This window comes from Glycine max, chromosome 1 (assembly GCF_000004515.6).
Source record: "Glycine max cultivar Williams 82 chromosome 1, Glycine_max_v4.0, whole genome shotgun sequence".
In the NCBI taxonomy this organism is placed as follows: domain Eukaryota; kingdom Viridiplantae; phylum Streptophyta; class Magnoliopsida; order Fabales; family Fabaceae; genus Glycine; species Glycine max.
The window spans coordinates 50,353,424-50,425,313 of NC_016088.4; the positions used below are offsets into that span (position 1 = coordinate 50,353,424).

The following is a 71,890-nucleotide window of genomic DNA, read 5'->3' on the forward strand; positions in this document are numbered from 1 at the left end:
GTATGAGAAAAAATTGTGTTATTAAACTTATAAATTTTAATAATAAATAATAATAAAAAAGTGTGTTATTAAACTTATAAATACTTATAAGAAAATAAAATTTTAAAAAAATATTCTAAAAGAGGACATCATTTACATATTAGTTAATCATTAACTAATAGAAAATTAATTTTAACTTACAAAAAAATTTATTTATTTACATATTAGTTATTCAACCAATCAATTATTTTCCATTCAAGGCTTAGAAGGCATCAAACAGGGGATAGCCCGCCACAATCCCTCACAAGGGAAGGAACCATCATCTAACCAATTGATGCAAAAATTCAAAAAAACAAAAAAAAAAAAATACATTTGTAATGGTGTACAATTTTTTATTGGAAAATGCAATTAGAAAATAAGAAACACTCTCGTAGATAGTAATTCATGATGGGAAATCCTTGTGTGTATTGATTATCAAAGACACAAATATATACAAGATTATAGCTACCTAATTTATGCTGATTTGGATAATTTATAGCTAATTAAATAATTAGAATATATCTTCTACAAATCTCCTATTACTTCTATATAGTTTCCTGATTTCCTTAAATATCCTAATACACTGAAGTGAAAATGAAAAAACAGTGCCTGCAAAATTATAATACACTCAATGAATCAAAAGAGTTCAGTTCAACAAAAATAACTTAAAATAATTCATTTTTTCTACTAAAATGCCAAGAATGTTTACAGTTTCTCCATGGCTTAGGCCAGTAACATGGCAATGGACTAACAGGCTAATTCAATATAGTTACTCTTCACAAATAAATATCTGAACTTTCCCATACCCAAAATGAGAACCTTATAGTATTTAATATTTCCAATAACCCTCCTTAAAGTGTCATAAAGGAATTCCCAATGCCAAAGTTGGAAAAATGAATCAGTAGCACACTAGCACATACTCACCATTACAAATGTGTTTCATTTTGGTGTACAAATTTTGTACTATAACACTACTTAGAGTCCAACCATTGCAAATTGAATTCACCCTAGCACCAACACCATGTACAAGTTAACACAACAACAACTCAAAATAAAAATAAAAACCCTAAAAATAAAAACCCTAAAAAAGCTGAGAACCTGCAAGAGAAAACAACATTGAACACATCTACCCAATTCACAAGAGAATGGGTCAAAATATTAAGGTTCACGACAATAGGGGTGGAAATGAGTCGAGCAGCTTGTCGAGGGCCTTCGGCTCGGTCTATGTAAGGCTCGGCTCAGCTTGGCTTGGCTTGTTTACTATAAAGGTCAAGCTCAAGCTTTTTAAAAAGTCTTTTTAGATAAAAAGGCCAAACTCAAACCATAAAAAAAGCTTGTTACGCTTGACAAGCCGGCTTGTTTAACTAATAATAATAATAATAATAATAATAATAACTTTATTTTATCAAATCTTATCTTATCCAGATTTTATTCTATCTAGATTTTATTTTATTCAGATTTTATTTTATCTAGATTTTATTTTGTCCAGATTTTATTTCATCCCATCTTATCTTATCTTATCCAGATTTTATTTTATTTCGTTTATGGGCTTGGACTTAAAATAGATTTGTAAGCTTTGGGGCTGAGGACCTATATAACAGCACCAAGGTTTTAGTTTAGGGAGTTTTTTTCGGAGGAGAGAATAATTTTAGGATTTTAGAATTCCAGTTTTTATTACTGTTTATACACACTGTTCACGTAAAATAAAATTCATTTTCTGCAAATCATCTCTAATCCATACATTTTTTAATATTATGCTCTTTTTATTTTCTTTTGATATACTTTGTGTTTTAACGACTTGAATTCAATATGATTTTGTTTATCAATTATTTTTGGATTTGTACATTACTTATACGAAATTTTATAAGTTTCTTTTTTTAGTTAGTATTTCACTAGGTTTTAAAATAATTAATTAATCAAAGACGAATTTAAGCAGGCTTTTAAATAGGCTCGTGGGCCAAGTCAAACTTTTATATAAGCCGAGCCGAACCTTAAAAAAAAACCTATGACAAGTAATGAGCCAAGCTCAAGCCTTACGTATTCAACTCAGGTCGAGCTCAAGCCTAGTAAAGCTTGACTTGGCTTAGCTCATTTCCACCCCTACACGACAACCTCACGCAATGTTTTCTCCCTCACGCCGTCCACCACATGGCGATGGCGCCACGGCATCTCTACCAACTCTAAACAACACCACCCAAAGCACAGGACAAAGCATTTATGTTGCCACCCAGAGCACAATGCAAAGCAACATCACACAACAAGTTTGTTCATTTAAGTTGTCAAAGGTAAGAGAAAGACATATCTCGTCGCTGAGACCGACACCAATAGCTAGTGCGAGTAGGAGACTGAGAACAAGTGGGAGTGAGTAATATATCGAGTGCGAGCGAGAGTGAGTTTGCTGAGGGGAGGAGTTGCAACACTGTGGAGGAAGTGAGAGCATCAATGTGAGAGTGAGGAGAGTGACAATGGGCGCGAGAAAAACAATTATATACATACGAAAAATAACATTATTTTTTTATAAAAACCGATGTTAACATTATCATGTTAACATTAGTTTTCCAAAAATCGATGTTAACGAAATGAAATTAACATCGATTTTTGAAAAAATCGATCTTAACGAAGTTATGTTAATATCAATTTTTGAAAAATCGATATTAATGAACTCATTTTATTTACAATTATACCACCATTTTTTTATTAACATTAATTTTTGTCAAAATCGATGTTAACTAAGCGATGATAAATACTATTTTTGTAGTAGTGTTTATAGCAAAAATCCGTCTGCAACAATAAAATAAACATAAAACAACTTTTTATCTTACTTTTTGCTGGTAATGCTAACGTTAAAGAGGAATGTTAGTTTTACTTCAAATCTTTATAGTATTTTTTACAATAAAAAGAGAAACGCTGAAGTAAAAAGAAAAGAGTGGCAAGTGTAAGAAATAATTACTTTGATTTGGAATATGAACACAAAAATAAAAATTAAAACCAAAATCCAAAAACAGTGATTCAGATTTTTAAAGAAATGAAAATCAAACAATTTTTTATACATGAATCAAAACCAAAATTAATTTGCTCATGTAAAAAAAAATAGATATTTCAATTTGAAAGATAAACCAAAAAATAAAAATTTAAAAAACAAATTAAAATTCGCTTCATTTATAGTGATTAAAAAAATAAACAAAAAAGCTTTAAAATATTTTTATAAAAAATATCAATCTGGATTGACATGACTTGGAGGATATACTCTAAATTTATCCTCAAAATGTGATAAACTTAATTTTGAAAATCTATATCCATAAAAATTCATTTGAAAGTAAATCAACACCTGGAATCGAAGTGTGTGGTGAAAACGAAGCTTACAGTAGAATGATGAATCTATGATATTTCTATTTGGAATCCATAATAAATGCGCTAAGGGTCCACCTTTCTTTCAGCCACCGAAATAAACGGGCCTCAATCAGTTTTCCAAACCACATTTTGGTCGATATTAATTTTGATTTAGGCAGAGACCACACTTATTTTCCTTATTTTTCTTTCACAAGTTGAGTGGTTCTCAAAATGGAACAGAAATCGGATCGATTCTCTTTGGATAAATACCATGGAACTATATATACAAAAAAAATAAAAAAATATCAAGAAATTGTTTCATTTCTGCGTCTCGTGGAAAACAAAGCAGCTCCAATACGTGGATATTTTGTTTGGAGATTTCAGCCTAAAATAACTTGTAAAGCCTTTTTCAGATCGAAAAAAGGTTGTTTATAAGAGTGGAAAGGCTTTGGTTTTGCCGCGTAAGGGAAACTTCCCTTTCCTGCCTTACCCACCTTGTTGATCTTTTCTTTGCTTTATGCAATAAGATAGCTTGAATTAAGAATTGAAGTTGGGTTTTTTTTAGGTACGAGATCACATGTATGATAATATTGTGTACCATAATTTTGAGTAATAAAAATTTTCATTAAATATTTAATGTAATTATATATTCAACATATTAATTACTATTTAAGATCAAATTAGTCATGTCAATTAACCCTCATAGTTAATTGAAGTTTGATTTATTGTTAAAGTATAGCATTCTTTCTATTATTTAATTACATTAATATTACTTACTATGTTATTTAAGCTAGATAAGAATTTTAAAATAATTTGACATTTTGTAAAAAGAAAAGCTAGTAATTAAAAGCGACGTAGAACAACAAAACAGCGCCAAACACGCCTCATGCAAACCCAATCAAACTACCAGAATGACAAAACGGGACCAAATGATTAGTTGGTAGAAGCAAGCCTAAGAAGGAACATATAAAGAAATGAAAACTGATAAAATGTTATCCAATTAATAATACATGAATCACTCTTTATTTTAAAACTCCACTAACATCTTTTTTTTAATCTTTTATTTCCTCATATTATAAATCTTATTATGATAATATTTTCTTTCTTTCTTTTTTTTCTCTAGTTGTAAGATAGCATATGGAGTGCTTATCAAACATTTTTACTTACTTGCTAAGAAGTAAGTAAAACAGCAAAAGAAAGCATATGTAATTTGGCTGTTTAGTAGTTTAGTGCTTAGTCTTTAGTTGGGTGTTGCTAGGTTCTAACATTATTGCTAGTGCACCCAACACTCAACAGTAAAAGTCAAAAATGTCCTTGCGTAAAAGGTTTACGGATCAAGTTGATCAGTAAGGATTTTACAGATTAAGTTGATTCGTAAGGATTTTACAGATCAAGTTGATCCATATGTTTAAAATATCAACATATGAATCAACTTGATTTGTAAAAGACTTACGGATCAAGTTGATCCATAATTCTTTTACAAATCAAGTTGATCCGTATGCTTAAAATATCAACATATGGATCAAGTTGATCTGTATGTTTAAAATATCAACATATGAATCAATTTGATTTGTATGCTTAAAATATCAACATATGGATCAACTTGATCCGTAAGCCTTTTACAAACTACTCTAAAATGCACACCCAATACAAATGAGGGGCATTTTTGGCATTTTGAAAAAATGCTGGGTACACCTAGTAACACCCTCTTTAGTTCAGTTACTTAAACGGTGTATGTTAGCGGGTTATAAAAAAGAAATAGTGAGCGTTAGTTGTTAAAATTTCCCTATGTCTCTACACAATTTTTACATATTTTTAAAAAAGGTTCTGCTAACGCGTGTCTTTAGTGTATTAATTAATAAACTAAAATAAAAAAATATTTATTATATAAATCATAGAAGAGTGTAAAAAAAATAATACGAATAATGCAATTTTTTGTCTTTGCATAAAAATACTTCTAATTTTAAGTTTCTTAACTAATATCCTTAGGACATTTGTTAGATTTTTTTAAAATAAAAACAATTCAGTAGCACTCACTTAAGGATAACGGTTCCATGTAAACAGGACAAGCACATAATATATAAAAATAACCCCACAGATTGGGCAAGGAGATAAAAGTTGTTTGTCTCTGGTTTCAGTAGCACTCACTTTCACGCCATTTGATTTGGGTGCCTATTTCTTCAAAGATAAATAGACTATCGGTGGAGTATAAGCTACTTAATCCATTACCAGTTTATTTCATGTGGTCCCAATTGTTTCCTGCTTATGATATACGTTGAAATTTTATAATGTACTTAAATATTAGTTTTAATTTGTAAGAAACTTGTCAAACCGTATTGAACTTTTTATGGAAGATATTTGGAGTTTAATGGCTGAATGGTTTTGTCTGTAGCACCAGTTAGCCCCACCGGTCACCAACTGAAGAACGCTAATGCGACTTATTATGCAATAATGCCATGAAATGAACCATTCATTACAATCTCGAACTTTAACTTGGCCATCCCGTGCAAACATCTTTTAAATGCCCTCCTCAAATCAAGTGATTTTACAGCTACTTATTCCTTCTGATTTTTTTTATAGTAAATATTAATTGTTAATTATTAATTTTTATTAATAAAAAGATTTAAACTCACGATTTTTTTCTTCTTCTCTTTTTCATTTTCCATTCACCATTAAGTTAATATTATATCTCCACACCTTATGAATTTCACTCTTCTCAGCTATCGGCAATAATTTTTTCTCCCTTTAGATCACACTTTGCTTTCCTCAAATTTTTCTTTCTTAATTTTAGTCGAACTATAAAGTGTGATTCAATCAAGCTATTAACGGTGGTGGGCTTTACCTATCTTATAATCATACTTTATGGGAGACAGAAAAACAAAATACTCTCGATAAACTCTGTTTCAAAAACCATACACTCTGCAGTCTACATCACTTAAAATAACTTAGATTTGTATTGACAAAATAGAATTATTATTTGAACTATTGAAAATGAAATAAAATAAGAATGACAACTTTATTTTATTCTATCACGGTTAATATGATAAAATAATTTTTTTTTTAAAAAAAACAACTATAAGATCGTCAATAATTTAGGTCCTATTTAGGTGGATTTAAATTTTTTATTTTCAAATTTAAATTTGAAAATATTTCTTCTTTGGATAAAAAAAAAAGTTGAGGTGATTTTAAATGAATTTCAAAATCATTTTAATTCACTTTTGAAAACAAGAAAAGAAGGTTTTCTAATTCTAATTTAATACTTTTTTACATCATTTTTCATCTCTTATCTAGCTTTCTTTGCCTTTTATCCAATATTCACCATAGTTGACAAATGACCTATACCCATCCTATGAAATGTTGGACTTGGGCTTAAATTCCATTTTGGAAGTCCAAATTGAAATTGAGTTTTTTTTTTTGGGCTCAAGCTACTTATATCGAGTTTGTGTGACTGACCCTTTCTAAACCCTACTCAATAAAATATAGGATTAAAGTTTCAGCATGATTTAAAATTGGCCCTTTTTATCCTCACTCAATTGAACAAAACTTACAAAAAATTCTATAGGTACTATTTGTGTTATTCTCCCATTGGAGTTCACCTCAATAATATGCATTATCTTTTAATATACAACCTCTATGGACACTATATTTGTACGTTAGAAACAAAAAGAATGACCAAAATGTCAGGACATTTGAACTCTCAAGCAATTTTTTTATAGGGGGGAATCCATTCAACTTTTTTTACATGTCAATGTACAATATACTTCTTATATAGTTAATTCATGTTTGAGTAGCTAATACTTCCACAAGCCATTCTTAATTTTTTAAGCAAAGATTCCCGGGGCTGCATTCCGGCTGCCTGCATCTGATACAGAAACTTAACAGCTTCAATGTACAAACCATTCTGTATGTAACCCATAAGCATAGCATTCCAACAATCAACCTTTCTCTCCTCTTGGCTCATCTCAAACACCCGTTTTGCATCTTCCAATAACCCACATCTTCCGTACATGGCAATCAAACTACACTGCACATAGTGATCCGAGACCAGCCCAAGTTTGATAGCATCAACATGGACTTGTTCACCACATCGTTCCTGATTCAGCATCCTCCCACATGCCTTGAGAACACTAGAAAACGTGAAGCAGTCCTTCTTCACCCCTCGCATTCCCATCTCCTTGAAGTCGTCAAAAACCTCAGAGAAATGCCTTTCCCTGCAACCACTAACAATTTTAGCCGTCCAAGTCAACGTGTTATGTCGTGACACCCCATCGAAGACAACACTCGCATCTTCAAGGCATGTGAATCTCCCGTAAAAGTTGATCAAGGAGCTGCTGAGAAGCACATGATCACAGGTACCCAACTTCAACAACCATCCATGAACTTGCATTCCTAAAGGTACATTCACAGTGCAGGCACAGGCCCTGAGAAGGCAAGCCCATATCCACGGAGGAAATTCCATCATACCCAATTGGGTTAACATGTTAACAAAAACATTTGTAGCCTCCTCGTAATCGGTATTATCATAGTAAGCAACAAACAAGGTTGCCCAAGTGTTGAAGTCCCTCACACGCATTTTGTCAAACATGTGGCGCGCATTTTCCAACAAACCACACGACACGAACATGACGAGAATCCTATTGAGGAAGGGCAATGGGGGTTTGATGCCGCTCTTGGAGATGTGGGTGGCCAACTCAATGGCGGTTTCTGGGTCGCCGGAAACAGTGCACTCTTTTATGAGAGAGGTGTAGATGTCAATGGGTACGGGAAAGGGTAGAGCTTCCATCAAGTGCAATATGTCAGAGGTTGTGGCCCCTTTTCTCTTCTTCTTTTTCTTCTTCTTAGTGAAAGTAGTTGTTTGAGTAAGGGGTTGTGGGGAAGTGTGGTTAGGGAAGTTGTGAATGGGGTGGCGCAAGGGTAGTCGAAACTCGAGTTGATGGTTGGGAGAAGGCAAAGTACGTAGCTTGCTGTTCTTTAAATCAACGTTTTCGTCGAAGAATAGGTGGTGGGTTGGTACTGTTGTCACCGGTGCAGTGATGAGTACCATTTTTCACGTCCACGACAACCTGCGATTCACACTATATATGTTTTCTTCTATCATAATCCTCTTGAGCCCTAAATTCTAAACATTGAAACACCACCCTATGTGTTTTCTTCTATGGTTATCGTAGTAAACCTTAAACCCTAACCGCCAAAACACCCCGTCTAGTTTCTGCTCTTCGAGTGTTTAGTTTCTCTGCCTCTGTTATCCTTTCCTTTGCATCAAAATAAATAACACCAGAACACTCCAAAGTGAATTCTATTTTGAATTGTTTGTCGTTTTACAACTACAAAAATTTATGTATTCTTAAACTTTTTCTTATTTCAACATTTCATGAGTTTTTAATTAGAGTTATATATATATATAAACATAATTTTACATTATCAATCAATCATAAATTATTTTAAAAATTAACAAATTTAACTTATATGATGAGTTTTAATAAGATGTTTCCATTGTATAATTTTTTTTCTCTATTCATTGGACAATCTTTAAAAACCAAACGTTAATTGTATTGAAATCAATTATTGTATTTTACAAAAGAAAAATATTTCTATAAATAATACTAAGAAATGAAGGTGGAAGTAAATAAAAGATTTTAAATGAATAAAATAATTAAAGATTAATATCAAATTTTAATTTTATGGAAAATAAAATCCAATTTTAAGAATTTTTCAGAAACAAAATATATTCTTATAAAGAAAACATTGTGTCATATATGTTATAAATTGTTCACATGTATGATGCAACCCCGTTAAATACATCAAATAATTAATGCATCTAATTTAATCCTAAGACCAATTCACTTGACGAAAAATAGAGGGATGGAGAATGGGTGAAATGTCTTGCAGAAACTAAAAAGCTAGATTAATACTAAAATTTGCTCAATAAGACCAATACATACAGCACCCACAGCAGAAAGAGGAAGAAAGAAAATGGTAACGGGGAAAATTGGCATCACATGGTACAAATGAATTGAAGAACAAGTAGCTGCACGTTTTGGGAACAATGCTTTCTCACATTCCTGGAAGTGTTTGATCAAGTACCCCTGTACATTTGGTATTCAGCATTCGCTTGAATTCATCAAATATGGTCGGCTGAGAGAAGAAATGAAAATTCATCAAGATTCATAATAAGCAGAATCTGAATCTATCTCCTCAGACAATTTATCATTTATCATTGTACTTGGAGTAGATCGATATCGAATAGACTGTAAGAAGTTGAAATAAGCGTACTTAATGTCAAACTGCATATGGTACCCTGCATAAAATATAACTTCCATCGAAATTCTGATTAAAACAATAATTTACTGCAATAGTTAACCCTCCATCATCCGCACCCTGTCTAACATGATGGAACCACATACTTGGCCTGCATGAATTTCATCCTGTCAACATATGCCACAGAAAGGATACTCAACAATAAGATGGTTGAGAATTTGAACTCTGGGTTAATTTCCCCTCGCAATACTCTTCTTTCAAGTTAAAAATCGGATACTATTTGATGCAACCAAAAAAGCAAAAGCCAAAAGTTCTCGAACAAGGTTGCCAAAATATTCCCATTAAGTTGAAAGTACCCGCTACATCAGGTCACTCGTGCCATGTGGATGCTCACTCATTCCTTCTTTTTCTTTCTTTTTTTAGGGGTTGGGGGAGGAGGGCAGAAACACTTGACTTAACGCAGAATATACCTCCAATTCATGCATTCACTCGTGTTGCATGGCAAAAATTGCTAGATAGCAAGCCTCAGTAAGTAAATGTTGTATGGTTGAGTAGAAATAATGTTATCAGGACATGGAAATACTTTTGCAGCATCAAATGCAGAATTTTAATGTTTGTACTCCTGTGGCCACGAACCATTAGCCCATCAGCTATAATTCACTCATTTCAGTAAGTTGAAGCAATTGATCGGCAACTGATTTTATTTAAAAAAAATGATATGCAATCATGGAATGAAGGAACTGTGTCAGAGTCAATAGCTCATCAGTTTGGTTCTCCTGATCCTCTCTCAACAACTAGAAGTTTATAACACTAAAAAAAATCAGAAAATCTATTATTGAATCATTCACTAAAGGTGATTAGTAAGCATGACAAAGATCTTTAAGTGAGTAAGATTATTCAAGTAAACTAGTAAAATGGATCACAATCACTGCATCCATTAAGTTCAGTAGGCATTAGAGACAACGGATTAACCAAAAAGCATAATGCATGAACAACGAGGACCATAACACAGTTATGTAATTTCAATTAACATCATATGCCCAGTGACCCAATCACAAGTTCAAATTTACTATCTCAGATGATAAAGAATATCCGGCAGAAGAAAGAAAGCGCACCATTAAAACACATTCATATGATGCAAATGCAAAGCAAGGGAATCTTACAAATACAGAACCTCGCCAGCCTTCACAGTACATTCAAACGGCCGAGGGCCATTGAAGTACAGGGGAAACTTGGCCATCTCATCATCCATGGTCCTCAGAGAAGGATAAGGATCCACACTGCACCAAGGCACATACCTTGTTGGCTTCTCAAGTTCCAAATCAAACTCTCCCGTATCCTACAAACCACAACACCCAAATGAAATCAACTCCAAAAGGCAACACTTTTTAGTAGCAAAACCCACGCCCCATCAACAAGAAAGAAGAAAAAAAAGGATGAACATACAATTTGGTTAAACAACAAATATTAATTGTGTTCAATAACTCCTTGAAAGTTTCAGTTTTTACACAAAGGAGAAAACTTAGAAGCAGTTTCATAGATACTGAACTCCAATCAAAATTGAAGTTTTGCCTCAGTAATCCACATGATAAATGTTTCCATTAAATGTCTACGTGGATTGCTGAGGCAAATTATAATTTTAGTTGGACAGCACCACCAAAAATACTTATGAAACTGCATCTAATTTTCTCTTTATACAAACCAAATTATTAACACGTTGGTAACTTTAATAGAATTAACTGGAGTGATGAAGTTGGAGATTATGCATATGGCTTGTTTGGAGTGATGAAGTCTCTCAGGAACTGAACTGGGGTTGGTGGAGACTCTACTCTACTCTTCCGCTGTTTCCCAAACTCAAATCCCTCACTTCCCTCCACAGTTCCTCTATCTGATTCTCCTCCTTCATCTTACTTAACAAACAAGTCTCACTTTTTTCAGGAATAGATTTCTGGAGCTTCTTATATGTAATGTGGAATTTGTGATCACGTGAAAATGAAATGATTAAGAGGGTGCTGACATGTGATTCTCAGAATTAATTTTGGATATATTTTTATATATTTGATTTTATGATAAAAAAAATTAAAATTAATTTTAAATTAAAATAACTTTTACTTCTATATTGAATCTAAAATTTTATATTGAATTTTATTCTTAACTTGATTTATTATAAAACATTCAAATATAAATCATATTATTTTAAAATCAATTTTAACTAAAATCAATTTCATTTAAAATCAATTTTATCAATGCTCATCTAAGCACACACTAAAGAGGTCTAATTTAAGTGATTGACCTTGTTCGGCTAGTGTTATAAACTCCTACATATGATCTTCAATTCACACAATTAAAAAATAAAACAATAAAAGCAGGGCCATGAGAAAGGAGACGATAGCGGTGATGGCTTTTAGTTTTTACAATTATTGTGTGTTGTATTATTACCTTTTAACAAATTGTTAAATCAAATTTTGTTTTTATTTTTGCAAAATATACAGGCAATGGCATGAAAGCATTTGGATCATTTGTGGGGGCAAAGACAATCTACAATGGATTAGAAACAACAAATTTGTGGAAGAAAATGTATTTTGTACGAGATTTTATACACAAAGTTTGGTTGCAAAACAGGCAAAAGCTTGACATTAAGATGCACATCTCAATTTATCCGTGGAGTGCAATCTCTCAAGTAAAAGCTGTGTGTGTTTCCCAGTTACTTCACCTTTTCAAGGTTAGTCCATTCATTGACAATGACAAAGGGAGGCAAACTGGGGTTTTTGTCACACCATGTCGCCATATGGCTTTAAATTCAACTAGTCGTGGTTATTTTGGTGCCATTCATTGAGTTGTATGCTTTGCAGTGTGGGATGTGCTACTCAACAATCAATGGCAAAGAACAAACCATTGCCCTCAATCTCCGAGACATCTCGAGTCCAACTAGCTTCCTCATGCAGCTATGCAATGCAAGTGATCATGAATGAGAACCACCAGTCTTTGCCCATGTCAGCTACTCACTGAGTTTGAGGGTGGTGTGTCTCCTATGCGAATCCTATTTGGCAATGGCCTTGCAATAAGCCCATCTGTGACCCACCCTACCAATTCTCCATCATTTTTGACATGGTTGAATTCCCTCTCCACATAATCCAGAGATATATGCAGCCTCCCACCAGGTTTGGAATCATTGAGGGTTCCTCTTCCTCCAATTCCTGCGTTCTTTTCTAGCCAGTAAAGGTAATTGACCTGGAACAATGCCTTGAGCATATCTTGCTGTGAACAGTTTTCTTTGAGCACAACCTGAATCAGGAAGATGAATTATTAGACCCATGAAACACAATGGCAAATATTTAATTTAAAATAACTTTTCAAATTGGGCAAAATGTAAACTTGATGCAGCAAGTTGCTAATGCCTGAAGGGGAAAACCATTTGACAAATAAACCACATTTTTCAGCCTCTATAGTTTTCGATCTTTATTTTGGAGACAGAGCAGCTCAGAAAGGAAAGGAAAAGCTACAAGATGAAAATGAATTGTGTAGCCTTCTGCCTCCAATCGATTAAAATACTTCTCTTGTTTCAGTGATTTTCACGGATCTCATTACATTTGGACCTCCCCACTATATAAGTTTGTTAATTAAAACTCCAAAATAATTGGAACCAGAAACAAGGATAGCAGTAGAAAACTTCTTGTAAAATTGCTTACTTTTTAATTCTAAAATATTGGACTTGTTTAGGATGAGAAAAACAATCCAATGAAAAGGAAAGTTGGCTGTCAACTTACACAGAATTTTCCCATGTACTCTGACAAGATGTAGCCTTCATTTTTATAAAGCCCAAAGAGGGCAAGCACATCTTCCTTGCTGTTGACAATTTCACTGAGCTTGGATCCAAGCTGCAGACGATGTTCAATTTCGGCAGCTGCATCTTTTGCTTCAGATGATAAAACAATTGATTGTGCCTATTACAAAAGTAAACAAGCCAAAACATATACAAATTAGATTGTGCAAAACATAATACCAACCGGTTCTGATACTTGTGCATCCTTCTGGGAAGCCTAATCAACTGATGTTAGAAGAGTATCTATCTGATATAATCTAGGAATTCATAGCAAGTTGAGAAGAGCAAATAACATTATCATAGATAGGTCAAGTCTCGCATGTACTATGTTTAATACTTCCTAGATTCAACCCACATTGACAAGAGTAGTGAAGATGGAATAACAGTGGCATAAGAGCAATGACCATATGAAACCCTAAAAAATTGCAAAAGTAACCTTCCAATAAGTTATCATCATAGCAAGGGACAGACGGACATGTGACCTGATACTCACCAGCCTGAACTGAGAAGTACTATTAGAAGAAGCCAGAAAGAACCTTACAATTATACAAACTATTATCAAAATAAATAAATAAATGTAATTTTAGCTAGCAGCAAATTTTGAATCAGGAAGACAGTAGCTTTGTTTCAAAGGTTTAAATTTCACAACTTAAACACAAGCAAGATTAACTCACTTTGTTTGCAAAAGTTGCATTTAATATGGGTACTGCTGGAAATAGTGGCTCCTCATCATTGACCTCTTTAACTGGAGGTGCCTGGCCACTCAGTAGATATTCACTAAAAACCAAACCTGTCAAAATAATCAATGAGACAAAAAAATTTGACCTTTTAACAAACAAATGAACCCCTAGTAGCATTTCCAGATTTCCTAGTAACCCAACAATTGATTGCAAAAACATTCCTAAGACTGTTGTATAATTGCAACCTACAAGAACTTCCAATATTTTATAACAAACTCAAATTAACACAGAAGAGACCTGTCAGAGTATTCAATGTTTCATCAACAGTATAAACTATAAACTAAACTAATTTTTCATGAGAAAAATAGGGCATGAGTTTGAGTGGATGTGAGAGAGATTTGAAATTACTTGCACGATAAGGATTTAAAGTCCGTAATTGAATGGACTGATACGACTTCAGATTGCAGTACATATGGATCCAGGTCAAGACAGTAAATGAAGCAAGAACAAGGGGTGTGGAGGAGCCTATGCAGTTACCCAATCCTATACCGAGCCCTATACCAATAAACCTGCTTGCCATTCCTTGGACCTCCCCTTTAGCAATTACCTACAATTTACAATTATTTTCAGAGAGAAAGCAGAATGTAGCTATAAGTGTCAAATGAATACTCATGAATCATTATCATGCCACTTAATACTCAATATTTAATAAAGAAGAAAGAATCGAATTTTCACCTCAGCAAAATTCCTTTGAGCAGCAAAACCAGCAAAGAAACAGCTCCTGGTTGAAGCCTGTGAAGAAAAAATAAGTTCAAACTTTCAATCATAGTTATCAACCTCATATAGTGAAACGTAGCAACCAACACTAAAAACGCTATAGTGAGATAATAGGCTGCGGGATGACCGTTATTTTAAATGGTATATAACCCAAACTAAATGGTATAAAGTATAAACAATTGTGTTCCAGGGGTACAAAAATGGGTTTTTGAAGGTTATATCATGGTAGCGCCAATATAGCTTCTGAAAAGCCACAATGGCCGCTATTTGAATCCCATAGCAGTCTAGGACTGCTCTGCTCAACCATAGCGTGCTATTGACTACTAAACACGCAGATGAATGAGAACCAAAACCACTGAAGGGTAGGTTAGAACAATCACCTTAAACATATCATTATTATGCTTAATATCAATATGGATAGTGTTCATTTAACTTTTGTATTCATACTCACCAGAAAACCAAAATCGAATCATCATGTAAGGTACAGATTCTACACAAGACTCAACTGGCTTAACCAACACAATCTAATTCTAAACAAAAGGATTTAATCTTTAAAGACATTGCAAATCATTCATACACTAAAAACTTGCATCACCTGAATCAAAGAAGCAGCAGAGCGAGAGGCCCCAGCCACAGCACCAATGAGCACAAAAAACTGAGGGAAAGCAGGAGTACACATCTCCAAACCAAAGGCAGCATTTTCAAGAAGATCAGCGAACAATCTCCACCCTTTAGGGTCAACATCAAAATGGCGTCCAAAGTTAGACAACATGATCTTACTAAGGTACCCAATTCCATCCTTGAGCACCCAATTGATAGCAGCAGCAGTGGGAATAGCCCCTTTTCCCAATCCAACAGCGTAAAGCAACGACTGCGTTGCGAGCACACCACTAACCTGACAAGCCACACCTTGCACTGCTCTCCACAGAGAATACTCCAAGTAATCACTCGTCACGCTCTCGGGGAACCCTTCTGGAAGCATCAAGCGCGTGAAGATGTCACTGCACTTGAGCCACACGAAGGTTGCGAGCTGTGAAGGTACTTTGAGGGATGATAGCTCCGACAAGAAGCCTTGTTGTGCGGAGACAAAGACATCGTTGGTGAGGTCGGGGACGAGTTTGGTCCACTTGCCACCTTTGACTTCATAAACAGGTTCGGAGAAAAGTGAGGTGTCGGCGGTGGTGGAGGGAGACAAAGTTTTGGCCTTTGCGAGTTTGGCGTGGAGGAGGTGGCAGAAGAAGCAGAGGGCGGAGGAGCATAGCAGGGAGAGGAAAAGGGTGTGGTGGGAATTTGAATTGGAATCGGAGGAGTCAAAGGGGTTGCCCCAACTACCACCGTTGTTGTTGTTGTTGTTGTTGTTGTTGTTGCCATGGGATAATAGAGGGAGGGCTAAAAGGCGAAAGGTGTGAGAAGGGGTTTGTTGTTTGGAACAAAGGGGTACAGCGGCGGCGAAATGTGGCGGCGACGGTTGAAGGCGGTGGTGAAGAGGAAGAGAGGTGAGGAAGGAGGCGGAGAAGGGCGTGCAAGTGCCGCCCATTTTGGTGGTTCCGCCGGGACGGGAACAGAAGAGGGACTGAGGGAGAAAGGTCAACTTTGAAATCGACACATTTAGCGCAATATCAAACCAACGTGATCGATTATGCTCACTGATCACTAGCACACCTTCTTTTTTTTTTTTTAAGAACAAATGAACAATTTATAAATGTAAATTAACTTAAAAATTATAATTGATAGTATTATATTTTATAAATTTAGATTATTGGATTTTTTATACGTAATTTTGACTATTAGATTGAAATACTTTTGTTTAAAATTTATAAAAAAAATAAATTACTATATATTAAAGTCATGACATCAATATCTTCGACTTAGGGTGAAAAGGAGAAAAATAACAGAAAATTTTTATATTATTTTTCATGTGTAATTCATATTTTTTTTTAGTTAAATTTTATTTCAAAAGCAATCATTTATTTCATATTCAAACTCTTTTTTTTATCTTAATACTTGAGATTTGACTTATGTTCTCGGCTAAGGTCCAACTCCACTCAATAAAAATTGGTTATCTAAAAAGAGATTTGCTATATTCACTTTCTTTCTTTTCTTATTCACTCTCCTTTTTAATTTATTTTGCAAAGATATCCTCTTTCAAAAAAAATACACTCCTTTCTTGCTATTTTTGGAAAAATACCCACCCCCAATGTTGCACCATGGCAAACAAGTGCAGGAAAAGAAGGAAGCAAGCAAAGCTGAGAATGATGTCGTTTTCGTCAGAGAAGGAGAATCCTTACCACTGAGACATCATGCTTCATACTTCATAACTAGCTCCTCCATTCTTCTCTGCATTCAATTTTCTTACACACAGTCATTTCCTTATTGACATCTCTGATTCCTTCATTCACCTATCCATTGTTGTATGCTCCTTCATCGATAATAAATGATTAATTATTTAAGGAATTAGAATTTAAATTTAAATAAATTTACAATTCCAATAGACAAAGGTAAAAATCAAATTGAATTAAATTAATAGTCACATCAAGAATTCTAAAAGAAATCAAATGAAACTTAATCCGATTACTTTTCTCATTTAATTCAATTCAATTGGTCACTGGTTGGAAAAAAAGAGAAAAAAGAAAGAAGAGATTATAAATTTGAATCTTCCACTTAACATATGTAACAAAACTAAAATTTATCGATAAAAAAATAAGAATGATATTTGATAAAAGAAAAAAGTTTAGTAATAATACACTAAGTATAAAATGATCTTATAAAGTTATCTATCATAATTTATATAGTTTTTAAAAAATTTATAAAAATCAATAAATTATCATACAAAATATTTATGATTGAATAACACTATAAAATTATTTAGCACCACGTGAATGCATAATTTTTTTTTTCAGATAAAAGAATTTAATAGTGTGAAAGGCATATCGCATTGACATAATTGTAAATCAAATAATGTACATCTAACTATAATTCGGTAACAGATTTATCAAGTGAAATATGCCAAAATTTTATAACATAGGACCTGTTCGGTTAGAAGATCCTTCCAACCCTGTATGGTGATGGGCTAACTTCTTTTATGAGAGAATGAATAAAGAATATAAAACTAAGTTGTTTTTTCAATTTAGTACGAGATGGGCTACCTTACTCTACCTCGTTACCCCTCTGACCCTCTCCCTCTCCCTGTTGTCCCTATGTTATGTTTACTTAATGTAATGTTTTGGCTGCACGTGCCTATAGCTGTCTTAGGAGGTGTTAGTTTTCTTTTCACTAAAAATAGAAAATGTCGACCATAATATGTTTGATTGAATTTTTAAAAATATTTTTAATGAAAATAAATACAGGAAACAACTAGAAAATAAAAATAATAAAATCTCATTTTTAGTATTTTCATTTAAAGATAGGAACTTCATTTTGAGTAAAATAAAAATGTGGTGACAAGGAATGTAATTTTAAGCAAATCTAAAAATGCAAAAAAGACTAAAAGTCAATATATCATAAATTTTCAGTATTTTTATTCCCTGAAAATAGAAAACAACAAGTCAAATCAAACATGTTTTCAGAATTCAAATCTTTTGAAAATAAAAACAATTTTCAGAAAATAAAAATATAAAATCAAAACAGAAAATGAAAATACAAACCAAACACACACTTATATAGTTTTGTTAGTTATGTTTGCTTGGGCCTTTAGGCAATTTTTTCCCCGCATACAACAAAATTTTTTTTACCAAAATATACCACTTTTTTCATTATTTACATCAATATACATGTTTATTATTCTCAACCCGACCAACCCAAATTCTCAATGTGTTTAATATCTTTTTAAAAAAAATTGAAAAAAAAATATTTTTTTAAAATATTTTTTTAGAAATATATATAAATAAAGGAAATTAATAAAATTAGAAAAGACTATAATATAATTTTTTTAGTTAAGATGTAGGTATTTTTTAGCTAAATTTATATGTCGTTGGCAGTTTTGTTTTATTATTTACGTTAATTAAAAAATGAAAAAATTAGTTAGTAGTATTAGAACAAATTAAAGAACATAGTGAATAAATAATTGATATATTTTTCTTATATAATACACATAAAATTAAACAGTGCAGTGACTGAGATGATAGACGAGAATAACAAAACATACTAAAAATACAATTGCAACACAAATATGACGAAACTAATGCACAATATTAAACTAACATTCAGATTTACATTTTTTTTTCAAACTACAAGATATGCCCTGACTCAACCATAGTTTTTTCGCCACTATCAGGAGTTACAAGAAGACAACCCGCATGACACTACATGGCTTGATCAAATATCAAGGGAGCAATGGACCTTGACATGGGATGAGCAAGAATGATGGGGACACATGACCACTAAGTTAGCAGAGTCACTAAACTCAATGCTAAAAAAAAATCAAAATTTTCCTATCACAGTTCAAAGCCACATATGAGAAGTTAAACAAATATTTTATTAACCATGGAACTCAGGTTGATGCAATGATTGCCTCCGGACAAGTTTACACACTTATTGCATCCAAGTTCATTACCAAAGAAGAAACTAAGTCCAACACTCATTTCGTTCAACAGTTTGACCGTTAAAGATTTCAATTTTAAGTTGAGAAAAAAGTGAAAACGAGAGAGAGGCATCGAATGGGAAAATTCACTGTCAGACTGGATCAAAGAATATGTGATTGTAAGAAACCTCAAAAGTTACACATGTCATGTGCATATGTCATTGTTGCATGTAAGCACATCAATATAAATTACTTGCAATATGTTAGTCCACCGTACACATTGAATTACGTGTCAAGTGTCTACAAAGTCTCGTTAGCAGTTATGCGTCATCATGATTATTGACCACTATACGAAGGACCACAATTATGTGTCAATCCAGTCATGAGGAGAAACAAAAAACGATCGATCAAAATCTACTAAAATATGAATTAATATGGATGAGAGAGAAAGAAGTCAACCAAAACGATATTCAATTTGCATGTTAGTTGGTCATTCAAAAAATAGATATCCCCACCATCCAGGAAGTTCAAGTCAAGCAAATTAATTTTTTTTAATATCAATGTATTTCATTTCACATCATTAATAAATTAATAAAATATTCTTCAACTATATAATTTAATACTAATGTAGATATTCAAAACAAATTTATGCTCTAATATTTTTAACTAATTTTGTTTAACTAGTAAATTCAGGTCCCCGTAAATTGTAAACACATATATTGGTGTAAATAATGAGCAGAGTTGTATGTTTTTGGTAAAAAAAAAATTGTTGTATATATGAAAAAAAATCACCTTTAGGCATCCTTGTTAAAAAAAAAAGAATGATGAGAGATAAATCTTTTAAAAAAGAGATAAAAAGAGAATAGAGAGAAATAATAAGTGTGATTCATAAATTATAAATTCTAAGGTGATAAAAAAAAGTAATAAAAAGTGTATGTGGGTATAGTAAAAAGGTGAAAAAAATAGAGTTCAAATTAAAGAGAGCCAATTAACTGTTTGATAAACACTTCACACTCTATGTGATCAGGAAGGAACATCTGTGGATAGTCAAATAATAGATTGGCAATATAGACTCTACTACATCACCTTTTAGAAATGGTGACAATGGATTGAGTTTAATTTTAACTCTGAAAGCGCTCATGGAAAAGATTTATCCAAATCAATACAAAAAATATTCTGACTATATACACAAAAGCAATTTGAATTCTCTCATACGAAAAAATGCTGATGTCTCACTTATCGACTGGGCAATACAACAAATCCAACCTTTGCAACAAATCTAACGGCACAGTATATGGAATTATGGATTGTTTTGCACCTCAACAAAACAAAGAAAAAAAGTAAGTAGATAGTTTTAAGGTAAAAGACATGCATACCCAATATTTCAAATAAATAAAACGAGTAAATTGTATGGTTGTTCACGTATAAAAGTCACGAATTAAACACACGGAAAGTCCAAAACATTTTATTATCAACAAATGAAAAGTCATACTATGCAGAAATTGTAATATCACGGTCAAACCACTTAATATTTAGCTTGGTCACTTCAATTTATTAGCTGCATGTTTGGGTTCGCAGCTCCTGCCACTTGATGCAATGCAAGTCCCTTGTGAAATCATATGTGAAATTATACATTAAGACATATATTTGATGCATAACCAAGTATACGCTAAAATTTGTATGGATTATATTAGACAAATAATTCGCATGAATCTGACAAACACCAAAACTGGTGATGGAGTTATGTACCTTTAAAGAGAGCATAATTTCATGCTACGTGCTTGAGTCACCAAAAAGCCGTGAATTACACAGCCACCTTACCAGCTAAGTACTTACTTTATTGTTTCAATTGTTTGCAACAAAACATACTGAAACTGGAAACTTCTACTTAGTAACCTTGTATGGGCCAACATTGCGCTTCGAAATTGACATATCATTGCTTCCACAACCATATAGTACGACCTTTGAAAAATAATAATCAAGATGGATCGAATAAGGGAAAACAATCCATAAAATGTTTATCACAATCTTTGCGGAGAATTTCCAACCTGAAGCAATGAAATAAAGAGTCTATATTACGCAAAGTATGGATCAATCAGACCTAACTAGAATGCTACAAAATTGAGTATCCATTTTAACTACACTTTTTTCCTCAAGGAATGCAATTTAATTGAAATTCCAACATGACTCATTGTTTGTTGACGATTAATGCTATGCATCTTGTTGTAAATTTTAATTAATTATCCTCACATGCTTCAATGGAATTTTTTAATCATTTTCGAACATTTATCTTCTAGTTGTTGCCAAAAGTTTGCCTTTATTACCAACTGCTTTCATTCATTTTGATCAAGCTTGGTTTGTTTTATGCGTTTATATCAATTTGGACCACTCAAAAGATCATTGCTCCTCAACTTTCTCATGTTTATCTTTATTGCCAGAGAGACTCTCCTAGCTTGCACTGTTCTGGGTTGTTGGGTGTAGGGTAAGTCCTTAAGGTTGGTTTCCAGTAACTTCATATTTTCTTTTCGTAGAAATGAGAACACTTTGCGGTTGCATAATGTAGCTAAAAATGGCGATGAAATATCCATTCAGTGACCAGTCTCGTGAATCTTGTAACTACAATCGAACCCATTGATTCCTTATCCCTTTGCAATCTCTAGAAACTCTTGTTTTTCATTTTTACCCCCCTATTTTATTCAGGCCTTAGCCGGCACAATTGCCATATGGCGAGGTGCAACTTTGGCTATTAGGATCATATATACATATGTTTATTGGTTAATGATTTCGACTCTCTAACTCTGAACGGGTCCATTTTATTTTCTTATTTGTTTACATACATAAAATCGGATATCTATATGGTTCTGTGTCATTTATTGTTATTATTACAATTATTATAATATGCACATTTTGGAGACAAGTTGGCATTAAGAATTATCTACTAGGTTCTCTAATACACTCACAAGCAATGTTAAGTGTGTGCTTCTCAGAAACATTAAAAAAAAAATACAATTTTAGAACATACAACAAAAATCAGATCCAGTAAATAACTTATATTTCTAAAAAAACAGGAAAATTAAATAATGTTATTTTTAATATATTTTTATTATTTGGTAAATTATTAGTGAATCTTGCTAGATAATTTGGAGTAATTGACTTTAATGTAATAATTATACAAAGGCCATTTTAATTAAAAATTACTGTGTGTGTATACATGTGTGTGTTAGCAACCAATAGTACCTTTTTTAATTAGATATACATAAATTAAAAAAAACCATTTGTAGTTTTATTATTTTTTAAAAATGTAAATAACCCAATATTTCCTTTTCCCGTTCCCACCATCACGTCTCCAACGATACTAGGTGGCTGCTGCAAATGTTTTAAAAAATTGCCCATTTATAGCTTCAAATATGGAATAAAAAAATCTAAATCATGCTAGCTAGGTTCAGGTCCATTCAAATTCCACGAACGGGGAAACAAAACACTATCAATAGTTTGTGCCTAAAACATATCCCCACAAACATTCATATGTAACAAAAAAATTATTCCCACAAGTATTGCATTTATATGCTATTCTTTTTTTTTTTGTTTTTTTGGAGAGAACATGCTATATTTTATGCTGTAAAAGCTGGAAAAGTAAAAGTTATGGAATAGTTAGATTGGGTGTGTGATTGCCATTTAAGACATATGTGTCCAATTTCAATAAATATGAATAAACGGTCTCTATCTATACTTATAAATGAGATAATTCCCAAATAAATCTCTTATAAATTTTGGGATACTCTTTTTTATTTTATTTAAATAATCAATTTTTGAAGATTCTATGTTAAGGGAGTAGACTATTCATGAATTTTATTTTTTATTTTTTTTAATTGAGAACTGGATAAATAATTAAGAAAATAAAAAAATAAGTCAATAAAATATTATACTGTTCATAAACATCCAAACATAATTAAGAATTTTGATGACAGAGTAAACATTTCAATTATGTGATAAAAAAGTATATCTCAATTAGCATTTTTTTAGTGGATTATAAGATTACTTTTAAGTTTTATTTTATTAATATTAATCTTTATAAATTTAAATAAAATTATAAAAAAATTTAAAAATTATCATAAGTAGTAAATATTTTATTCTGTTAAATATGAATAATTAAAAATATAAGAGAACTATAAAATTACTTAAATTATTACATGTATTCTATATTGATATAATGTATTACTAGTAATATTTTAAAACTAAAGTCAAATTAAAATTAAATTTTTAATAATGTAAATTGAATTTATTTGCATAAAGAAATATAATTTGGAAGGTACTATTGTGGGTGAAGTGTTAGTAGAAGTAGGAGTCAGTACGAGTTATCTTGGAAAGATAAAATGTAGAATAATAATCAAGAAAATATGATTAAAATTTTAATATTTTGATAATTCATCTGTATATTTTATAAAAATTTAAATATGAAACTTTAGCCTATTTGTTTTGCACTCCAAAGTCCAAACACCGTTCGGAGTAAGATTTTTCTAAGGACAAATAACATCTCTCGTAGTCTTTTTTTATCCTACACGATACTACTTAGTTTTTTTATTTTTTATTTTTTTAACTTACCACCCTTAAAGGAGATTATTGTAGAGATTAAAAAAGACATACAAGATGTAAATTGTTTTTTAATTAAAAAAGATTTTTTTATGATACTACTTTATTTATTTATTTTTAGCTAATAAATTAATTAATTAAGCAAAAATGTATGAATGGTTGTAAATCAATTCTCAATACCTCTCTAGATTATTTTTTAGCTTCGGTTACAGAATGAAGTCGATAATTAGGTGAAATCAATTATTTTAATTTACTACTATTATTTCGTATGAGAATTTTCAGCCAAAATTAATTGCGTAAATATACAAGTTGGTTGGAATATCTTTATTAAATTTAAATATAAGATGGGACCAAACACCCTTTGTGCTGTAAAGTGAAATGTGAGAGAACCCAGCACGAATTTTTGGGTGGCCTCTTCCCGCCGGAGACAGACAGGGACAAATTTTGCACAAAGGCTGTGGGGCCCACTCTGACTTGTTCAAATTACGTATTCATTATTTCCACATTTTATATTGTCATACGGCTCACATATAGTATATAATACAAATCAATATTCTTTAACACGAAAAATGAAAATATTAAGGATATTTGGTTTGATTGTTTTCCATTTTAAATAGAAAAAGATGATAAAAATATGTTTAGTTAGATTTTTATTTTTATTTTCTGGAAAATATTTTTACAAACAAAAAAAACTAAAAATAATAAAATATTATTATTTTCAGTTAAAATCATAAATTTCATGTTGGGTAACGCAGTTTTTAGTGTTTTTATTTCTTTAAGGTAAAAAGCGAAATCAAATATATTTTTAGAATTCTAATATTTTAAAAATAAAAATAGTTTTCAAAAAATAAAAAATAAAAATCAAATCTAAAATAAAAATACAAACCAAACATAACTTATTTACCGTGTTATATAGTTTCACAGCGTAAAAAAAGGTTATCTTTCATATGATTAATTTTGGATTGTCATTATAAAAAAAAAAAAAAAATTCCCCAACAGTTTATATTTGATAATTTTGGATAAAAAAATATTGAGTGCTAGAACTTACCATTAACCATTACGTAGATTAACAACAACAATCAGTAACCGCATCACACGTATACTATTTGAAATTGTTACACCATTGCAATTATATGGCACGCATAATTTTTATTGTTGCCCTTTATAAATAAAAAAAGAATTTTATTGTTGACTGTCCATATGTCTAGCAATGGAAATATTTTATGGCTTTTTTTTGGGTCGAATTGATTATTGGTATGATAGCTCCCCCAAAATCTATAAATTTATAAATATATTTTAAATAAACAGTGGCCTTTGTTTAAGGAAACACAAGAGTCATAGTAAATGTTAAATTATACGAATGTGTATGTATCTCATTCATCTCCCCCATCTCATAGATTCTGTGTTGTGAAGCTTGTTTTTTTGAGTGAAGAAGAAGAAAGTAGAAAGTAGAAAGTGATTTGAGTTCCCAAAAAGCCTTGGTGATTAATAATGCTCTCGTGACTTTCTCTCACTTCTTTGTCTTTGCCCATCAGTATAATCTTCTGTCTAAAATAAAAAACTCTTCTTTTTCCTTCATTTGTAACCAAAATCCACTCTCATCCCAGATCTCTGTCTCTCTCTTTCACACACAAAAATCCCATATAGTCTCATTGCTGTTTCAAAGGTTAGATTTTCCTTCTCTCTTTTTTTTTGGTTTTCATTTTTTTGTTTTGTTTGAGTTGGTGAATATGTGGATAGTGAAACTGAGGTACTTGGAAATGCACAAGCTTCTGACTTTTGCCCATCTTGTACTTGCTAGTTTAATGTTGAAGCATTTCGGTTTCTGGGGTTGTCTGTCTTTGCCCTTCATTGTTTTCTGTATGTTTCTGAAAATTTTCAGGAATATCCATTTTTTAATGCATTTTTGTTGCTTTAATGATTTGGTCTGTTGGTGTCTGTTAATAGTTTAGAGTGGTTTTACGCTGCAATTCATAGGCTCCATACTTGATTGTGTTGCTAGACTGTGGAAGGTTCTTCACTTATCAGTTGTAACTTGTCTCACATTAACATTTCTTATCTGATTTTATTTCTGAATAAATAGAGCTCAATAGTGTATCTGTGTATGTGGTGTAATTGTTACTTATGTTTCAGTTTTTATCATGCAGTGGAGATTGGAGGAGATGAAAGAGAAGCAAACTTTGTTGCTTTGACTAGTTTCACTTTGTTTTTTGGCAAGCAAAATGACCATTGATGTGCCACCATCCGGTGCCCAAAGTGTGAGGACAAATAGACCTTCCTTTAGTTCTAGCAATGGCATTGAGGCTACCCCAGTACACAACTATGCATCTGTTAGCAATGGTGATGGTTATGATAGTGATGGCTCCAATTTTGCGCCACTGTGAGTATTATCGTTTCTTTTGGATATAGATAGGAGCTTGTTCAAACAAGTATTTACAATCTATTGTTTAATAACCCCTGGTTTGGTAGATAAGAGCATCTTATGGTTTGGGAGGCTCATGTTAGCAGATATTAAGTTCTGAATTGCAAGAGGAAGGCAGAATTTCTTAATTACAGAAGCAAATTTTACTTATGAACCCGTGCATTATTTTTACTCTATTTCCTTTTTTATCTCTGCAAAAGTCGATCTCACACTGCATTTGAAACTTTATCTTTTGTACCTCTAAGAAAGTCATTATCATGTTTTGCTATATGCAGTTGAACTTGGTTCTGTTCTCAATTGGCAATACATATTATGCTTTCCCTTGAATTGAGTGGCTAGTTAATGGCAAAGAATGAATTTTCTGTTCATCCATATGCAATTCTTCAATTTGTAACTTTGAATGTTGCAGTACACCAACAACTCTATCAATGGCTATTCCATCAGAACTTGCTGGAGCTGTTCCCTTGATTGATAAATTCCAGGTTGGACTATATATAATTTTCTCCAATAGTTTTGCTTCCCTAGTAATATGTGTCTCAATGAGTTGTCTAAGTTCCTGCATGGTAGTTTTTGGTTTATAGCAATTATGTGCATGATCATTTGTTATCACAAAGTTTTCCTTAATGTTGTATGCTATAGGTGGAAGGATTCTTAAAATTGATGCATAAACAAATTCAATCTGCTGGAAAACGTGGATTCTTTTCTAAAAGATCCGTGGGCCCTCAAGTTCGAGAGAAGTTTACATTTGAGGACATGCTTTGTTTCCAAAAGGTGATCAAATACCAATGTTTCCATAATACATGGTTAATTTTATTTTTAGATTCTAGAAAAACTAACTGGCAAATTACTGCAGGATCCAATACCTACATCAATGCTTAAGCTGAATGGTGACTTGGCAAGCCGAGCAACAAAATTATTTCAAATAATTTTGAAATATATTGGAGTTGATTTATCCGATCGTGTAACTCCAATAAGCTTAGAAGAACAAGTTGAGCTTGTTGGTAAACTATACAAGCAAAGTTTGAAGCGTTCAGAACTCCGAGATGAACTCTTTGTCCAATTATCAAAACAAACGAGAAACAGCCCTGAGAGGTATCTAAGTTTCTTCAGTAGTGTGTCACGCTTCATGTTTTCTTGGACTTTGTTCATTGAAACTGAATATTTGCTGTGGTTTGCATGCTAGTGATTAATACTGTTTTGGTCTAAAAAGCAGGGAATACTTGATTAAAGCATGGGAACTAATGTATTTATGTGCTTCATCCATGCCTCCTAGCAAAGACATTGGAGCATATCTATCAGAATATGTTCACAATGTGGCATATGGTGTGACTGCTGATCCTGAAATCCGAGCCCTTGCATTAAATACATTAAATGCTTTGAAGCACTCTGTCAAGGCTGGTCCTAGACATATAATACCTGGGCCTGTTGAGATCGAAGCTCTGTTGACAGGGAAAAAGCTTACAACTATAGTGTTCTTCCTGGATGAAACGTTTGAAGAAATTACATATGACATGTCAACAACAGTTGCTGATGCTGTCGAGGTTCTTTAAAACCTTTGTATACTCATATGATATATCTCCTATAGGCTGTAGCACATATTTCTAAGTGATGCAGATGTACTGATGTGCATAACATATATAGAAGAGTGAGGAAATTGAAATAGGTTAAGTAAATAAATTGCTGTAAAGTTTAGGCATGGCCCTGAAAATTTCATTGTCTTTTGGGAAAGTGAGGTTTTTCCAATTCGTGAGTTCCTGTGGTGGTTAAGATGTCATCTATACTTTTTGTTGAAAGAAATAATACAAATCAACTTAGTTTGAAAATGTGTCTTTTTATGTTGGACTGTATGTTTTGTAAAACTATTATGGTTGTATTTATGAATGTGTGATTCACAGAATGATTTTGACCTTAATAGATGGAAGGGTTTCACTCAGTTAACTTTGCTTCATATATCACTAATAAGAAAATTTTGTTTATAGCAGGATCAATTTAATTATGATTATGACTTAACTGCCCTTCTGCTTTTCTGTCTTGGACATAGGTTTAGTTTGGATAAACTTATCCTTAAATACTTATAGGAGAAGAAACAAAGGTAAATTGAATCAAACTTCTCCTATAAGTTGAAACCAATGTATACACTTGAACTTTTGGATAAGTTAAACAAGAGAGCTCCTAAAAAGGGTAAAGTGTATAAGTTGATTTAACCTATCACTGATGCTTTATTCGTTTTACTGCCTTATTTTCTTCTTCCATAAGTGCTTGTTGAGAAGTTTATCCTAACTTGGCCATAGTCATTTTTCTTTGTCTGAATTGATCTTGTGTTTACTCTATCAAGTTTAAATCATTTTATTCATTAATTAACTTACATTTGCTTCAGGAACTTGCAGGGATCATTAAACTGTCAACATACTCAAGCTTTAGCTTGTTTGAATGTCGTAAAGTTGTTACCGGCACCAAATCACCTGATTCTGGGAATGGCATGTCCTTTTCCACTCCTTGCTTGTTAATATCGTTAACTTGCTGAGATGAGTAGTCTAACAGCTCTTTTTTTGTTACTCAGAGGAGTACATTGGGCTAGATGACAATAAATATATTGGGGATCTCCTAGCGGAATTTAAGGCAGTGAAGGATCGAAGTAAGGGAGATATATTGCACTGCAAACTAATATTCAAGAAAAAGTTATTTCGTGAATCAGATGAAGCTGTGACAGATCCAATGTTTTTGCAGTTGTCCTATGTACAAGTATGCATTCTTATTTCTGTTCTATGAATGAATAAGAGTATATCTTGTTATTGAATAAAACTGCAATTACCTTGAAGATATTACATCATTGGTGCATGGATGTATTGTTACAGTTGCAGCATGATTATATTTTGGGTAATTACCCTATTGGAAGGGATGATGCTGCCCAGCTTTCTGCATTGCAAATCTTGGCTGAGATTGGATTTGTTAGAAGACCTGAATCATGCGCGTTAGTGATTTTTTATGTTCATCTTGTTATAAACTTTCTTCCAATAGTGTTTAGCTTCTCTTGATTGATGTTCTGGTTAGGGAACTTGTCATTTTTTTCTTAATTTTCTCTTGCGATTTTAACTATTTAAGATTTTTGTATTGATCAGTGACTGGAATTCATTTTTGGAGCGATTTCTGCCCAGACAAATAGCAATGACTCGAGCAAGACGGGAATGGGAGTTGGACATTCTTTCTTGTTATCATTCACTGGTATGGGTCTGGGTCTTGGATACTTTCCAAGAGCCCAAGCCTATCTGTTTATTTTTCTTTAACCTTTGATCAGTGATAAGTATGATTAATTTATTCTTTTTGTAGCTTATGTTATTCATTTTATTTCAAACCATTCACTGAGCATCTAACAAAGTCATTTTCCGCTCATGTATCAGAGTATCAGACTATCAGTTTTAATCATGGAAATCAATATTTGCTTCAAGTATACCTATTACATATGATGAAATATGCTGATTTTCTGCCTTATCTGATTTAAGAAGGTGTTCCTTTCACAGGCGCATGTGACAAAAGAGGATGCTAGACAGCAATTTCTGCATATATTGAGAACACTTCCCTATGGGTTTTCTGTTTTCTTCAATGTTCGCAAAATTGATGATCCTATTGGACTATTGCCTGGACGAATAATATTGGGAATCAACAAGAGAGGAGTAATACTAACATGATTAAATTTTAACACTATAAGGTTTAAAACTTCTTTTTAAAAACTAATTGTTTGAATTTTTTTTCAATAAATTATTCCCAGGTCCATTTTTTCCGTCCCATTCCAAAGGAATATATGCACTCTGCTGAGTTGAGGGACATAATGCAATTTGGAAGCAGCAATACTGCAGTATTTTTTAAAATGCGAGTTGCAGGTGTTCTTCACATATTTCAGTTTGAAACAAAGCAGGTATTAGCATGCTCAGGGACATTCTACTCTACCAATTTCTTAATTTCGGCCTTTGGACTTATTCATATCTTCATTACTTTGGAGTTATTTTATATTATTAGTATTTTATCATTCTTTGAAGGGAGAAGAAATTTGTGTAGCTCTTCAGACACACATAAATGATGTAATGCTGCGCCGCTATTCCAAAGCTCGATCTGCTGCGGGTGGTCCTTTGAATGAAGACATTTCTAATGATTTTAAGCCTTCTAATTTGGAATTATACGAAAAACGTGTTCAAGAATTATCAAAACTTGTTGAAGAGTCTCAAAGGAATGCTGATCAAGTAAGTCTAAACTTCTAACATATGTTATTGGCATGATTTAGATTTTGGATAAACCTCTCAATAAGTACTTATAGGAGAAGAAAAAGGGAGATAAAATGAATTGAACTTCTCTCATAAGTCAAAATCAAGTTATGCACTTCAACTTTTGGAGAAGTTAGATGAGGTAGCTTCTAAGAAAAGTAAAATGCAAAGTTGGTTTTAACTTTTGAGAAAATTTTGATTTATTTTATTATTTTATTTTTCTCTTGTAAGTTCTTATTGATAAGTTTATTCAAAATGGGTCATAGTATTTTATGTAGGACAAATTCCAAAGTGAACCATTAAACCTGAAGGTCATTTCTTTTATGAGTTATTGCTTAGTAAAAGAAACCAATTGGGTTTATTTGCTTCCCTGTGAAGAGTAAAGAATGCTTTTCATCCTAATTTGGCTTTATACTAGAGCGCTAGCTACAAGGCTCAAAATTGAGTTTCTTACTAGTTTTCTTGCATGAGATTATGTAAAGATATGGTATGTTAGATACACCAACTTTTGGTATGGGTGCCATGTTTGCTTCAGCTTAGACTTTGGGAAATAATCATCTTTTTCCCTTAATAAAGCCTCAGAAACATGTCAAGAAAAGTGAATGTTTCTTCACTATAAGCTGAACCAAACACACATGTGATGGGCCACCATTTTACTGTTGGACTGTAAAATGCTTATTTCTCAGTCATTAGTTGTAATATTTTTAAATCATGTTGAATTTAGTTGCTGGATAACTTGCGTGAGAAGCAAAAACAAGAAGAGGAAATGCTACAAGAATTAGAGGGCTTAAAAAGATCTTTAACAGCTGGCAAGCAGAGTCTTGCAGAAGTTACAAATGACCGTGACAAGCTTAGGTCATTATGTGATGAAAAAGACAAGGCACTTCAGGTAAAGGTCTTAACTCTTCATGGAATCATTCTTATTTTAATCTTTGCATTATTGACCTGTCTTAATGATTATGCAATCTACTAGGCTGAAATTCTAGAGAAAAGAAGCATGGAAGCAAAGATGGCCGAGTTGAGTAATCTGGTTACAAAGAACACTACCAAAAAGGACTGCACTCAAACAAATAACCAAGTAAGATGCCTTTTGAAACTGGCTATTCATTTGTTCATTCCTTCCTGAGTAAAATAGACATTTTTCACTTTTAATTTATAAATTTTGGACTTTGGTTGGTGCTAAGGTGTCACAGAAACTCGAAGATGACCTAAAACTATGTAAAGGTGAGCTGCGTGTAACTGAAGAAACTATCAAAAGCTTGAGAAGTGATAAGTTGATTTTGGAACAGAAGCTATCTGAGCTTGAGAAGAAGAGTGCTGAAGAGGTAACATAGATTATTGGAACTCTGCATTTTAATTAAAACCATATTTCTTAATCTAAAATGTCTTGGTGGTGGTTATAATGCAGATTAATTCTCTTCAATGGAAACTTGAGCAAGAACGCAAAACTCTGAACTCTAAAGTGTATGACCTTGAACGAAAACTGGATGTGTTTAGACAAGAATTAACTGTAGCTGAGTCTACACTCTCGGTCAAGGACTCTGAATTGGCTGCATTGAAGAACAATTTAGATGAACTAGAAGAATTGAGAGAAATGAAAGAGGTTTTGATACTCTTATTTTTATTATCACTTTTCGGTCAGCATGCTATGTGCATTTACCTTAGGTGTATGAATTTCAAAAATAATTTATAAATTTCTATTTGCTTCATGTAGGACATTGATAGAAAGAATGAGCAAACAGCTGCCATACTGAAGATGCAAGCAGTTCAACTAGCTGAAATGGAATTGCTTTATAAGGAAGAGCAGGTTCTCAGAAAGCGATATTTTAATACCATAGAAGGTGGTGGATAGAATATATTTATACAAGAAATATTATGTATTTGTGAATGTGTAGATTTACATATATAACTGACATAATAACTACATTGGATTATGGTTCTTAATTTCAGATATGAAAGGCAAGATAAGAGTTTATTGTCGGTTAAGACCTCTTAGTGAAAAAGAGATTGCAAGCAAAGAAAGAGATTCTCTTACTACTACTGATGAGTTTACTGTTGAGCATCCTTGGAAAGATGATAAACCAAAACAACACATTTATGACCGTGTGTTTGATGGTGATGCCACTCAAGAAGATATATTTGAGGATACAAGGGCAAGTCTTAGTATAACAAATTATAGATCATAGTTTTTTGCTTTAGATAGCATATACATTGAAATGGATTTAATATTTTTTATACTCATTACCAATGTTTTTCTTTTGGAAATTTGCAATGCAGTACTTAGTGCAATCTGCTGTGGATGGTTATAATGTTTGCATATTTGCTTATGGTCAAACTGGTTCTGGAAAGACTTTTACAATCTATGGAGTTGAAAACAATCCTGGGCTTACCCCTTGTGCTACTGCGGAACTTTTTAGAATTTTAAGGAGAGATAGTAACAAGTATTCTTTCTCGTTGAAGGTAACGATGGTGAAATGACAATTATTGAATATTTCTTTCTGCATTTTATAAATGTGATGTCATTAAATCCTCTGAATGTGCGAATAATTATTTTGGATTGGTAAATGATAAATTATTTTTTTCCTTTGTCTTTCAATGGGTCTAATGTTGAGTGACTTAACCATAACAAATCATGAGGTTTGCAGTAGCATGTGTTTGTTGTCTGATCTAGACTTTTTTTTTTTTTTTTTCATCTATGATGCAGGCATATATGTTGGAATTATATCAAGATACACTTGTAGATCTTCTGTTACCGAAGAATGCAAAGCGTTTAAAATTGGATATTAAGAAGGATTCCAAGGTGATTATTCTATGTTGTGGATGTACATTTCCATTTCTAGATATTTTGTTCAAGTAGAATTAACATAGTTTATTATGTTCATGAATTGCACTTTCTGGTTGCAATTGTTTTATTTTACTCTTATTTTAGGGAATGGTAGCAGTAGAAAACGTAACAATTGTGTCAATTTCTACTATGGAGGAATTAAATAGCATAATACAGAGGGGTTCTGAGCAGCGACATACATCAGGGACACAGATGAATGATGAAAGTTCAAGATCTCATCTCATACTATCAATTGTCATTGAAAGTACTAACCTTCAAAGCCAATCAACTGCAAGGGGAAAGGTATTGGTGTACATTACTTCAATTTTACCTTTGAATATCAGTATGAATGTTAATATACCATATTCTTCCTTTATTTTGTGGCAATTTGAAACACAAGTATTTTATGACCTCGAGGCATTGCAGTTTTTTTAACTTTTTTATGCTGGATTTGTCATTTGTCATACAGTTAAGTTTTGTGGATCTTGCTGGCTCAGAAAGAGTAAAAAAGTCGGGCTCTTCAGGTAGTCAACTTAAAGAAGCTCAAAGTATCAACAAATCATTATCAGCACTAGGAGATGTTATTAGTGCTTTGTCTTCTGGTGGTCAACACATACCTTACAGAAATCACAAGCTAACTATGTTGATGAGTGATTCACTAGGGGGTAATGCCAAAACTCTCATGTTTGTGAATGTATCTCCGGTAGAGTCAAGCTTGGATGAGACGCATAACTCTCTAATGTATGTTCTTCTCCTTGTTTTCTTTACTTGAACTCCAAAAGTTTACTTTCAAATCTTTCATAGTTTTATTTGGCTAATATATGGTATTCTCTTAGTGTTCTAATAATCTTTATATTTTATGCTAATTTAGGTATGCATCACGAGTGAGATCAATTGTGAATGATCCGAGCAAAAATGTTTCTTCCAAAGAGATAGCTCGACTGAAGAAATTGATTGGATATTGGAAGGAGCAAGCAGGAAGGAGAGGAGAGGATGAAGATTTAGAAGAAATCCAAGAAGAAAGACCAACTAAAGAGAGGACTGATGGCCGGCATTCTATGTAACAGGATTTTGATTTTGGAATGTTGTGTGATCAATTCCCACTCAAACAAGATTGCATAAGCTTGATAGAGTGTAATTTATTTGAGGGATGCAAGATGTATAGTTGAATTATGTACATATATTTTTAATATTTTAAGTCCTTCGCATATAAATATGCTGCCTAAATATGATTATATTTTAACAAATTATAATAACAGCTATTTATACTACCTTTTTATAAATACCTATAATTATAAAGCCACTAAGGCTGAAAATAAGTCAGATCATACGACAAGAATTTATGGCCTAACCTATATCAAGCTCAGTTTACAAATTAGGTCAAGTCAGCTTTTAGTAAAACCCATTTAGTTGAATAGGTTAAGCCCTGAGTTATCTAAAAAGACTTTTAGGTCTAACAGGTTGACTCATTTAAAAAATAATAAATAATTAATCATTGTTTGTATTATTATTATTACATTAAATTGTTATAATTTATTAAAAGTTAACATTTATTTGTTTTTTTAAATGCTAATCATGTCGATCTTCATAAAAATAATAAGTTAAAGTTTATAATTAAGTTTATAAAAAAATAAATGCCATATTTAAATATATCATTACAAAATATATTCTTAAATAAGATCATGAATGTTATACTAAATTTTAAAAATATACTTATATCATATAAATAAATTAGATTTAATTCTTATAAAACTTCACATATTTTACTTTTATTTTAGTGTTAAATTATCACAAATTAAATTATTAAAATAGACTTATACATCAAATCAAACTTTTATATAAATCTGAATCAAACTCTTAAACAAGTCTCTTCATAATTAAATATACAGGTTCACACTATATATCAATATCTATATACTAAAATTGAAATATGATGAATATACTAAGCCCATAGCTGAGGTGTTAACATCTGTCCATTTTTTTGGTCATTTTATAGCCCTCCAGCTTTGATTTGGTTTTGTGTCACCTATTGCTTTGTTTTGTGTCACCTGCCTGATGTGTTGTCTGTTTTCTGCCATGTTGAGATGTTTCCTATCTCTTCATCTCTTCTTTACACAAAGCCTGAACATTTTCTGTTTTTGCTTCTCTTCTCATCTTCATTCTATTTTTTATTTTTACGATTTTGGTTAGGCTTTGAGGATGCCACTCATAGATTCGAATTGAAGTGGAAGGGGGGAAGGAGAACTGGGATTCAACGCTTCATGAGGTAACTTTTTTATCCTAAAATCTCATATCTGATATTTTATCCTTCCTTTTTTTTTTCTTGCGTTTTTATCTTTTCAGGTTGTAGATCTGGTGGAATTTTTGTAGATTTGGTATGTTCTTAGATGTGATTTAATGTTGATGACTCAAATGGTTTCCCTGAATTAGGAAAGAATTAGAGCTATATAATAATTGCTCGGCTTTTGCTGTTTGAAAGAGTGAGTTTTTCTTTTCTGAAATTGGAGGCTCTGTGCCTTGGATTAGGAGGAGACATCTCTATAGCTGGGAGTTGAAGCTCATAATCATGATCTTGCAACCTCCTATTGATTTGATTGGAACAAATATCTAATTCTCTATTATCTTAGGTTTTTTGGTTTGTTATCAAGATGCATGTGTGCCCCTGATGATAAATCCTCTTTTGACATGCCTCTTTCCATTGTCTACAAGATTATTTTTAGTGCTCACTGATAACTGCTAAATAATAGTGAATTAATAGTGGAAAATCGATTTAAAATTAACTTAGAATTAATTATTTAGCAGTTATTTATGCTTTAATTTGGAAAGATTTAATTAATTTCGAATTTTGATTGCAGATGTGAAAAAGGAGGTACAACAAGCAAAAAGGAGCATAAATAAAGAAAAAAAAGAAGAAAATTAGAAGAAGCCCAAGTCCAGCCAGCGCGCAAGAAGGCAAGGCGCTAATTGCACGACACGCGCTGAGTACAAAGCTTCGCGCTCAGCGAGATTACGAAGGCCCAAGCCCAAGTTTGCACCTATAAATAAGAAGGTCAACCTAGGAAAATGAACACACTTCCTCAGAGCTCAGTTTTCAAACTTCTGACACTCAGTTCTCTCCTTTTCCTTCCCTTTTCTTATATTCTTATTACCTTTCTTTCACCCCCTTCTCATTGCAAAGCCCTCATGACTATGAGTGGCTAAACCCCTAACTAGGGTCTAACAGGCTTAAAAAGCCAATGATGTATGGAACATTTCAAGAGTTATCAATAAAAAGAGAATTTCCTTCCAGGTTCTTTTATTTATCGTTCTTTCTTATTTATCCTATATTTCGGACCTTATTTTCTGTTAGGGTTTAGTCCACTCGGGAGAGGGTAAAGCCTAATTAGGGATAATGAATGAATACTTGAATCTGTTTTAAGGGTTAGTCCACTCGGGAGAGGGTAACGCTTAATAGAACAATAAAAGGAAGAAATTATTGGGCTATCATTAGAGGGTTTTCCTTCCAGGTTCTTTTATCTGCTTTTCTTTCTTATTTATTCTGCATCTCAGTCTTTATTTTCTGTTAGTCTTTAGTCCACTCGGGAGAGAGTAAAGCCTAATTAGGGGTAAGGAATGAATGCGTGAATCTGTTTTAAGGGTTAGTCCACTCGGGAGAGGGTAACGCTTAATAGAACAATAAAAGAAAGAAATCATAGGGTTAACATTGACCCGATGCCCATGCTTTAGCAAACATCTGGAATTTAATCTTAATGCATCTTAGTTATTGAGTCTTCGCAAAGGGCATTTGGAAGATAGGTAATTAAGGTAGACTTGTCATCATGAGGCATCAGGGGAAAGTAGATGGATAGATGTGGGGCAGAATCAGTTCACTGGTATTGATAACAGACAATTCTTGAATCCATATATCTAGGCTGATTAGACTTGTTAGGTTTTAGCAATTTTATTATATAGATTTTATTCCCTATTTTATTGTTTGAAGTTTCTTATTATATTGTTGGGTTTTCTTAGAAATTATTATTCCTTATTGTTGGGTTTCTTAGAAGTAGTTATTCCTTATTTTACTGTTGGGTTTTATTAGGAGTAGTTATCCCCCATTTAGGAGTAGGTATTTAGGCTTATTAGATTTAGTAATATTTTATAGACTTTATTCTTTATTTATTGCTTTAGTTTCCTTTAGTTTAGAAATAGCTGCTTAGATTTAAATTACCTTTTTCTTTATCCTTTAATTTTATCTTTAAATCTTATTTTTTCTTTATCTTATCTATCATCTTTCTTTATCTTTTATTTTAAATTTCTTATCCCTTGCTAGATTTAAATTGCATTTAATTTTATACACTAAATTTATAATTTACAAACTGAAAAGTACTTCACATAAGTGCAACAAAATCCCTGTGGTACGACACTCGGCTTACCGAGAGATTATTACTATGATACGACACTCGGCTTACCGAGAGATTATTACTACGAGCGATTTGGTACACTTGCCAAAGAGCTAACACTCATAGTTATGCATTGTCTGATCATGTTCATTAGGACATTTATTGGTTGCAGGTTATGTGTTTGATCAAATGTCAAGATGATATTTTTGGGTATGTTTTCTTATTTCTTATTTTAATTTTAAATTTGTGGCACTTTAAAAATTATCTATTTTTCACATGGGATATATTTTCATTCTAGCATTTTAATAGATTTGTATTTAGAATTGTATATTTATATATGTATAGTTTATTTTTTAAATAACACTGATATTCGAGCACTATGAATTTATATATGAAATCCTCTTTTGATATGTCTCTTCCCATTATCTGTAGGATTATTTTTAGTGCTCACAATTATGCATTTTCTGATCATGTTCATTAGGACATTTATTGGTTGCAAGTTATGTATTTTCTGATCATGTTCATTGGGACATTTATTGGTTGCAGGTTATGTGTTTGATCAAATGCCAAGATGATATTTTTGGGTATATTTTCATATTTCTTATTTTAATTTTAAATTTGTGTCACTTTTAAAATTATTTATTTTTCACATGGGATATATTTTCATTCCAGCATTTTAATAGATTTGTAAGATTACCAAAGAAAAATAAAATCATCTTTTGACATGCCTCTTAAGACTGAGCTTACCAAAGACAAACACCACAACACACACCTAGCCTATTACAATTTGTTATAATCAAAGTGACTATGTGAGCTTCATCCAAACTCACAAAGCTACATATATTAAAAGTATTTGATTGCTAACATTTATTATTGTGGTCCCTCAGTCCATAATTGATGTTTCCTATACCAACTTTAATGCTGAGATTCACACGGAAGACAAATCACGTGGATAATGCAATGAAAATTAGAAAATTTTTCCTACTTTCTCTTTTTGTATTTAATTTATTTATTTATTTTATTATTATTATTATTATTATTATTATTATGTGTTGTTGATTTAACTTTAGCAAGTGTGTTTATTTTTTATCTTATTAACTTTCCAACTTATTATATATCCTTTTTTATGTTTTATTTTTTAAATCAGACATATACAATAATGAGTAATTATATAAAAAATTATTTATTTGGCATACACACAGTCGAATCTTTCTCTGATTCATTCAAGTTGGTATGTCAATTGTCTTAAATATTTTTGCTAATTGGTGCCTTTTTTGTTGTCTCAAATCATGGCTATTTACTTATACTTTACTCTGATTATGGTGTCTTTTGACTCATTCTATGATTTATATGTATGGCTGCTAGAAGGGACCTGGAAGTTGTTTGATGTTATGACTATTGCAGTTAAGGCATTTCTTTCTTAATTAGACAAATTGCATTTGACTTCTTTGAACAAAATGTATATTGAATATTTACTTACATGGCATTTGTAGAATGTGATTAAATGTGGCGTGTATGTAAAGTTGCTGCTCTCAAATAGGAGATTTAGAAGGTCCTACCATTCCTATAAATTATTTAAAAATAGAGAAAAGTTATTAAGATAATACCACATCTTCAAGGAAAAAATATCTAGAAGAGGGGAGGGGGAATGAAGATGTCATCGATAAGGATTATGATGAATAATTGGTGATATCTTCTGAAAGCATGTGCCTATGGCTAATTGTTGATTTACATTGGGAGATAATGAGTGTGGTTTTCTATACATCCAACTGCAGGTCCTAGAATGTTATTTTTTCCTCACAAATCACAATCTGCTCCTATGGAGTTACTTATATATATGACACAGGAGCACAAGTCCCATAATAGTTGAACTCCCATCTAAATTTGAGGTTCTTTTTTATTTAGCTTGGACTTTGGGACTGAATTGTTTATATAAGGAAATTAAAAGAAAGATGTATCTAAATTGTACTTTGTTCAGTAAAGTTGTCGTGGTGGTAACTAAGACTAAGTAATGTTTCTAACTATGCTTCATATATCTAAGAAAAGGCTAACCATTTTATTTTGACTGCTTCATGATGACATTGCAAATGTTTTTATGTCAACCTTGGTAAAATTAAAATATGGAGAAGTTTGGAGATAGATTGATACTTTTCTTTTTGGTAAAATGGAAACTAAATCTGAGTTTTATAAATTCATTCAGTTGCACACTGTTTTTCTTGAATGAGAGGTTGAAACAGAGTTCATAGAATCATAATTGTCTATCTCATCTATGGTTAGTTTATACTTATCTGCAAATATGATATTATTTAATGCTATATTTTTTGTGCTTTGTTAGGATCTGGCATTTGATTTGTCCCTTTACGCTTTTCTTGGGGATAACATCTACAGTTTCGGAGAGCTACTTGCCCATCCTATAGTGAGTAATTATATAAAAAAAATTTGGAGCACCTATCCTTTGAAATTTCTTGACTTCATTTTCTTCTTTACAATTGCATCCGTGCTATTGTCATATATCTTGCTTCTGCATTTCCAGCCATTGCATACCATTGGTTAGTTAGTATTCTCCTTTTTTACAAATTTAATTACAATCCTTCTTTGTGCAATTAAGATATTTGCATGTCCAGAGAGGGTCTTGGGTTGTGCAATTGTGAATTTCTTTGACTTTGGCTACTTATGTTATTTTTATATTTTATATGTGCAATTGTAAATCATCCCATGAGATTCATCTTAATATAGTGGTTATTTAAATGATGAAACATAGATACGTAATGTTTCTGTTCCTAAACTTACAAGACAGGTATGCACTCTACCGTGGGTTTCTTTCTGTTGTGTCTATATCGATCCCTTATTTGGTCCTGACATACATTTTTGTTGCTTTTCTTTTAACACTTTCTATTCCATTCATTCGGTTAGGTACCCGACTGATATTTCCAGGAGAGCAAGAATTCACTCATTTCCTTTAGCAAGTGGTTTTTTTATGGTATCTCCATTTTTATGGTATTTGCTTTTTGAGGTATTTTGTTTAATCATTGTCATCAAAGTTGATACTTTTCCTTCTGAATGTTAATATCTATTATATATTTCCTTTGTTCTGTTTAGATACGCTGACTAATTTGCATAAATGTAGCTATGGGGTAAGAATGTGTGGGTTACGCTACCGAGTGCTTTTTTTTGTTTAATTATTATTATTCTTCCTCCTCACATCAGCTACCCCTCCGAGACCTTCATGAGCTTTTGTTTTTACTGCAACAAAAATCTTGGGCACGATATGGACATCTACATGTACAGGTAATTGCTTTTTTCTGTATCCATCCCTATAAACACCATTGCCATTTATCAATGGTAATATTATAGGCACGAATGCATGTCAAGCTCATGAAAATTTGACCTGTTTCTGGAATACGAATTTTAATCTCTGCATGAAATTTAATAGCATACCTGTATCATATTGTTGATCGCTTGATGGACAAAGTTTCAAATTTGTTATCTTTTTCGCCTATTAACTGATGACAAAATATTATATTTTGTCTACGTGATTGTTTTAGGATAAAAAGACTGATTATATATAATAACTGTTTCACTTTTATTAGTTGCCTTGGCTTGATTCATTTTGGGGACATAAAAGTGGTCCTTTCCTTGAAGATCCTAGATCACTGTACATGGTTTTGTTCTTTCTTTTTCTCAGTGGTAGTCCTGTAGAAGGTAGAAAAGATTGAAAATGGAGAGAAGATTTTTGTGGAAACGATGAATTAGGAGCATGCTATTTGGTTTTTCATTGCTCTTAAAGCAATTCACAATGATAATATTATGATTACCCACGTAGGAACAATCACATCATGTCAACTAGATTTTTTGAGGATCTGCAATTAGTGTGGGAGCAGTTTTCTGATAGCATTTGAGGCATGATTTTGTGCAACTTTCGAAGTGGAGGAATGAAAGAGGCCAATTTGTGGTTTATCTTGACAAAAGAAGAAGACACTAACAATTAATGTCGTACCTTTATTTGGTTGATTGGTAGTTTTTGTAGTGAAGCACATCTTTGTCCTTATGGCTGCTACCAATAAACTTCTGTTAGAACAAAGGATGAAAGTTTGAAAAAAAGAAAGGAAAAAAAAGAAAAAAAAAGGTTTCAAGTCCCACATCGCTCAGGATAAACACTTGAATAGTGTTTCACTCCCTATATATAGAGAGCTCATTTCTTCATTTTTCCTTGCCCCAGTTGAGAAGCATTTCCTCAACTTTTCTTTCTCCCTCCCATATTTCAGCCGATGCATTTCCGACAAACTTCTCCCTCTTTCTTTTTGTCGCTCTAAAATTTTGGTTGGCTTTAAGAGTGACTTTTTAAGTCATATTTTTCGGTTGGCTATAAGAGTGACTTTTTAAGTCATATTATTCGGTTGGCTATAATAGTGACTTTTCAAATCATATTGTTCGGTTGGCTGTTAGAGTGATTTTTCAAGTCATATTTTCGGGTGACTTTAGAGTGACTTTTGAAGTCATACAAGAGGGTGTAATTCTAGAAAAGGCTCCCTCAGTGCAGTGGGAATCTTATACAGTGATCTGGGCTGTTTTATCCTGGGGACCTCGTGGTTGATAGTCTGCTTGCACAATTTTTTGGCAGTGCCACGAAACGTCTTAAAGAAATCGACATTGTCCGTGACTCAGCCAATAATTTTTTCGGTTTGCCATAAACTATTGTTACAACAACTTCACAACCATTGTTTTTCATGTGGTAAATTTTATATTTTATTTTATATCTTTTTCTTTTCTGTCATATTATTGATCTCATTTATAAATTTCTATCATTTTCTTTCTTATCTCTCATTCACTCCAAAAACATAAGGGTGTGACATAAATGTCATTTTTATTGTACCCATGTGATGAGAGACGGTAGCTAATCCTATTGTTGTGGTATCTGATTTTTGTGGCTAACAAGTGTGTTCTAATGGTGTACGTTCAATGGTGTTCTAATGGCTAACAACTGTGTTTATGGCTTTTCAACAGTGTTCGTTCATCCTCACTTTTCTTGAACACCATCCTTATGTTTGTTTTCATTTTTATATTTTTTTGGCAATTGTTCGATTCTTTTAGTGTTCTAGGTAGATCAATTCATATCGTCCCTTTGATTTTCCAATTCGATGAATAATGAAGAAAAATGTGGTATTTCCCCTTTCCACTATTTTTTTTCTTCTGAATTTTAATATCTATTATCTATTTCCTTTGTTCTGTTTAGATACTGTGAGAATTTGCAGAACTGCAGCTATGGGGTAAGGACGTGTGGGTAATGCTACCCAGTGCTTTTTTTTTGTTTTATTATTATTATTATCGTCTAAATTGGTATTTTTATTTGATACTTTCCAGCAAAAAGCCTTTGAATGCTGTAAATAAAATATATGGACCTAAAAGTATATACCATAAAAATGTCTACTTGGAGTCATTTTTATTGTACCCATGTGATGGAAGACTGCAGCTAATCCTATGTTTAAACACTTAAATATTTATTGAAATTCAATTAGATTTTAGTATACACTAAAATTGATAAATATTGCTTATTCCTGTGGTTAGAACTGTTTGTTATCTATTGAGCACATTCACTGGCTTTAGCTGTGCAACGAAAATCTCTGTCACAATATTTTTGTCACCATTGCATGCCCACTCAAATTGACTTATTGACATTTTTGTTTAGTATAATAACTAATAGTTGTGTTTATGGCTTTTCTTTTAGATGAAGATTCTAATGGGGCAATAGATCAAGAGGACTTGAAAAAGTGTACGTCCAACGATGTTCTAATGGCTAATAGCTGTACAACTTTCAGGTTCTATTATTATTATTATTATTATTATTATTATGTGTATATGCAGCGTATCATCATGTGTAACTCAAGACAAAAATAACAAAGACAAGTTAAATGAGGTAAGTTAAATTTTGATGTTCCAATTGTGGAATTCTTCTTTTTCTTTTTTCCAACCCGATATTGCCAAGTGCATTATGCATGGTTGATGAATATACCTGTTCTTTCTTCAAATTATGTGTTTCACATATTTAGAGTAATTTTAGTGTTTTTCTTAATTGATAAGGAATGTTATTGTCTTTGAAATATGGAATTATTAAAAAATGAATTTCCTATGTACTCCACATGTCAATTAAGAATTTATTCTTCCGTGTAATTTATTTTACAGCATTAGAATAATGCTATTTTCAATTTGGAGGTGTAGGATCATTTATCCCTTGGTATCTCTTGGTTATTATGAATTTGGACATGTCCAATTGTTAGATATCACTACCGCTCTTCTCTTTTCAGCACCTTACCTTATTCCAATCGAATAGCAAGGGGCACCAAAATAGTGTGCTTCATGGCTGCTACAAATGCGTCAATTTTTGCATCTTCAACGCAACCATACTTGCTATCCTCGTACACCTTAGTCTGAACAAGTTAATTAGTTATAGATGATAATATATAGGTAATTAACCTTTCTTTGATGCTTCATATCAATGACAAATTTGCATTACAGTCGGGATAATTCTGATCATATTATATCTTTTGATATGAATATCAAACTTTGAAATTTTATCTTAATCAAGTGATCCATGCACATAGACAGGTTGTAGACTAATTTTTAATATAGCTGAAACTCAAGCCTAATAAATAAAACTTAAATCGTCTATTTCTACCCGTAGTCACCCCAGGCAAGATTGGAATAGGAATGGACACCCACCGAATTTGATTTTTGCTTTCCTAGGCCTAGACTTGATAGCTAGTTAGGTTTGTTTATTTTTTAGTTTTTTTTTTCCTTTCCTCGTGAACAAAAAAAAGAGTCAAATTTAAAATATTATATTTTTATAATAACTAGGAAAAGGAGAGTTAAACATACACCGTTTCTCTTTCTATTTTTTTAAATAAAACTAAAATAAAAAAAGAAAAAGTTAAATAGAATACGATAATGTGCCGTGGATAGGTAAAACTTGAGTTATGATATACAGAAACTTAAATTAGTTATTACGTGCACTTGAGGAAATAAAAATATATCTAAAAGAAAGTAGAGATCAGAATATGTAACCTTTCTCTATTATATATTATATATTATATATTGTTATAAATTAGTATATGTTAATTTCATATTTAAATAATGAAAGCGATGGATAAATATACAGGAGACAGAAGGGTTTACTTTTGAATTTTCTGTCGGAGTAAAACCGGAAAAGTTTCCTCTTTGCACCTCCTAATGATCGATTGATGGGTCATGTATTGAATTTGCTTACGCATCTTCATAATTTACACGCAAACCCAACAAATAACAGTCCTGATTTTTTTATATTAAAATTACATATTCCACTAGAACCATGTAATAATTAATAGAATTTTTACTATATTGCTCACATTCTCTTGTGTAAATTATTTTCATCAAAGGACACAATACATATCAAAGTAATTAGATTAGCTAGAAACCAAAATAATTATATTATCATGTATCCAATTCAAAGATATAAAATTGTTTTGATGGTAAATAAAAAAGAAAATAAACAAAAAGAAAAGTTATCAAATCATTCAATAACAAAAATTAACAAATCAATATTAATATCCATAAAAAAAGCATGTTTTCAATTCAAAGGAGATCAAAAAATAAAAATAAAAAGGAAAGATGCTATCAGGACGATCAAAGTCATTGTCCTCCGATCTTTAATTAAGGGCAGGCAAAGCAAAGCAAATCAAAATTAGTTACAAGGAAAAAAGAAAAAACAACGGCCTCTTGTTTTTTTGCTGGAAGCTAACCAAGTATCCCGGTTAAAGTTATAGGATTAATTTTCGAGACAGAAAAATCATGGAAATGAGTTTTGTTTTTTTAATAAAAAAAATTTATACACACAATCAAAAAATCAAATCTTGTTAACATATTTAAAGAGATCAACCATCTATCAAAAATAATAACCTCTTAAATAACATATTAACATTGCTCAATATAATAAATGAAATAACAACAAAAAAAATAACTAAAATATTTAGAGAAAGGTGTGAATAGATGGCCATGTATATAATATATATGTTGTTGGAGTGCATCTTTGTTCCTTCTATCATATCCCTTTTCCCTTGATCATATCCTTGCCTATGCACAGGAAAAAAAAAAAAAAAACAAGCAATAGAGATAGAAGTAGAACTATGGAGGAGACTATTCCAGTGATTGATGTGGAGAAGATTAATTGTGAGGAAGGGGAATGCAAGAAGCTAAGAGAGGCATGTGAAAGATGGGGTTGTTTCAGGATCATTAACCACTCTATTCCTGCAACCCTCATGGCTGACATGAAAAAAGTCATTGAAGCTTTGCTTGATCTTCCTATGGAGATCAAGAAACGCAACACAGAATTCATTGCTGGCAGTGGTTACATGGCACCAAGCAAAGTCAACCCTTTCTATGAGGCCTTGGGCCTCTATGACTTGGCTTCCTCACAAGCTATGCACAATTTCTGCTCTCAACTTGATGCCTCACCTCACCAGAGGTTTGTTTCCCTCACACTTCTCCTTTTCTGCATTTATTTACTGGTTCTTGTTAGATTTAATTAACAATTATTTCCTATGATTTAAATAAAACTATAATATCAACTTGCAATTTTTATATCAAGATGTATAATATTATTTATATAAGATTTAAATATATTTTTCATCGTGTTTTTTTGTTTCAATTTTTTTTCGTTATAACCATTGCAAAATGTATTTTTTTTTGTTTTTCATCCATTAAACAATATTTTTTCCTCTTCAAAACATTATTTAAAATGTATTAAGAATAAAAAATAAAATAAATACATCTTACAAAAACTAATATTTTTTTCAGGGACAGAAACAAAAAAAAACATTAAATTACTAAAGAAAAAAAATATATTTAAACCTTTATACAATATTGATTGTAATATGACTTTTTGTACATTCTTTCCTTCTATTATGTCACTTATTTTATATCACACTTTTTCTATTTCTTATCTTATTGTAAAAAAAAACATATATTTAAAAATGTTGTATAAAGATACTTAATTTTAACTTAGTTTTTGGTATAATAAGATATGGAAAAATACATATATATGCCCCAGTATTTAATGGAAGTAACAGACCTGAATCCCTCATTCCTTTTGCCGTCCATGGTTTTGATTCCACAAACGGACAACTTGATATAGTACCTTTTATTAATATATTTTTTTAAGTGTGAACGGTTGATTTTAACAGGCAAATAATGGAGGCATATGGCCAAGCCATTCACGGTTTGGCGGTGAAAATAGGACAAAAGATGGCTGAATCTCTAGGCGTAGTAGTTGCTGATTTTGAGGACTGGCCATGCCAATTCAGAATTAACAAATATAACTTCACCCCAGAAGCGGTAGGGTCCTCTGGTGTTCAAATACACACAGATTCAGGCTTCCTAACCATTCTTCAAGATGATGAAAATGTTGGAGGTCTTCAAGTGATGAACAATTCTGGCTCTTTTGTGTCAATCCCTCCTTTCCCAGGGACCCTCCTTGTCAATCTTGGAGACATTGCTCGTGTATGTATATGGCAATCACTTAACTCTGCCCCTTAAGTCTACATGACACTTGTTAAGAAATTTAAAATTATGGTGCTTATGATATTTTTGACATTTTATTATGATTTTTATGATAAATATTTTTTAAAATTTCTTAATCAATGTCAATAGTATTGAACTCGAACCCAGTTTCTTATGAAAGACAATTATCATAGGAACCAAGACTGTGGGTTTTTAGGACACTGGTAAGCAAGATTTAAAATAAATTATAAAAATGATTGCATATGTGGTACTAATGGAATATTAATAAATGTATGCATAAGCAGGTGTGGAGCAATGGAAGGTTTTGCAATTTGACACACCGTGTACAATGCAAGGAAGCGACCAAACGGTTTTCAATTGCTACATTTATGATAGCACCCAGGAATAGGAATGTTGAAGCCCCAGCAGAATTGGTGGACCATGATCACCCCCGTTTGTATCAACCTTTTATTTATGAAGACTATAGGAAGCTCAGAATTAGCAACAAGATGCACAAGGGTGAAGCCCTGGAGTTATTACGCTTGGCCTAGTCATAGCAACTAGGATTTACTTAGTAATTAGGAAAACTAATGCCCCCACTTTTCAGAAATTTATGTCTTTGTTTGCCAATTAATGGGGGAAATAAGTGACCAACTGCCAAATAACTCAAAGGCACTTATGAGGGGGGAATGAGTAGGTAAACTTTTGAATTGAAATGAACTTATAAAGATATTCCCATTAAATAAAGTGGAAAACAAAAATCCTAATTTCATGATCATAGTAGACCAACAGAGCATGGTGTTTATTTATGGATCCTTATTCTTCACTTGTTGAATTTCTTTGATAAAAAAAAAGATGACCCTGTGCCCGCCTAACACAATAGAAGCCAGTTTGCATCAATAATACTGTGATAAATTCTAACATTTAAAATTCGATTCCATATATGTTCTGAAATGTGTATAGATTATTCATTGATTTAATAACTAGTTTTCTCGTTGACAAGGATGAACGTGTCAGGTTACCATCACTGATTCACTGTAGTGTATTTTTTGAACAAGAATAAAACTCAAGAAACGAAAGAAAGAGACATACACGAGTGTAGTGTATTTTTTGAACAAGAAAAAACAGAAGAGAATAAGGATAAAATTAAGCTCTACTAGTTACCTGGTTAAGTTTGTCTTCATTGGTGTGGGGTCAAAGGTCAAGGATGCATATCAATTAAACTTAAAATTCGTTCGAATCACTTTTGAAACATAAATTAAGAACAAGAAAAAAAAAATCAGTTTTACAGTTTTAGCATAAGTACTTCTTGTGGTTTTTTTTTCAGGCTTAAATTTAAGTTTGATTTTTTTATTTTTTAAAATTCATAATTTTAATCCTCTATTTTAAAATAAAAATATTTAATTTTTCTGCTTTTTTAAATTCACAATTTTAATCTCATATTTTAAAATAATAATATTTAGTCCCCTATCTTTGAAAAAAATTTTAATTTCATTTATTCGTTTGAGTTGACTATCAAGAAATTAACATTAATTATGACATTAATTAAACAATTTATCTCATGTCACATAATTAAATTTGGATCACATCAAATTAATTTCTTATCGATTAATACCTTTTGAATTTGAATTTGATGAAAGGACAAAATTGTAGATTTTATAAAACTGAAGGATTAAATATCTCTATTTTAAAATAGAGAAACTAAATTATGAAATTTTTAAAAAAAAAGACTAAATGTTTCTATTTTAAAATAAAGGGATAAAAGTTACATTTTTTTAAGAATAAAGAGATCAAAATTACATTTACATTTTTTCTTTAAGTGTGTAATCATTTTATTCCACACAAAAGTCATTAAAATTAAAATGGTTAAATTAATTTTTTGTCCTTTGATTTATTTTTTAAGTTTAATTTGTTCCTCTAATTTACTGAGTTTAATTTGCTCCTCTAATTTTTAAAATTGATTTGATTTAGTTTTGTAATTTTTCTTCGCCTAAATTTTTTCCTATCATCTAAATATGTATTTTGTGACCGTTTAAAATAGTCACTAAGTGATTTTAAGTCGTCACAAAATAGAACTTCTTTACACCATTGACTCAACTTAGAAGCATGATGAAATTGAATCAATTTTAAAAATTAAAAGACTAAATTAAATCAAAAAAATTAAAAAATTAAATCAAACTTTAAAAATAAATTAGAGGATCAATAAACTAATTTAACCTATTAAAATTATTTTTAACTTTTACATTAAATGTTGGATGATGACTTGCATTGCATCTCATTCTCACCCAATTAGTTTCCTTTTCACATGAAACAACTTATCTGGCTCATTTAAGTAAATTTATTTATTTTTCCTGTATTTTTTAGTTAATAGTTATTTTTTTAATATTCACGTGATAGAAAAGAGAAAAAAACGCATTGAGAGAAATAACTTTAATGATGATTGCTTATTTTACATTACGATGATATGTATGGCAGGAGTACCATGAAAATTTAAGATGCTATTATTTCTGCAAACAAGGTTATTTGTCTTAATGTTCCTTGTCTAATTTAAACATTGAGGTTGGGATTTGATTGCTACTATACTTAAACAAAGTTAAATATTGAATAATTGTACTGCAATGGATATATTTTTAAGACTGTAAGAAAGCATCCAACAACACCCATGCACATCACCTATTTGAACAAAGCCTGCTCGCATGTGAGAAGCCCAGATTTAGTATTCTTGCCGATAACACCATCGTCGTGTAAGTGTGCGATACTGACCGGAGACTCTACGGCGTGCACTATAGTTCTCATTCTATGTCCCCAAAGGTTTCGTTCTTGGCGAGAAAGTCGATGGTTAAAGATGCACTTACCAAAAAAATAAGGTGACAGTGGTGACTGCAAAACCATGATTATTAATGACGGTGATGATGAGAATGATAAAGAAGAGAATTTTTGCAAAACCATGACTTTAACGACGATGATAAGAATGTAAAAAAAAAAAACAGAACTTTTGTTGAAATATTTTGGTTTTGGTTTTGGTTTTGGAAAAAGATTAAAAAAAATGTCGTCACCCGAAATCAACTAAAAATGATGGTTGCCGACGATAATTTCAAGGGAAAAAGAAATAGGTAAAATTATTGTACAGAATACATCATGACACTATCAAAATCATATCAATGTAAAAGGTATCATTAACAGTCCATAATGGATCTTCTAATATGGCTTCCATAATTTAAAATTAATTTTGCTAAAAATGTATTTATCAACGGATGGTTTAACTGACCCCAAGCAGAAAAAGAGTTAAATAATCCCCTCCAACGTGATCCAATAAAATTAGAACAATTATATTATAAGTTGAATCCAGTTTTTAAGTTTTTTAATACACAAATCTTTTTACTAATTATATATTTTTGCAATATATATACCCTTTTTCCATCACCGTCACCATACTCAAAGACCCAAGCAAAGTAGGGTTTTAGTGTTACTACTCAAAGCAATGCAATTAATGTAGTAAAAGCATTATTATTGATAAAGAGAAACATAGCAGATGTCAGCAGGTGTGCCATCTACTATGCATGAGTGTTACTATGCCTTAAGCTACAGTCACCGAAAAGGCTTATGCATTTCTATGATTACAGATTTCCAATCACCAAACCTCCTCCACATAATAACCATTGTTCCAACTCCATTGCATACTTACGTTTTAGCCCACGACTCACAAAATTATAGTGTAATAATTTGACACTAGCAATAGTTGTTTGTGTTGGTTCGGTCATGGCTATTTGATCGTCTGGTTTGCCAATAAAAGATGGACCAAGATTCAGTACCGATATAAAATTATATTATTTCTCCATTAATGATTCAATGAGGTATGGAAGAAGAGAAAATCGTTTTTCTTATCGGCATGCTCGGTATCTGACTGCAACATACATATGATCTAGAAACAATTGTAGAAACAAAAGCTCCCAAATTTGAAAAGTGCACAAAATTTTAAATGAGTAAAAAATAATGGAAAGGATTAATATATAATTATTCAAAATTCTGTGAATAAAAAAATCTAAACAAGTGGGTCTAATTTTTAATATGTTTGTTTTAATTTTATTCAGCCACCTGGGATTGTTTAATCCAATTTTTAGTTGGACTTTAATTAGACAAATCATTTTTATCAAACTTTACGTGAGTAAATAATCACTTTTGGTTCTTGTATTTTATATTCGGTGATAATTAGATTTTGATATTTTATAATGATTAATTAATTTAATCTACAAAATTACAAATGTTGTGAGAAATTAGTTCCCAACATTAATGGAAACCAAAAGTACTTGATAGTTAAATTAATTTATCGTAATATTTAGATTTCTGTGAATTAAATTGATAATTTCTAAAATATAAGAACCAAATTATCACCAAATAAAGGTAAAAATACCAAAATGAATATTTACTCAACTTTCCACTAAGGGGACAAAAATATATCAAAGTACTTAGATTAGCCATAGATCCAAAATAATTGTACTAATATGTATCAATTATCAGGATCAAGAGTGCAGAAAAGGAAAGATGGTACCAGACTGACCCACCCTTATAGTCATTATCCCCCGATATTTACAATTAAGAACAGAATTCAAATTTGGCTCCAAAAGGAAATGCATTAATATAGGCGATCTCTAAAATAACATATTAACATTCATGAATAAAATAAATGAAATATATATAAAAAAAGACCGATAGAAAATAAAAGTTAATTCATCTCAGACTCAACTCATTAAAACTTTCTTCTTCAAAAAAAAAAAACTTTTAATTAAAAATGTTTAGATAAAGGTGTGAATTGATTGCTCGGTATATATAAATGTGTAGTAGTGAAAGTCTTTTCCCTTCATCCTTGCCACATCCACAAGAACAAAAAACAATAGAGATAGAAAAGTAGAACTATGGAGGAGACCATTCCAGTGATTGATGTGGAGAAAGATTAGTTGTGAGGAAGGGGAATGCAAGAAGCTAAGAGAAGCATGTGAAAGATGGGGTTGTTTGAGGATCATTAACCACTCTATTCCTGCAATCCTCATGGCTGACATGAAAAAGGTCGTTGAAGCTCTGCATGAACTTCCTATGGAGATAAAGAAACGCAACACAGAAGACATTGCTGGAGGTGATTACGTGGGACCAAATGCATTCAGCCCTTTATATGAGGCCTTGGGCCTCTATGGCTTGTGTTCCTCACAAGCCATGCACAATTTCTGTTCTCAACTTGATGCCTCGCCCAACCAGAGGTTTGTTTCTTCATTTCCTATTGTTAGATTTAATTAACAATTGTTTCTCATGATTCAAAACAAAAAGGTAAAAAAGTGGGAAACGATGGCTCAACTTGGTATTTTTATGTCGACATATTTTTTTTATCGATAAATATGTTAATAATTAGTAATGTTAGTTTTTGTTAGTACAGATTCAAACTTGTCATCTCTTCTTTTCTTCATTTCTCTTTTTATTATTAGTCCTACCTTATATCTCAATATTTATTTATATAATATTTTTTTATAAAATTACTTTCCCTATCTTTTTTTATATATAATTATGCACTTACTTTGTTTTCCATTTTTCTCTCTTCTTCTACTATTTAATTTCTAATTTTAAAATGATTTAAGTAAAATATGAACATGTCTCATTTTATTTTAGTTTGTACTTGTAGTCCCTAAAAAAGTTTGACTCATCTGACTCCTAAAATATTTTCTTTCAATAAGTGTTTATCATGTCATAACTATAATAGCCTGTGATAATTTAAAAATGTAAACAAAATGGATTAGATCAATCGATCTCCATTCTTCAAATTAGTTTTAACTATAGAGAAGAAATAACATGTATATATACCATTATGCATCATTGATTTAGGAGGCGTCTAAAGAACATAACTACAAAAAAACTTATTTAAATCTATGAAAACAAATAAATTTATTTAATAATTATAGCCAAATTTGTTATATATAAATATTCACCAATAAATGTTTATTAAGTAATTATTTAATTAAAGTGTTTATTCAACTCTACTCAACCGCATTCATAGTACTGCAAAAGGTGCTACGTACAGATCTACCCATCATTTTTTTTATAAAGATATATTCATCATTCTATTACTTACAGTTCGTGGTTTTGATATTTGGTATAGTTTATAAGACGAATATTTCTTACTTAGTTCCCACAAACGGACAACTTCACTTATTGGCTTTTTTGAAGTGTGAACGGTTGTTGATTTTGACCATTACTAGGCAAATAGTGGAGGCATATGGCCTATCGATTCATGATCTAGCAGTGAACATAGGACAAAAGATGGCTGAATCTCTTGACCTAGTTGTTGCTGATTTCGAGGACTGGCTATTCGAGTTTAAATTTAACAAATATAACTTCACCCCAGAAGCAATAGGGTCCACTGGAGTTCCAATACACACAGACTCAGGCTTCCTAACCATTCTCAAAGATGATGAAAACGTTGGTGGTCTTGAAGTGATTAAGAGTTCTGGCTCTTTTGTGTCAATCCCTCCTTTCCCAGGAACCTTCCTAGTCAATCTTGGAGACATTGCCCGTGTAAGTACTACATGGCAATCATCACAAAATCAGTATACTATGAGCCTTAAATTTAGATAAAATTATAAAAACAAATATTTACTAGTATGTGAGAAAATAGGGTATTTCATTAAAAAAAATTATGATAAATTTATTGACTTTTAAAATAAGAGTTTAATGATCATAAACTATTATATGAATGGATATATGAACTAGTCAGACTTGTTTAAGGCTTGACCTGTGAAGTTCACATTTTAAACGGGTTAGAAAGTCTAGTCCGCAAAATAAATAAACCTTTTTAAATTTATATTCAGCTCGCCAAACCTGCAAATAAATAAATCAATCTGCACGTCCAAATAATGATTTGAACAAATTATTTTTAAAAAACTAAAAAATGTATAAAATTAGAAAACCAAAATTTCCTTTCATTTTTTAAACTAAAATTTATCACACAAAAATATATCAACATTTATAATACTATTAAACACTAAATATCAAAGTGTTAAAACTAAAATATATCAACATTTATAATACTATTAAACACTAAATATCAAAGTGTTAAAACTAAAATATATCAACATTTATAATAGTCTCAATACTAAAAGCATCAAAGTGTCTTAACAATACTAGTTTGGGTGACCTGGGTAGTTCACGCTAAGTCTGTAGGTTTTGCAGTTCGGACTCAAAAACTCAATGCAATTATGCAGACTTTAAAAAATGAGACATGCTATCTGTAAGGTCTATGGGCTTAACAGATTAGCCTTCCAATTTTGGTCCTTATATTCATCCCTATACACTAATAATGCAAAATTGTTTTGGAGTGTAATTCAACTATAAATTTTTGTTGATATGACTTTAAAATATCTATCATAAAAGTTAATAAATTTATATTATCATCTAATTACATATCTTTGTTAATATGAATTTTAAAATAATTATTATAAAAATAAACAAATATATAAAGAGTTGTAATTGGATGACAGTATAAAATATACTATTAATACATAATTTTTTTATCTTAAAATCTTAAAACTAATACCAACCGTAATTTCTGATTAATTTAGATTATAAAATTATTTTATGCTTTATTTCTGATGATGTTTTACATGGTCATTTAACTCTACTTATATATTGTACTATTGATAAACTCTGAGCTTAATATGCAATTGGTATATAAATAAATGTATGCGTAAGCAGGTATGGAGCAATGGAAGGTTTTGCAATTTGACACACCGTGTGCAATGCAAGGAAGGGAGCAAACGTCTTTCAATTGCTACATTGATGTTAGCACCCAAGAATAGGAATGTTGAGGCACCAGCCGAATAGGAAGGGGAAATGTATGTCTCTGTTTGCCAAATAAATAAATAGTTGCATAGAAAGGGCAAATTAATGGTCATATTTTTTAAGTAACCAACCAACTATGCTGAATAACTCGACAAGACTTAGGAGGGAGGAATGAGTAGGTAAACGTTTGAACGAGTATTTAAATGTTAAATTTAACTACATGTGTGAATTTTAAGTCTCGACCTTAATTGTCTTAGTTTGTATTCGAAGATTTTTAGATTTCTTACTTCTTAATGGACATTGAATGAAGACCTTACTTTCACAAAGGATTAAATTCAACGGGATGGATTTCTTACTAATGCATGTCGAATGGAATTCTACTTCAACAAAGGATTTACAACCCTCTTCATCATTAAAAAAAAAAAGCTTTTTTTACAGAAAAAAATTAAGCTAAATTATATTTTGTTCTTTAAAATATCACAATTTTTTTTATTTGTTTTCATATTTTTATAAGGTTAAATTCATTCATTGTGAAATTGTTTCATCTTTATGTAATATTTTTGTCAACTTTATTTGTGATTAGAGATGAAAGCAATTTCGTAAAGGTGAAGTTTTGTAAGGATTGAATCTAGCTCATATATCTATTGTAAGCTCGTGTCTTAAGGATTGGCTTATCTTACTCAAAGTTTGAATGGAAAATCTTTATTTTGTAGTAGTAGTAATAAAGTAAAGACACCCTTTTCATTTTTCTTTTCACATCATATCTCGTATAAGTCTACCATTTTTCTTCTTTATTTCTTCATCACTCTAGCTGTTGACGACTATTTGAGTCCAACACCAAACGTTGTCCCTTATAAAAACCAGAGATCTTACAAGAAATTCAAAAAAAAAAATTAGTGAGAAAAGAACACGATTTAACCAAAAATTACAAGAATGTAAAAACAAATATCGAATATCTTATTCCATCAAAATTTGCAGATACCCCGATTTCATTCCTTTCCAATAAAAATTAGAGGAAAAAAAAAAAGAAATTACAAGAGAATCTGTACTTCATTACTTAAAAATCAAATCAAATTAAGATTTGTTTTAGAAAAGGAAAAGTTTGAAGAAATTTTCTTCCATTTTGTTTTCTTTGGAAGAGAAAGAATTAAAAGTGGAAGGACTTACCAACATAAACACACACACAAAAAAAAAAAGGTTGTTTTCAAAGAGGGGATCAAGTTGGAATGCATGGTGTTTTAATTTAGACCAGAGAGCTGCTATCAGAGAATTGAACATGCATAGAATGTGTGTCACTGCTCATGGGTGTGTACTCAGTTGTTGTAGTTTGTGTTGTGAGGTCACTTGCAAGGCTTGAAAGATCCATAGCTGGCCACACAAAAGCTGGCTTGAAAGGTGGAAGATGAGGCACATGCACTGAACCTGATAAGATCTGAACAATAGTTTGCATCTTTGGTCTCTCACTTGCAATGGGGTGAGAGCATGCCAGTCCCAATTTCAGGACCCTCTCTGCCTCTTCAACCACACAGTCATTCCCAAGTCTAGGATTCACTGCATCAAGTATCCTTTGCTCACGATGCAGGTGCCATACCCAATCCACCAAGCACTCATACCCCTCATTCTTTGTCCATGGTCTCTGACCACACACCACCTCAAGTAACACTGCTCCAAAACCATATACATCAGATTCCCTTGTTGCCCTCCCCGTGTGAAAGCACTCGGGCGCAATGTACCCCATTGTGCCATGCACTCCTTCCATCTCTGCATATGATGTTTTATCGTTCTCCAATGCCCGCGCCAAGCCGAAGTCGCCTAACCGGGCATTGAAGTTCGAATCCAGCATGATGTTGCTGGCCTTAAGGTCTCTGTGTACCACTTTCTGATCATACTCGTTGTGTAGGTAGTTCAATGCAGAAGCCACCCCTGTGATGATCTTGTACCTTAGAGGCCAACTTAGTGGTGTAGTGCTGCTACCTTCCTCACAGAAAATGTGGTTGTCCAAACTTCCATTAGGCATGTAATCGTACACTAAGAGCAACACCCCGTTTCTGTGACACCATCCTGCATATTTTTAGTTTTTTTAATCAAAGTCAGATGCTTAGATAAAACATTGATATATAAATTATAGGTCTAAACATGATTTTGTCCCTATAAGTTTGCGTTTTGTCATTTTTTTTATCCTGTAAGTTTTATTTTTATTTTTATTTTAGTCCATGTAAATTTAGATTTTTTTTCAATTTTGATCCCTTGAAGATATTTTGCTTATTTTTAGTCTTTATAAATTTAAGTTTTTCTAATTTTGGTCTCTATAAGTAAAAATTTATGAATATTATAAATAAAAATATTTGAATCTTAAAGGAGTTAAAATTCAAAAAATACAAATTTATAAGAACTAAAAATAAACAAAAATTTATAGAAACTAAAATTAAAAAAAAAATATAAACTTACTAGAGGTAAAATTAGAAAAATAAACTTATAATAACCAAAAATGAAAAACACTAAGAAACAAAAATACGTGTAAGCCCAAATTATTAATAAGATCACAAGGGTAGAGAAAACTATTGCAATTGACCACTTGTTTGATTTGTATTACATTAGTTCACGATGCTTGTTAGTGAAGGTAATGTATATGGGTATATATGCATGATCATTGTTAGGGGTAATAAGGCCTCAGGTTCAGAGGGCATGCGGTCCATCCGGATCATGAACCAAAATTTTAAAAATTTCATGACTATGTAGGATTTTGGATTCCTTCCATATAATCTGTGGGTTGTGCAAACTTGGATCGCAGGTTGGCCCGCAAATTTGTGTCTATCATCCAACTTCAACTCAAACTCAATTAATTTTAAAAGTTTAATCCTAAATTTCTTTGTATTTATGTTGAAAATTTATTTAATTGTATTAAGACTTTTGTAATTGAGTATTTTTTAAGAAAAAGATATTTATTTTAAAATTAGTCCCACAGATTAGTCCATTTAACCCGCAAGATTCACCAGACAGAAACCGACCAATCTATTAATTCTCTATAAAAGTGTGGGGTTAGTTGACCCGGTTGGCTGCCAACACAGACGGGCTTGACGCGGGCCAAGTCGGCCCGTTTAGCACCCGTAATAATTATGGAATTGAAGATAAGATAATGACTTCTGGATTTTATAAAAAAAGACTTAGGCCGGCCGGATGGTTAATCTACTTGTGACTTCGACCTCAACTAGAAGATAGTAAATTTCAGTTGAGCGTGTAATAAGATAAGATTATGTTAGAAATTCATCTTGTACAAGAAATGAAAATTAAGTTGGCACTTTTGGGTGGGGTGAAGGAAGCCTCTATGATTTTTCATCTTTGGCTGGGACCAAAAGGCAGAAAAAGAGAAAGATTATCTGGCAGAGCAGTTAATACTGACCAGGGGCAGAAGGCATACAATTTTAAGGTCACTTTCGAAACAAAACAAACCCACAAGAAAAAGGCCATTAATAAGGGAAGGACATTTTTTAACTAGTCTTACTCTCGGCTTTTGTGCAAGTGCAACAACGTTCAGTAGTTGAACTTGAATGCACTAGGATGGATCATCCGGTCAAGAAAAACCATAGCCAGTCAACGTTGTCAGCGAATACGTGCGTGATCGACACTAGAGAATTTAGCAATAATTGCCCCTACTAATATATTGGTTTCATAGATTCCTTAAGGATGCTGATAATGATCTGGACAGAACCACTGTCGGATCTAGATCCTAAATCTTAATAACTCGAATTTATGACGCCTTCATGAAAGTGATAACCAAATCGATCCTAAACCAAACTATTATGTTCATTACGATCGAAAATAAAAACTAAAAGAAGAATGGAAGCAATAATTGGAAATAAAAAAAAAAAGAGAGAAATTAAATGAACTCACCGAGTAAGCGAACAAGGTTTTTGTGACGGAGGCGATTGATAATGGTGAGTTCGGCCAAGAAATCATCAGTGCTTTTCATCTTATCTCTGGAGAACATCTTAACGGCCACTTGAAGATTCTCCTTGGGAAGAAGTGTCCCTCTATAAACGACGCCGTATCCACCCTGTCCAAGCTTATGCTTGTCATCGAAATTATTTGTCGCTTTCTTCAGCTCCTGATACCTAAACTCTCTGGGAGTTCCAGGTAGACTCTTTAGGGTTCCCAAAATCTGAGACTCATTTTCCCTTTTCTTCTTTCGTATCCAATAAACCCTAAACCCAACAACACCCGCCACAATAAGAACCAACAGAGTCAACCCGACACTTAAACCAATCTTATATGCTTTTCCATTTCCATTCTTTTTAGGAAACACCTCAATAGTAATGTTCCACCTCAGCACGCAGTTTAGTTCAACGTTGTCACCGGTGGAAGCTGAGAACCCAAAATAAGAAACCTTGTTCAGGACCTGTTTAAGATCTAGAGGGGAACTCAAAACCGGCTTTGCCGGTTTCGCAACAATGGGAACATCCTTATCTGGCTGCTCCGCGATGTACACGTCAATCTCCTTCCGGTCACCGTCGTAATCCACCCACAGCACGTGGAAGCGCGTGACGTTGGGCGCGATCTCGAACCCCAAGGGGGTAAGTGAGACACTAACGTTGGACCTGACGCTGTTAATGTCTAACCCGATGTGGTTGTCGTCGGGGTCGAAGTCCTGCTTCACGGTGTCAAGTTCGACGGCGATGAACTTGTTGGTGGCGTTGCCGTCGGTGGCGGCGTTGGTGAGGCCGAGGAACTGGCCATGGCTGTTGTTAGGGACGGTGGAGGAAGACGGCGCGATGAGGAACGCGATGCCTTCGCCGGGAGGGTTGTTTTGGGGACGGAAAACGTTGATGAGAAAGGAGGTGTTGAAGGAAACGAGTTTTCCGTTTAAGTTTTCATCGTCCCAGAGGGTGAAGGGGGTGCTGAAGAAGATTCTGCCGGACTGGTTGGCGAGGGACACGTTGCCGGTGCTGTCCGGAGTTACTTGGAGGGCGCCGAGGTTGATGGCGGCGCTGGGCAACACCGCGAACGTGGTGAAGTAGGACTGGTTGAAGGGACCGAAAAAGTAAGTTTCCTTTTTTAGAATCTGGGCTTGGGATGTCGCTGCCGGGAATAGGAGGAGGATGGTGGTGACGGCGGCGGAGAAAGCGCACATGGGGTGGTTGCTGCATTGGAGGGGAAACATTGTTCTAATTTGGTTGATGCTGATTTATTTACATTTTGCTAATTTTCTCCCCTGGCGAGGAAAATGAGAATGGTGTGAAGTTGCTAAGTAGTGATAATGATCGATAACTACTGTGTGTTTAGATTTGAATTAGGGGTTACTAGCTTTGTTTTCTATGAAGTTTCCGTGTTGTTTTCTACGTAAAACATTATAAAAATGAAGAATCAAACTTCTACTTCTGTAGTCTTTTTTTCTTTGGGAAAATATTGATGAATAACACTTAATGAAGAAATAAAAAAATCTTCGTACAATTATTGAACGTGTAGATAAAATGATACTACATGTTGTTTCATTTTAACCAATGAAATCACATTGAATTTGAGTCATTGGATACAATTATGTTAAATAAAAACTATTTTTTAAAAATGTTTACAAATATTTTTTGTACGTATTGTGTTGTAAGGGGAAAATATTTAATTTTTGTGGAAGACTAATTTTCATGGGATTTTTTTGTTTTTTTACAATACGTAGAGAGTATAGTTATGAACAGATATTTTCCTTAAAATCGAATTTTTGACCTCTCAGTTTATTTTTTTAATTTTAGTTTCATCTCTTAAGTTTAAAAGTTTTTTTTTAATTTAATATTTTTAAGTGTTTAATTAACTAGTAGGAATTAATAAGATAAACTAATAGAAAGATCAAATTGATGTAATAAAGACATTTTAGGATATCAAAGTAAGATTTTTAAACTTAAGAAACTAAATCAAAATTAAAATGCCGATTAAAATTATATTTTATTGAATAAATAAATATTGTAAAAAAATATTCATTATACTTAAAATATAATTATTAATTAATATTTTTAGTTAATATCTTTACAATGCTTATTAGTAAGATTGTTTGTCTAATTTATAACAATTGTGTCTTTATTTTGAGGACCTGTAATCCAATGCGGCAACGTTGATGTTATGATGTATTATTGTATTTGCATGTGGTCTTTTTAACTTTCAGCATAAGGCCAAATACAGTTGTTCGCGATTCGTAATAAGCTTTAGAATTAATTTTATTTTCTTGTAGGCTTTTGGCGCAACTTGGTCATAGTTTAATATTTAGTGGGATCATTGAAGTTTTAATATGCTTATTTTATATTTATTTAAATTTTTATTTCTGATTTTATTTTAATTTTTAATTAGATTATCAGTAAAAAGTATTTATCAACTTCAATTATTAGTACTTTGGCAGTGACTATTGTTCATTAGATATTAAAAAAAACCATTATTCATTGAAAACTTAAATGACTACTTTTAATAAAAAAATTATTTTTAAATATGTTTTATTTATATTCAAAATTCGAATTGAAAACTTTATTTAAATAGTTCAAACCCAGTTTTATTTGGACTAATTTTATTTTAGCTTTTTAAACAAAAGTAAAAATATGATTTTTAAGCAAAATCATTTTGCCTATTAACATTTATTTTTTTGTATACCACTATTTAAATTTCTGACAAAGTTAAAATTATTTAAGTTCCCTTCCTTTCTCTATGAATAATTAAAAGGTGATTAAAAAATAAATTATAAAATAAATACACTTGGTTTTATTTTCAAAGAATTTATAATTATGATGAATGGTATTTCATTCTTTTTATTTTAAAAAAGGCGATGAATGGTATTTCTAACATGTCCAAAAATTGAATATTACATTTAATGAATATATTACAAAAATTAAACTGATAAAAATATTTTATTTATTAAAATATTGAATGATACTTTGACAATAAAATTAATTATAAAATAAACATATTAAAACCTGTTTTTTAGTTAAATTATAAGAATAATAAAGTAAAAAGACAAGAAAAAGAGATAAGATCATTATTTTTGCTTTACAGCAATTAAAGAGAAAAGTTTAGACAGTAATTAATTGTTTTCTCACAACTTCTAACTTTTTGTTAGTATTTGGTAACAATGTAACTTTTTAATGGTTTAATGTCTACCTTTATAAACTTATAAAGATTTGGTAAATAGGTTTTTGACAGTTATATTTTTTGTTCGCACTTTTTTATAGTTAATTGTTAACTTTAATTAGTCAAAATATTCCTTACTAACTTATATATATATTAACTTTAACTTCTTTTCCATTATACTTGACCATTCATACACCTTATAAATATAAATTAGAACAGAGATATTTTTTAAAATAAAAAATAAATATTATAATTTCTTAGTTAGGCCACCTTCCAAATATATTTTTTCTTGGAATTTCATAACTTATATAGGTACCTATGTTAAATTTTTATTGTATTGTACTTTTTTCAAAATAATAATAATTAATATTGATAAATATATAAAATTATTTCTGAGACTTATTTAGTAAAAATAAAATTAATTATTGGAGAGAAAATTTACTTAAATTGTAAAAAGAAAGAATAAATTATGTATAATATAATTAAAATGTATAGAAACAAAAAAGAGAATCAACCAGACTAGCTTAGTTGGTTGATTGAACAATATGTGAATAATTTTATAAACTCTCTTACAATTGTTTTCTAATGTTACAGATAAAAAATAGAAAAAAAGAAAAAGAAAAATGTTGGATGGAGATGGCGTATCCTTCCTGTCTCGTCCTTATCATTCTCGTTCCCACGAGGTGTTCAATCTTGCCAGAAATAGATTCTTTTACACATTTTTTATACGACACGGTGATGGACAATTATTACAAAGTCTTGCAATTTTTTATTTGCTTTTGCCTTTTCTTGATATAGTTGAATATCATTGTAAGATGGTGTAATATAGCTACAAGATAAACTAATACAAATATTTTATATTATTATTTAATTATAAAATACTGTAAGTTCATTAATTTTAATGACAATTTTTTAAAAGTTATAAAAGTAATATTATTAATTGATTCACAATATATTTTTTATGTTCATAATCATAGGCGGTTTCAAGGCTCGGCTACCCTGGGCAATTGCCCAGGCTCTGGCATAACCCTTTTAATTTTATGTTACTAATATTTTTTTTTTTGGTACTGTACTATTATTTTTCTTTATTAATGAATTAAACGGGCAACTATCATGTTTACCACGCAGATTCAACAAAAAGTATCTTGATGTTAAATAGTTAGTTGAACTAGCTGGCATAACCCTTTTTGTGGACTGTGTATTCTTATCTTTCACTCTTTTTTTTTTTTCTTGGTAGAATTTTCCTTCCCATTTATTTACCCTTTGTAAACAATAATTACGATAATTCATGCAATAGGGTAATAACAACTATAGAAACACCAATCACATGAATTCATTATTATTGGTCAGCATTTTTACAAATTTACTATGAGCTTAAAGCAAATATCATGTGATGTTGTTCTATAAATCTAAGTTGTACATTTATCAATTACTAGTATTTTAGTGAATGTTTATTTTATATAACTAAAATTTATAATTTATAATAAATAAATACTTATATATAAATTATGAAATAATTTTACACAAACATAAAAATGGAGAAAATTAAAAGAAAAATATTAAAGAAAGGGCAAGAAATTGAAAGGGCAAAACAATTGTAAGAGTTAAAAATTAAAAGGGCAAAAATATAGGTAACAGAAACAAAAGAAGTAAAGCTTCGTCACCGCAGCAACACTGTAGAAACCTTAAAGCTTCCGCCATCGACACCTACTGGTTCTTTTCCGACTACCGCCTTCCCCTTTTTTTTTCGGTTAGTAATTGTTTAATTTCAACTGATTGTGGTTTTAAATTGAAACAATTAACACAAAGGTAGCAGAGAAGAAGAAGAAGAAGAAAAATTTGGGTTTATTTGCACCGCCTAGTAGTAGCAGACACAGAGAAGAAGAAAAATTTGGGTTTGTCTTTGAAAGGTTTTTATGTTATATAGAAGTACTAACATTGTGAAAATGGGTCTCATATTTTTCAAGTTTATCTAAAATCTCATATGGTGAAATTATAATATTGTATCATACTGATAACTTCAATAAATTTCATTATAAAAAATATTTACTTTATAATATATTTTGTCATTTTGTGTGCTGCTAAGTGTCAGATTAAGCTACTACACAGCAAGATTCATTGGTTATAAAAGTTTTATTGATAAGTCAAACTAAAGTGTGTATCTAGTAATATTATAAGCATATAGTATTATTTATAATAGCAGTAAAAAGATCTTTTACAGTGGAATCATACCACTTGTAAATTTGTTTATTGATAGATAAATTATCTGCAATAAAGGTTTCTTTTGGTTATCTAATTTTATTAGTTTCTATAATGGTGTTTAATTGAATATAATATAATGCTTGTTCCTACTCTTTATAAATCATAAGAGATTACTTTTATTTTGAAAAACTATTCTTATTTAAATTTTGATTCTTATGATTTTAATTGTTAATTGAGTATTAACTTAAGATCATTTAATTTCAGAGATGAGGAGATTTTTGGTTGACAGAGCAAGTATTGAGAATGTGAATGTTGTACAACAAGAAGCCGAATTAGAACCGCCACCTAATGTGGTTAATGAGTTTAACCCAAATGAGATTGTGCGTGATCCAGGTCATAGGAAACAAACGAGCTTTCAAATATATTGCAAAGAAAAGATCTTAATATTGTGAATGCCATGGAATTAGTTGATGTTGTCAAAGCTCGGTTGGGCACAATGAGAGAGAGTGGCTGGAATAATTTTTTTGCCGATGTCCAAGGATTTTGTGTTGCTAAAAGTATTCTGGTACCAAATATGGATGACGAAATACCAGTTCGGGGTCGTTCAAGAGCAGAAGGGAGGACTATTACTAATCTTCATCATTACCGTGCAGAGATTTTTTATGTTGCTATTGATAAAATATGTGTGGAGATGGATCACCGCTTTAGTGAAGGAAGTAACATTATACTTGATTGCTTCTCATGTCTTGACCCCAAGAACTCTTTCTCCAAGTTTGATGTTGATAAGCTTGCTCGTCTTGCTGATATTTATCATGCAGACTTTTCTGATGATAACCGAGGAACAATTAGGGATCAACTTGAAACTTATGTGCTTCAAGTGAGAAGAAATGCTTCTTTTTCCACTTGTGAAGATGTTCAAAGTTTGGCTATGAAGATGGTTCAAACTGAGAAACATTTGGTATTTCCATTGGTTTATAAACTTATTGAGCTAGCTTTGATATTGCCGGTGTCGACAGCATCCGTTGAAAGAGCTTTTTCAGCAATGAAGATTATCAAGTCTAAATTGCGCAATAAGATCAACGATGTGTGGTTCAATGACTTGATGGTATGTTACACCGAGCGGGAGATATTCAAGTCACTTGATGATATTGATATTATTCGAACATTTACCGCAAAGAAGTCTCGGAAAGGACACTTGCCTCGTAATTTTATTTAACCCGCTATTGTAAGATTATGTTTATCTCTTTTATTTTAAACTATATTTTTGTTGACAAAATGACGAGTCTCTTTTATTTTGATTGATTACTATTTACATATTATATACAATGTGAATTTGCTATCTTTAATTTTTTACCCAGGCTTTATAATTTTTCTGGCTCCGCCACTGTTCATAATATATAAAAATTAAACTCTAATTAAAATCGAACCTTTTGATAGACCTGCTTAATTTTTTTATGTATGTTTCTCCTTTTATACATCTAAATTTGATATAAAAAAAATACTCACAAAAATTCTTTTCTTCCAGTCAATTAGAGTGGTCAAAACCTTTCATTATCTATATTTTTATTTTTTTAAAAAATAAAAATAGATTTTTCCATAATTTAATGGAAAAATATCATATTTTGTTGATACTTTTATGTTTGCAATATTATGAATTTTGCTGCACTAGATCATATCGTATATAGTATGTGGCAAATAAGATGTGTGGTTTTTTTTTATCATTTTAGTTTGTTTTTGGAAAATATTTACCTGAATGGGTGGATAAAAAAATAATTTAATAGAATGAGTGATTCTTGTCACATTGATACATAAGAGGTCAATCAAAGCCACTCTACCTAGAGGTGTCACCCTCATCTGTGCCATCTTTTCAGGTGAGGTGTTACAAGTGACACCACTCTATACCTCTCTACCAAGGAAGCATCACTATGAAACAGGTCTTCCGAAAGTGGTGGAGGAGGCAACGGGTTGACTACACGTTCCCAAGGAGGAGATAGTGCAAGAAGCACCAGGTCAAGCTATGCTTCCTTAGGAGGCGTCAGCTGATGGTGTGTTTCTAGTTGGTGACACTATCTCATGTTGTGCTTATAAATATAAGGTGAAGCTTTGTTCCATTATGTGTTTTGTGTTGATTTTTTGAGAAAGGGTTATTTTGTAAAAGGAGATCTTGTTATGTTGTTGTTGTGTTGGTGGTATTGTTGTTGTTGTTCTGATGGTCAGGTAAGTTCTCGTATTTTTTTTTTCGTATAAACATAATTTTTTGTTTGCAATATTATGAACTTTGTTGAACTAGATCGTATTGTATAAGCAAATAAGGGTGTGGCTTTTTTACCATTTTAGTTTATTTTTTAAAATTATTTATCTAAAGTGTGGGTAAAAAACAATTTACCAGAATGGGTGATTCTTGTCATGTTAGGTACATGAGATGCCAGTCAAAGCAACTCTACGTGGAGGCGCCACCCTGATTTTTGCCACCTTTTCTGGTGGGGTATCAAATAAGTGGTGCCACTCTATACCTCTCTATCAAGGAGGTGTCACTCTGAAAACATGTCTTTAGTTTAGCTTGTTTCCTAGGTGCTAACATGCATCTTCCCAGAGCGATGCAAGGGAAACAAGTTGATTGCACATTCCAGAGGAGGAAACAAGGCATGAAGCATTAGGTCAAGTTGTGCTTCCTTAGTAGGTGCCAACTGATGGTGTGTTTCCAGTTGGTGATGCCATCTCGTGTTGTGCTTATAAATATAAGCTAAAGCATTGTTCCATTGTGCTTTGTATGTTGATCTTTCTAGAAAGGGTTGTTTTACAAAGGGAGATCTTGTTCTATTGGTGGTTTGGTGGTGGTATTGTTCTTGTTTTGGTGTCAAGTAAGCCCTCTTATTTATTTCATATAAAAATAATTTGTTTTATTTATTTTACTGTTTTCTTTGTAAGTCTTCTTCATTTGTTTTAGTGTTTTTTGTGTTATTTATTTTTTAGTTCATATTTCATTAGGAGAATATAGTAGGAAATATAAAAATAATTTGTTTTATTTATTTTACTGTTTTCTTTGTAAGTCTTCTTCATTTGTTTTAGTGTTTTTTGTGTTATTTATTTTTTAGTTCATATTTCATTAGGAGAATATAGTAGGAAATATTTTGTTATTTTTTAGTTTGTAGAAAAAATTATATAGGATAAATTTGTCTGAATAATATAATATGATGCATTTTTTTATTTGTTTTTAGAAAATTATAGTAGAAGAGATCTGGTAACATATTTTGAGTTTGTAGAAAAAAATTTGAGAAAAAAAAAGAAATAATAGGAAAATGAATTGGGATGAAAGTTTTGATTTAATGTATAGTGTAAAAGTGTGGGTCTTACATTATTTTACTATTTATTTCTCTTCTTTTCAACTATGTTTCTCCTCAAACCAACACACTCTTGAGAAGCACAATCACAATATTAGGAAAAGCACAACTCTTGTAACACCTTTTTACCCCAAGATGCATACACTTGTAATATTTTCTAAATATGTTTGTAGCAGAATTTAATTTAAAGGATGTATCAATGATAATGACTCATTATGAGTATATTTTGGGATTAAATTATATAGGAATTTGTAATTTTTTTCTCCTAATTCTTCCTTTTTGAGCAAATAATTGTTAAATTAACATCATTTCAATTTTTGTGTAGTGAATATTAAAAGTGATGAATTTATGATGCTTAGTGAGTAAAATAAAGTCCAAAAAAGCAAGGATAACTAAGGAAATGAGACTAATTAAAGAAAGGAGACAAATTAAGGAAATTAGAACTAATTAAGGAAAACAAAACTAATTAAGAAAAGAATGTTAATTAAGGAAAAGATGACTAATTAAGGAAAAGACACACAGAAATTCTAAGAGAACACAAATTCTTATAGAAGGTAAAGGTTAGAAGAAGGAGAAGCAAGCATTGGGAGTCATTCCTTCCCTTTATTCCCTTTCTTATCTTTTTCCCTTTACTAAATATTCTCCTCTTGCAATTGTAAAGTCTCCATGACAATGAGAGGTTAAACCCCTTTTGTTAGGAACTTGGCAGCCAAACTATTCTTGATGTAATTTTTCTTCCTATCTATTTATGAATATTACATTTGCATTATCTTTTCCTGTGCTTAATATTATTACTTGTGGCTTGATCACCCATTTGCATGGTAAGTTTTATGGGTAGCGTTGGGAAACATTATTTTCTAATAGAACTGGAAAATAGTATCTAAATAAAGCCATCACTAGGGATAAGTTAATATTTGTTTAGCCTATTATACATCTCTAATCTTAATGCAATTTACTATTTTAGCTTTGCAAAGGGATTTGAGAGAGAAAATAGATAAATTAGGCTCTTTCATGTGGGGAACCAAAGTTAGAGTATACTAGTAGATGTAGGTGTAAATTGAAATAATTATAAATAGAAAAATTATTAACATTACATCAAAGAGTAACTCATAGGTTAAGTTTCCAACATTTTCATCTTTTGAATTTTCTTCTACAATAATATTGGATTTTCTCATTTTTTTTGTCTTTAATTAATCAATTTAAAATCTTGTTTAATTTCTCCTTTTGTTTGATTTGATTTTCTACCAATTTATATTATTGTTTTCTCATAGCCATTTCAAATCAATTTTCTTTAACCTCTTTTATTAATAAATTATTCATCTACCTAAGTACAAACAAAGTTCTTGTAGATTCGACACTCGGACTTCAGTTTTAATTTTACTTCTTGGGACGAATTGGTGCATTTACCAATCTATCAACAATCGACATTTAAAAAAGAAATGTTTATGTCGTGGTAAGAGTATTACATGTCAAATGTTTGTAAACTTAAAGAAAACAAATCAATAAATAACGTAACTTAATGTTAAACAAATATTGGCACTCCAAAGTCCATACAAACCATATTAAATAAAATATGATAAAAAATTACTTATTAATTTAATCATTAGATAAATGAATAAAATTTGTGTCCCAATGTTATATTATCTCAAAACATTCATAACCTTACAAAGACTCACTTGTAAGGGTGACATTCAGCCTAAACACAGACAAGACAAACAGACGAAAAGTGAGATACATCTTACAATAAATTTAAAACATTAAGGAAGTCATAAAGATATAAGATACATTTACAAATAATTGTGTTCCACAGCACAAGCATGCCTCATCCAAATCAAACATTTCATACACAAATTCTCACACGAAATGTGATGCAAATTAAATTCGTAAACCTGTATGCATGTAGTACCATTTTGGAAAACACAGTGAATGTAGCCCAGGAGTCCGTGTAGTCAACAAATAGCCACACAATGGGCAACCCGATACTATCACTCTCGTCGAGATGACACCACCGGCGTTAGAGTTTTCTGGCCTTGCAAGGATACTCCAACACATGTAATTAACATGAACTTAAAAGAGATTCCAAAGTGTTGCACCCCTAAGGTCAAAGTCATACGTCAACTCACTCATGACCTTCCCATTTAGGTTCATAAATGTCCTTCACTTTAAAAGACATATGCATAACATGATGCATGGTTCATAGACAATATGCATATGATTTATTTTCAAATTCCCTTGGAGATTCCTATCCCGCACGAATAGGTTCTCCTAACATTTTTCGTAACACAGACGTGTACCAAGACATATTACTTCCACATATACTCATGGACATATTGAATTCAGTCACAATATCAATCATGGGCACATTCACTTATTTACGCAACAATATCATCGCATCACTTCATTCATCAAATCATAAGTATAAAACATCATGCATCGTACTACCACTCATTATGATATCAATATTACATACTCATTTTTCCTCCTATGTTACAATGACCTTCATAGAGTATAATAATCATGTATAGAGTTGTACTAATCTTATTAAGTTGGTTCTTATCTCGTTAGAAAGATAGAACAATTATCTACAACTTCTGCATTGACCTCAAAATACCTCTAACCTCATAATTCTGACAGCTTAATCTTTGCTCACTAAAATTGCAATATCTTGAGAGGAAGACAATCTCCTGACCACTTCCAAGAACGCATTGACCCAATGATTTCATCCACCATGATCTCCACGACAACTCTTATTACGACAAAAACGTGGTTGTGAGTTAAAACACAATCTCAAGCAGTCTAAATTTTCCAAGTTTGAAAACTCAAAGGGGAATATAAAAATATTGACTGAGGGGCTTCTCACCTAATGCTAAGCCCACTTAATTCTTTGGTGCATATAAGCCTTGTTGGTCTCCTCTATATATAGGGGAAGAAGGGTTCATGAGATTATTTTATCTAATGTGAGACTTAGACTGTTTTTCATGATCAGTGGCCTACTTTGGAGTTGATTTTTTCTAAGATAGAAGTTGATTTTTGTTTCTAAGGTGTATGAATGAATTATAGCTTTTTCAGAAAACTTTCCAAAGACACAAAAAATACCTCAAACGGACAACTATAACTCAAGATATGACATGGTCTATCCATCATTGCCATCATAAAACTATCACTAGACTTAGACAACTTTTCAAGCATTTTAACTATAAGAAGTTAATCTAATACTCTTCTAACACCAAATATAATATTATATAATATAATAAAGACAACAACAACAACAATAATAATAATATACACAAAATACACACATGTATAGGAATACATTATCACAATACAAGTACATACTGAAGACAAAACCAATAATATACAAATAATAACAACAAATATTTACATAAAATATAACAGAAAGGTTCTAATAAGAATTCTCCTTATGGTATATTTCTAGTACTTAAAACTTGGGGTGTTACAAGTCTAAACGTAACAACATGGATAACTGATAAACACTATAAAAACTAGAGACAAACTCAACCAATAATCAACCAACGATTGTCTTGTCATATATAACGCCTTGATGGTGGTGGTTCAAAGTTATGCAAATCATGTATTATTCTTGAACGGTCTTGCGAGGATGTACAATTGACACTTTTGCATATAACTGTGTTAGTCCCTTTGATATTGGTGGTGCATTGATAGCATGTTTTGCACATGTTAGGTTGTCATTTTTTAACTTAAATGAATCATAACAAACATGACTGTGGTGGACTCCAACAAGACGTTGATAAAATATCTTAGTCACATGTTTGTCATCTTGTAGCAATAATACATCTTTAATTTTTCTCTTCAAATGTCAAATTTTGAAGAACCAAAGTGGTGGGTTGGACACATGTAAGTGTTTGTGCTCATTAGTTCATATCTCACTCATGGTAAACAAACACAAGTGATGAATTTGTGATATTTTTAGGAGGTTTTGTCTTAAAAGCCATTTATGTGTGTAACATAACGTATTTGGTTTGTTTGTAGGTGATTCAAATTC

The 71,890-nt window shown here is 31.7% G+C and overlaps 7 protein-coding genes and 1 pseudogene across 8 annotated transcripts; 4 read left to right on the forward strand and 4 right to left on the reverse strand.

The window, feature by feature from the left end:
- Positions 1-7,036: 7,036 nt before the first annotated feature.
- Positions 7,037-8,620, reverse strand: LOC100778405 (pentatricopeptide repeat-containing protein At1g31790). Its single transcript, XM_003516461.5, has one exon. The coding sequence runs from the start codon at positions 8,390-8,392 to the stop codon at positions 7,121-7,123; it is 1,272 nt and encodes a 423-aa protein (XP_003516509.1). The 5' UTR covers positions 8,393-8,620; the 3' UTR covers positions 7,037-7,120.
- A 462-nt stretch (positions 8,621-9,082) lies between these two features.
- On the reverse strand, positions 9,083-12,394 carry LOC102669104 (bifunctional peptidase and (3S)-lysyl hydroxylase JMJD7). The gene is made up of 5 exons (XM_006574216.4): positions 12,320-12,394; positions 12,097-12,144; positions 10,770-10,945; positions 9,687-9,757; positions 9,083-9,646 (listed from the first exon to the last, which is right to left on the reverse strand). The coding sequence occupies exons 1-5, from the start codon at positions 12,392-12,394 to the stop codon at positions 9,507-9,509; spliced, it is 510 nt and encodes a 169-aa protein (XP_006574279.2). The 3' UTR covers positions 9,083-9,506.
- Positions 12,169-16,550, reverse strand: LOC100778944 (protein root UVB sensitive 1, chloroplastic). The gene is made up of 6 exons (XM_006573439.4): positions 15,482-16,550; positions 14,845-14,901; positions 14,518-14,716; positions 14,104-14,219; positions 13,374-13,550; positions 12,169-12,891 (listed from the first exon to the last, which is right to left on the reverse strand). The coding sequence occupies exons 1-6, from the start codon at positions 16,421-16,423 to the stop codon at positions 12,601-12,603; spliced, it is 1,782 nt and encodes a 593-aa protein (XP_006573502.1). The 5' UTR covers positions 16,424-16,550; the 3' UTR covers positions 12,169-12,600.
- Positions 16,551-25,313: 8,763 nt separating this feature from the next.
- LOC100782701 (kinesin-like protein KIN-14I) lies at positions 25,314-34,711 on the forward strand. 2 transcript variants are annotated; one of them, XM_006573440.4, is made up of 24 exons: positions 25,314-25,661; positions 26,143-26,375; positions 26,827-26,899; positions 27,057-27,188; positions 27,271-27,509; positions 27,628-27,958; positions 28,795-28,894; positions 28,978-29,159; positions 29,273-29,388; positions 29,537-29,639; positions 29,936-30,088; positions 30,184-30,330; positions 30,452-30,652; positions 31,398-31,562; positions 31,647-31,751; positions 31,858-31,998; positions 32,082-32,276; positions 32,388-32,514; positions 32,624-32,826; positions 32,951-33,133; positions 33,378-33,473; positions 33,603-33,800; positions 33,967-34,238; positions 34,369-34,711. In XM_006573440.4, the coding sequence occupies exons 2-24, from the start codon at positions 26,218-26,220 to the stop codon at positions 34,559-34,561; spliced, it is 3,813 nt and encodes a 1,270-aa protein (XP_006573503.1). In that variant the 5' UTR covers positions 25,314-25,661; positions 26,143-26,217; the 3' UTR covers positions 34,562-34,711. The 2 variants fall into 2 exon arrangements, with proteins under 2 accessions (XP_006573503.1, XP_006573504.1); XM_006573441.4 differs by having other exon boundaries at positions 25,315-25,661; positions 27,631-27,958.
- Positions 34,712-45,818: 11,107 nt separating this feature from the next.
- Positions 45,819-48,182, forward strand: LOC100783059 (2-oxoglutarate-dependent dioxygenase DAO). The gene is made up of 3 exons (XM_003517062.5): positions 45,819-46,370; positions 47,089-47,404; positions 47,710-48,182. Exons 1-3 carry the CDS (start codon positions 45,982-45,984, stop codon positions 47,953-47,955), a joined length of 951 nt encoding a protein of 316 aa, XP_003517110.2. The 5' UTR covers positions 45,819-45,981; the 3' UTR covers positions 47,956-48,182.
- A 3,756-nt stretch (positions 48,183-51,938) lies between these two features.
- Positions 51,939-55,555, forward strand: LOC100779470 (2-oxoglutarate-dependent dioxygenase DAO-like; annotated as a pseudogene).
- Positions 55,556-56,161: 606 nt separating this feature from the next.
- Positions 56,162-60,642, reverse strand: LOC100780014 (probable L-type lectin-domain containing receptor kinase S.5). Its single transcript, XM_003516464.3, has 2 exons — positions 59,117-60,642; positions 56,162-57,286 (listed from the first exon to the last, which is right to left on the reverse strand). The coding sequence occupies exons 1-2, from the start codon at positions 60,381-60,383 to the stop codon at positions 56,469-56,471; spliced, it is 2,085 nt and encodes a 694-aa protein (XP_003516512.1). The 5' UTR covers positions 60,384-60,642; the 3' UTR covers positions 56,162-56,468.
- Positions 60,643-64,791: 4,149 nt separating this feature from the next.
- LOC102669233 (uncharacterized) lies at positions 64,792-65,839 on the forward strand. The gene is made up of 2 exons (XM_041014986.1): positions 64,792-64,839; positions 64,926-65,839. The coding sequence occupies exons 1-2, from the start codon at positions 64,792-64,794 to the stop codon at positions 65,739-65,741; spliced, it is 864 nt and encodes a 287-aa protein (XP_040870920.1). The 3' UTR covers positions 65,742-65,839.
- Positions 65,840-71,890: the final 6,051 nt, after the last annotated feature.

Coding starts and splice junctions, on each gene's coding strand:
- LOC100778405 (XM_003516461.5), bottom strand. CDS start 8,392: ATGGTACTCATCACTGCACCGGTGACAACAGTACCAACCCACCACCTA.
- LOC100783059 (XM_003517062.5), top strand. CDS start 45,982: ATGCACAGGAAAAAAAAAAAAAAAACAAGCAATAGAGATAGAAGTAGA. Junction 46,371..47,088: donor GATGCCTCACCTCACCAGAG/GTTTGTTTCCCT, acceptor TGATTTTAACAG/GCAAATAATGGAGGCATATG. Junction 47,405..47,709: donor ATCTTGGAGACATTGCTCGT/GTATGTATATGG, acceptor ATGCATAAGCAG/GTGTGGAGCAATGGAAGGTT.
- LOC100778944 (XM_006573439.4), bottom strand. CDS start 16,423: ATGGGCGGCACTTGCACGCCCTTCTCCGCCTCCTTCCTCACCTCTCTT. Junction 14,902..15,481: donor CTGCTGCTTCTTTGATTCAG/GTGATGCAAGTT, acceptor TTTTCTTCACAG/GCTTCAACCAGGAGCTGTTT. Junction 12,892..13,373: donor AGTACATGGGAAAATTCTGT/GTAAGTTGACAG, acceptor TTCCTGATTCAG/GTTGTGCTCAAAGAAAACTG.
- LOC102669104 (XM_006574216.4), bottom strand. CDS start 12,394: ATGGCGACATGGTGTGACAAAAACCCCAGTTTGCCTCCCTTTGTCATT. Junction 12,145..12,319: donor AATGGACTAACCTTGAAAAG/GTGAAGTAACTG, acceptor AATCCATTGTAG/ATTGTCTTTGCCCCCACAAA. Junction 9,758..10,769: donor GCTGGCGAGGTTCTGTATTT/GTAAGATTCCCT, acceptor AAATTCATGCAG/GCCAAGTATGTGGTTCCATC.
- LOC100782701 (XM_006573440.4), top strand. CDS start 26,218: ATGACCATTGATGTGCCACCATCCGGTGCCCAAAGTGTGAGGACAAAT. Junction 27,510..27,627: donor ACGAGAAACAGCCCTGAGAG/GTATCTAAGTTT, acceptor TGGTCTAAAAAG/CAGGGAATACTTGATTAAAG. Junction 29,160..29,272: donor TGCAGTTGTCCTATGTACAA/GTATGCATTCTT, acceptor GTATTGTTACAG/TTGCAGCATGATTATATTTT.
- LOC100780014 (XM_003516464.3), bottom strand. CDS start 60,383: ATGTTTCCCCTCCAATGCAGCAACCACCCCATGTGCGCTTTCTCCGCC. Junction 57,287..59,116: donor AAACCTTGTTCGCTTACTCG/GTGAGTTCATTT, acceptor AAAAATATGCAG/GATGGTGTCACAGAAACGGG.
- LOC102669233 (XM_041014986.1), top strand. CDS start 64,792: ATGAGGAGATTTTTGGTTGACAGAGCAAGTATTGAGAATGTGAATGTT. Junction 64,840..64,925: donor GTATTGAGAATGTGAATGTT/GTACAACAAGAA, acceptor TCCAGGTCATAG/GAAACAAACGAGCTTTCAAA.